At 42.0% G+C, this 72,089-nt stretch overlaps 3 protein-coding genes across 3 annotated transcripts; 1 reads left to right on the forward strand and 2 right to left on the reverse strand.

Moving 5' to 3' along the window:
- Nucleotides 1-323: 323 nt before the first annotated feature.
- LOC124147689 (probable cytochrome P450 49a1) lies at nt 324-23,465 on the reverse strand. The gene is made up of 9 exons (XM_046518417.2): nt 22,990-23,465; nt 17,947-18,169; nt 16,572-16,753; nt 12,150-12,354; nt 9,941-10,115; nt 8,866-9,041; nt 7,856-7,937; nt 7,054-7,266; nt 324-1,330 (listed from the first exon to the last, which is right to left on the reverse strand). The coding sequence occupies exons 1-9, from the start codon at nt 23,207-23,209 to the stop codon at nt 1,217-1,219; spliced, it is 1,590 nt and encodes a 529-aa protein (XP_046374373.1). The 5' UTR covers nt 23,210-23,465; the 3' UTR covers nt 324-1,216.
- A 4,150-nt stretch (nt 23,466-27,615) lies between these two features.
- Nucleotides 27,616-43,478, forward strand: LOC124147691 (vitelline envelope sperm lysin receptor-like). The gene is made up of 10 exons (XM_046518420.2): nt 27,616-27,721; nt 27,890-27,940; nt 28,337-28,379; nt 32,924-33,108; nt 34,443-34,597; nt 37,564-37,712; nt 38,529-38,616; nt 40,735-40,888; nt 41,219-41,270; nt 43,295-43,478. Exons 2-10 carry the CDS (start codon nt 27,899-27,901, stop codon nt 43,444-43,446), a joined length of 1,020 nt encoding a protein of 339 aa, XP_046374376.2. The 5' UTR covers nt 27,616-27,721; nt 27,890-27,898; the 3' UTR covers nt 43,447-43,478.
- A 4,022-nt stretch (nt 43,479-47,500) lies between these two features.
- Nucleotides 47,501-48,001, reverse strand: LOC124129298 (neuronal acetylcholine receptor subunit alpha-6-like). Its single transcript, XM_046492821.2, has one exon. The coding sequence runs from the start codon at nt 47,999-48,001 to the stop codon at nt 47,501-47,503; it is 501 nt and encodes a 166-aa protein (XP_046348777.2).
- Nucleotides 48,002-72,089: the final 24,088 nt, after the last annotated feature.

A 72,089-nucleotide genomic window follows, 5' to 3' on the forward strand; every position in this document is an offset into this window, starting at 1 on the left:
CACTCTGTATGTATTCACCAGCACAGCTTCGCTTTGAATGTGACGTCATAAACGCAAACTCTCTTATCACTTACTCGCTGATGATTGAAATTTGACTGGACAGCTATTTTTATCGTCATGTAATTTTTATCGGGTCAAAACGAATATTATGCAGCGAATGCGATGGTTGTATTTATCACAATAGAGCGGGGATATACTAATTGGATTATCGTTGATGGTGTGATAAGTTGCATCAATGTTCAGTTAAATGAATATATATGATCACAGTTACATGTATAATTACTTTTTCATTGGATCATAGATTTAACAGAAGACGGCGAACAATTATGAAGATGACAGTTGACAAATCACGAAAAGACGACGCTGCGTTTGAGATGTAAATTTATTTAAATAATCCGCAGATTTCACCTGACAACCTTTAACATTTCTTTAAAATAAACACGTCATATTGATCAAGCATGAAACCTGTTCCAAACATTCCTGTTACTATTTCTGATATTTACATAAAAGGAACAAACTAACAAAATTCGATGACGAAAATCGATTGCAATGGCAATCGAGCAGTAATATTTTTACTACTATTTTCCGCTAAAAGCGCAAGTTCCGCTAAAAGCGCATGTGACAGCTGTAATAAAATGGTGATTAAAATATACATTCGTAGCCAAAAACGTTCTAATGGATGGTAGCAATGTCGACCAGGGTGCTTTAAGATTTCCATTCACAGGACAATGTACACGTTCCAAGGTCATTTACTGGAGACGCCTACATAACAAGATGCTTATACAAAGGATGCAGTACTCATATAACTAGGGATACATTCCTAGTGTCAAGCAGTGCATGAGTGTTGAGTTCGGTTCAACGCCATTTTGAACAATCGTTCGGGAATAACACGATGCGTCAGCGTAATGTGAGAGGAAGGCAATAAGTCGTAGATGTTTGTGGCCTTGGAAAAACCCATGAGCACGATATATGGGACAAAAGGAAGGGTCACTATCAGGCCGAATTCGAAACCAACTATCGGCGGATCTTGGTACTTCAAAGGGACGAAACTCTGTGAACTCTAGCGAAGTGAAATAATAGTCGTCATTCGTTGCGTAATAAGTGCTCGTGTCTCGTGTCTTACCCACACATGTGATTATTCGCGTTGTGCAACACTGTTTTTCCGTTTGGGTATTCTTTGATCTCCCAAACGGTTTCCGATGAATCATTTTCTAGTCTATCTCGGTTTGAAATTGAACCGGATAGGTTTGGCCGGTTGAATAAAAGTGTGGTACTCAATGTCCGTCCCCGCATCTTCGTCTTCAACGATGACTTCGAAGTTTTGGATGATCTGAAACACAGAGAAACACTGAATGTTATTTAACAACGTAGCAGGCAATACTGATACGCGTCGTTAGAGGCCAAACAATAATACAGACAGATGTGGGATGTCAGATGGAGAGGGTGTTACAGACAGATGGAGAGGGTGTTACAGATAGATGGATTGGGTGTTACAGACGGATGGGTGTTACAGACAGATGGAGTGGGTATGACAGACAGATGGAGTGGGTGTTACAGACAGATGGAAAGGGTGTTACAGACAGATAGAGTGGGTGTTACAGACATATGGAGAGAGTGTTACAGACAGATGGGTGTTACAGGCAGATGGAGTGGGTGTTACAGACAGAAGGGTGTTTCAGACATAATGAGTGGGTGTTACAGACAGATGGAGTGGGTGTTTGAGACATAATGAGTGGGTTTTACAGACAGATAGGTGTTACAGGCAGAAGGAGTGGGTGTTACAGGCAGGTGGATTTGGTGTATTGCAGAAGGAGTGGGTGTTTGAGGCATAATGAGTGGATGTTACAGACAGATGGAGTGGGTGTTTCAAACATAATGAGTGGGTGTTACAGACAGATGGGTGTTACAGACAGATGGAGTGGGTGTAACGTAGATGGAGTGGGTGTTTCAGACATAATGAGTGGGTGTTACAGACAGATGAAGTGGGTGTTACAGGCAGATGGAGGGGTGTTACAGTCAGATGGAGTGGGTGTTACAGGCAATGGAGTAGGTGTTACAGGTATGGAGTAGGTCTTACAGGCAGCTCGAGTGGTGTTACAGACAGGTGGATATCTGTTAAATACATGTTGTGGGTGTTACAGACAGATATGTGTTACATACATGAAGATGCTAATACAGACAGATGGAGTTGGGAGTTACAGGCAGCTCGAGTGGTGTTACAGACAGGTGGATGTCTGTTAAATACATGTAGTGGATGGATGTTACAGGCATGGAGTGGGTGTTACAGACAGATGGAGTGGATGTAACAGACAGAATGAGCAGGTGTTACAGACAGATGGATGGGTGTAACAGGTATGCGGTGGATGTAAGAGACAGATGGAGCAGGTGTTACAGACAGATGGATGGATGTTACAGACATATGGATTGGTGTTAGAGACACATGGATGGGTGTTACAGGCATGGAGTGGATGTTACAGACAGATGGAGTGGATGTTACAGACAGATGGATGGATGTTATAGGCATGGAGTGGGTGTTACACGCAGATCGAGTTGATGTTACAGACAGATGGAGTTGATGTTACAGACAGATGGATGGATGTTACAGGCATGGAGTGGGTGTTACACGCAGATGGAGTGGATGTTACAGACAGATGAGAGGATGTGACAGAAATGGAGTGGTGTTATAGACAGATGGAGTGGATGTAACAGACAGAATGAGCAGGTGTTACAGACAGATGGATGGGTGTAACAGGTATGGAGTGGGTGTTACACGCAGATGGAGTGGATGTTACAGACAGATGAGAGGATGTGACAGAAATGAGTGGTGTTACAGACAGATAGATGGGTGTTACAGACATATGTATGGATGTTACAGGCATAGAGTGGGTGTAACAGACATGGAGTGGATGTTACAAACAGATGAATGGATGTTACAGGAGGCATGGAGTTGGTGTTACAGACAGATAGATGGGTGTTTCAGACATATGGACTGGTGTTAGAGACACACGGATGGGTGTTACATGCAAGGAGTGGATGTTATAGACAGATGGATGGGTGTTATAGGCATGGAGCAGGTGTTACAGACAGATGGATGGATGTTACAGACAGATGGATTGGTGTTAGAGACACATGGGTGGGTGTTACAGGCATGGAATGGATGTTACAGACAGATGGAGTTGGTGTTACAGACAGATGGATGGATTTTACAGGCATGGAGTGGGTGTTACAGACAGATGGAGTTGATGTTACAGACAGATGGATGGATGTTACAGACACATAGAGTGGGTGTTACAAACAGATGGATGGATGTTACAGGCATGGAGTTGGTGTTACAGACAGATGGAGCAGGTGTTACAGACAGATGGGTGGATGTTACAGACAGATAGAGTGGATGTTACAGACAGATAGAGTGGGTGTAACAAAGAGATGGATGGATGTTACAGGCATGGAGTTGGTGTTACAGACAGGTGGATATCTGATAAATACATGTAGTGGGTGTTACAGACAGATATGTGTTACATACAAGAAGATGCTGTTACAGACAGATGGAGTTGGTGTTACGGGCAGCTCGAGTGGTGTTACAGGCATGGAGTAGGTCTTACAGGCAGATGGAGTGGGTCTTACAGACAGATGGTGGTGCTGTTTCAGGCATGGCGTTGGTGTTACAGACAGATAGATGGGTGTAACATATATATGGGTTGGTGTTAGAGACACATGGATGGGTGTTAAATACGTGGAGTGGGTCTTACAGACAGATGGTGGTGCTGTTTCAGGCATGGCGTTTGTGTTACAGACAGATAGATGGGTGTAACAGACATATAGGTTGGTGTTAGAGACACATGGATGGGTGTTAAATACATGGAGTGGGTGTTACAGACAATTAGATAGTTGTTAAATACATGGAGTTGGTGTTACAGGCATGGAGTGGGTGTTACAGACATGGAGTGGGTGTTACAAACAGATGAATGGATGTTACATGAGGCATGGAGTGGGTGTTACAGACATATGGATGGATGTTACAGATAGATAGATGGGTGTTACAAACAGATGAATGGATGTTACAGGAGGCATGGAGTTGGTGTTACAGACAGATGGATGGGTGTTACAGACATACATGTATGGATGTTACAGGCATGGAGTAGGTGTTACAGACATGGAGTGGGTGTTACAAACAGATGAATGGATGTTACAGGAGGCATGGATTTGGTGTTACAGACAGATAGATGGGTGTTACAGACATATGGATAGATGTTACAGGCATAGAGTGGGTGTTACAGACATGGAGTGGGTGTTACAAACAGATGAATGGATGTTACAGGAGGCATGGAGTTGGTGTTACAGACAGATAGATGGGTGTTACAGACATATGGATGGATGTTACAGGCATAGAGTGGGTGTTACAGACATGGAGTGGGTGTTACAAACAGATGAATGGATGTTACAGGAGGCATGGAGTTGGTGTTACAGACAGATAGATGGGTGTTTCAGACATTTGGATTGGTGTTAGAGACACATGGATGGATGGTACATGCATGGGGTGGATGTTATAGACAGATGGAGTGGATGTTACATACAGATAGATGGGTGTTACAGACATATGGATTGGTGTTAGAGACACATGGATGGATGTTACATGCAAGGAGTGGATGTTATAGACAGATGGATGGGTGTTACAGGCATGGAGTGGATGTTACAGACAGATGGAGTTGATGTTACAGACAGATGGATGATGTTACAGGCATGGAGTGGGTGTTACACGCAGATGGAGTTGGTGTTACAGACAGATGGAGTGGATGTTACAGAAATGGAGTGGTGTTACAGACAGATGGAGTGGATGTAACAGACAGAATGAGCAGGTGTTACAGACAGATGGATGGGTGCAACAGATATGGAGTGGATGTAACAGACAGATGGAGCAGGTGTTACAGACAGATGGATTGGTGTTAGAGACACATGGGTGGGTGTTACAGGCATGGAGTGGATGTTACAGATAGATGGATGGATGTTACAGGCATGGAGTGGGTGTTACAAGCATAGAGTTGGTGTTACAGACAGATAGATGGGTGTTACAGACATATAGATTGGTGTTAAGAGACACATGGAATGGGTGTTACACGCAGATGGAGTTGATGTTACAGACAGATGGATGGATGTTACAGGCATGGAGTGGGTGTTACAGACAGAATGAGTGGATGTAACAGACAGAATGAGCAGGTGTTACAGACAGATGGATGGGTGTAACAGGTATGGAGTGGATGTAACAGACAGATGGAGTTGATGTAACAGACAGATGGATGGATGTTACAGGCATGGAGTGGATGTTACAGACAGATGGAGTTGATGTTACAGACAGATGGATGATGTTACAGGCATGGAGTGGGTGTTACACGCAGATGGAGTTGGTGTTACAGACAGATGGAGTGGATGTTACAGAAATGGAGTGGTGTTACAGACAGATGGAGTGGATGTAACAGACAGAATGAGCAGGTGTTACAGACAGATGGATGGGTGCAACAGATATGGAGTGGATGTAACAGACAGATGGAGCAGGTGTTACAGACAGATGGATGGATGTTACAGACAGATAGAGTGGGTGTTACAAACAGATGGAGTGGATGTTAAAAACAGATGGATGGGTGTTACAGACAGATGGAATGGATGTTACAGACAGATAGAGTGGGTGTTACAAACAGATGGATGGATGTTACAGGCATGGTGTTGGTGTTACAGACAGGTGGATATCTGTTAAATACATTTAGTTGGTGTTACAGACAGATATGTGTTACATACATGAAGATGCTGTTACAGACATATAGAGTGGGTGTTACTGACTGATATGTGGTGTTACAGACAGATGGAGCAGGTGTTACAGGCAGATGATAATATGGCCGTTTCCATAGCGTACCCCATATCAACCATCGACCCCCAAATCAGCCCTTCTGTCCCTCGGCCCTCGGGTTGACCCGGGGACTCGGGTTGATAAAGGGCATGATATGAAAACTGCCATAAAATAAACTCTCAGTACAAAATTTCCATGTACAATAGTTAATCATCATAAACTTTATGTAACATATTCCAACATACAACTGTAAAGCATTATTAACTTGGGGGCACGGGTGGCCCAGTCGTCTAAGGCGCCGCGATTCGCTGTGCAGACTTGCGTCCCTTGGGCACGCCAGAAACCTATGATTGTGGGTTCGAATCCCGGTTCGCCCCGATTATGTTTCTAGGTTGGTCAGCACCATACCGTGGGTTTCACCGAAGTGGTAAACGTCTGAGACCTACATCACTTCGGGCTTTCCTCCCACATTAAGCTGACATGCCGTGATATAACTGGAATACTGTTAAAAGCGGCTCACTCACTTACTCATTATTAACTATATGTACCATATTTCCATATACAATAAAGTTGCATCGTGTATTAATTTTCCGAAGAGGTTCTACTGACTTATATTGACATATCGTGTAGCCAAGGCAACCGTTATTTGACCATCCAGTCAATTGCTTCATCTGCGGGATCACGGTATATATGATATTAGATATGAAATTGTGACCATCTGGAGAAACATACATGGTTCTTCCACCAAAGATGCACCAGATATCGGTCGTATCGCAAACATTTATCAAAATGAGATCTGTCAATTGTAAGTATTTCCAATATGTCGAGGGACATATTATCACATATCGACCGTCTCGTAGACATGTATTAAAATGAGATCTTTGAAATATGATATATTTCCAAAATTTTGTGGTATATCAACCAAATAATGGTGATGGTAACTTTTTTTCCATGTGTATATGCGCTTCTGCCAACCAACAGAATTTGTGGCCATTACCCAAAATGCCAACATCACACAACACAACCTAAAAGCCAAATAGGGATCGTCATTAAATATTCCAGTTTGAAACGGAACCTTTCCTTCTTACGCATGTTGGTCAGTTACCCCCAGAGCGACGCCCACAACCTGATACAGTGACCTATATATTTATATACACAAAAAACAGTGACGTGAATAAATGAATCAATTGCAGTCATTCACAAATCCTCCCTACCTTCACCACTCCCAGCCAAATCTCCTGCAAAGCGAATCTCCGGCCCAGGCAATTGCGTACACCGAAGCCAAATGGCAAGTTGGCAAATTTAGGAATATTACTAATGTATTTCCGGTGTTCATCCCTCCTCCACCGGTCTGGATCATAGCGTGCTGGGTCCTGGAAATACTCCTCATCCATCATCAATCTCCGGTTGTTGCATAACACACAGGTCTGAGAGAAAACAGGACGGTTATATACATTCCCAGAGGCATAAATAGTATTTGAAAATGACAGGAGTGGTTATACTGTGATCCCAAATTTGTCAGAGAGACATGAGACGGTCAGTGGAACATAACTGACAGGAAATGGGGATTATCTGCCTTAACTGGATCTATTAGCGTCCCACGTCATGGGATAAATGACCGTACTTTAATGATAACTTAAGGGAAAGGTCAGTGATCTATGATCTGTGAATGAAAATCATTTCGTGTAACGATTATTGACATGAACGTTTATATAATTATGACGTAATACGTGTGTAGGCGTCATCTCACCACTCGTGTTATATTCACGCGTAAATGATGACGATACACCCTGGTAGCTGATGACGTAATATGCATGTGCCACTGATGACGCTAGATGTATAAGACTTTACATACATATGTACATTATAGATAGGCGCTTGTGACGTTATATACGTATACTGAATGAAATGAAAATGGAACACTTAGTTTTAGACACAGTTTGGATGGAGAATTCGAAAATAGACGACGTTACATACTCCAAAACTTCAAAAATAAATATGAATACAATTATTTACCCCTTTCGGCACGTGGAATCCTGCAATGACGGAATCACGGGGCATGATCCTTGGCGAACCGAGCATGACAGGATACAGCTTTCTGTGGGTGAGAGGGTCGGGGAGTTGAATAAAGTCAGTCCTAAACATTCTATTTACAGTGCCCATCTTACCGAGACAAGGTAGTTAACTGACTACAAAAGTCCAGTTTCCATCCTTGCCGAACTAGTCTGGAATTCCGGAGTTTCATTTTGGCTAGACTAACGAGTCTATGACTATTCCAATCAATATCGCGAATGAACCTAACACCCGGTTCGTAAACAACATTGATTTCAACGTACAGATTTCTGTCGACTGAAGTTTTCTCAAGACATTAAAAAATCGCACTTTCATAAATCGCTATTAGTGATAGCTAATGATCTAATTCGGGAAATTAATTATTCATTTTGTGATATATAATATTGGTGAATGTTAGATGTCAATAAATCGAATTTGTGATGTCATTTAGTCATCATTTCACATTAACTGTTACCGCATTGATGATTGGGTGGGTGTCGGGTTTATTGCATTGGCCGATGTTATGTTAACTATGCAGCTTAGTAAATGGCAAAATGACGAGCAGCTTATTAACCGCGGCGACTAAGCTTGTCGTAAGAGGCGACTAACGGTATCGGGTGGTCAGGCTCGCTGACTTTGTTGACACATGTCATCGTATCCCAACTGCGTGGGTCGATGCTCAAGATGTCAATCCCTGGATTGTCTGTTCCAGACTCGATTATTTACTGACCGCCGTCATAGCCAAACGCGAGACGTAAAAGTCAATGAGCGAAACTGCATTCTGGTTTGTACAATCGCACGTAAGTTCTACACTTTTGAGGGGTCCCTCTGATCACCCAGAGTACCAAATTTCTTGAACCTGCAACATTTCGGTTCCAAATTAAGCTCACGCCACATGACATAACTGAAATTATTTTCAAAGTGGCCGTTAACTCAAGTCACTCACATTCGTGAAATAGTTCAATCAAACATACCGAAACGATTCTGTCTGGCAGGCCCTGTAATAGGGCATTGTTTCCATCTGCCCTGCCTCGAGCGGACGTCCAGACTGCGCATGTCCAACGACCTCTACGACCTCTTCATATAAGCGTCTCTGGACGTCTCTGTTGCAGCCCAGATGGAAGAGGAAACATTCCATGTTCTTGGCAGTCTGTAACCGAGGACACGGTTATAAAAAGAAGAGAATAGCATCATTGTCTTGTAGCTTTGCGGTGCGGTCGCCCTATCCAATCCTCCCCGCCCTATCAATGACGTCATTCAAACACCGAGTCTGTCACTGCCACCAATATATCTTGTAGCAGTGCGGTGATGTCTCCCTATCCCCTCCCTCTCCTAGCAATGGCATCATACAACACAACGTGCCTGTCCCATCTTCCCGTGGCAATAAAAGACTATGAAAGTCAGGTTTTCAACCCTTTCCGAACTAGGCAGGAATTTTGTGGCTCGATCGTAGCGCCATCAGTGGTCATTGCGAGTTATGTCCCTTCTATGTTCCTTCTCATGAGAGTCACCTCTCATATCATTTGCCTTGCTTCAAATAAAATGGCGCGTCTAGTCAGACGATCTGATCAAATTAATCGAAGAAACCTTTCGCCTTCCCTGCCTCACATACACCCAGCACATGTGGATTATAACACAACACTTGAGCACGCTGAATAAAAACATGAAAAGACGAGGGAAAATATATGTCGGCGCCCAGTTGACGGTATACATGAACATATTTAATATCATTAGTCCAACCAAATTATATCTCGAAGCCTATAATTCCAGCCTAGTACGACAAAGGTACATGGGAACAGGACTTTTAGTCAGTTAACTTCCTTGCCTTGGGCAGATGAGTCTGTCCCTGCCACTAGTATGTCTTGTAGCAGTGAGGTGATGTCCCCCTACCTCCAACCCCGTCCCGCCCTCCCTCCCCTAGTAATGACATCACACTACACACCGAGTCTGTCCCTGCCACTAGTATGTCTTGTAGCAGAGCGGTGATGTCTCCCTACCTCCAACCCCGCCCCGCCCTACCTCCCCTAGTAATGACATCACACTACACACCGAGTCTGTCCCTGCCACTAGTATGTCTTGTAGCAGAGCGGTGATGTCTCCCATGGATATCTTCGGGTTAGACAGAAGAGTGAGTATTAGATTCGGAGCCTCCGGGTCAAATGTTCCTTCCTTTTTCTGTGCCTCCATCGTTTTCAGAGCAAGTTTCACTTCCTTCCGGCCGTAACTGAAAATTCAAACCACTTGTAGAATAAACTGAACCATATTTTAGACTTCGTGAGTGACAACTAATCACTGCCCGTATCGACTCCGGACGATACAGTTTCCGGATCACAGATTGTCCACTTCATCGAACTGTGCCGCCGTCATAAGAAACAAATGTATGGATGTCAACTTCTTCATTAACACTGGAGGGCACGGCTGGCCCAGTCGTCTAAGGCGCCGCGATTCACTGTGCAGAGTTGCGTCTTTCGGTCACGCCAGAAACCTATGATTGTGGGTTCGAATCTCGGTACGCCCCGATTATGTTTCTAGGTTTGTCAGCACCATACCCGTGCTCGTGGGTTTCACCGAAGTGGTAAACGTCTGAGACCTGCATCACCACGGGCTTTCCTACCACATTAAGCTGACACGCCGTGATTTAACTGGACTGATGTTAAAAGCGGCGTTAAACCCAACTCACTCACTCACTCATTTACACTGAGACCGCCTCCGTGCCCCGAGAAGGGAAGGTTGGTGGATCATTCCTGGCAGTATCACACCAAAAAACGTCAAAAGATTGTTGTTGATCTGCCTAGCGCTCGGCGTTAAAAGGAAAATATCAGGACAGGTCGGCTCGGAGTCAGTAACCTGTGTCTGAGTGGGGAATCCATGTTAAACTGTGTCATGGAATCTCAGTGGGCCGGCACTATAAAACCGGCATGAGCCTGGACTAGTACAAGCAGCCTCTCAGACACAGCTACGGACACACATATACATAAGTGCAACAATCTTTAACATGACATTAAACCCCATTTCACCTCGCCCCCTCATTTATACTGCTGCGACGTCTCGGTGCGGACACTCGTACATTTAGCAAGCATGTATAAAGAAGTGCTGTCGAAATATGCCTTCACTAACAGTAACTCTCGCTGAGGCTAAACAAAGGCCACAACAACTGAACTCCTAGGAAGTTTCGTCAAAGATGATAGTTGGGTTTCCGAGCCTTTGAACAGTATTTCCGTATCACAGTAGTTAGCTTGGTGTGGGGGAAAGTGATGCCGGTCTTGGACGTTCACCACTTTAAGCTTGAGGTTAGCACGAGAGTAGTGCTGTCTGACCAAGAATCATAACTCGGGTAACTGTGGGATTCAAACTCGCGATCATAGAAATCTGGCACGCCTAATACAAAAGGCGCAACTCACCACAGCACGTGTAACTGCGATGCCTTAGCGGTTTTTTTTATCTAGAAATGCAAACTTTTTTTCCTCTGTGCAGATATGCCGAATTCACTTTCTGATAGAAATCAACCATGGTCAGCATGATAATTAAATTCACGAGTCGCTTTAGTATGGAATCTCTTTTTGCCCTTAGACATTTACATTATTTAAACATTATACTTAAAGTTTTATTTCATTGTTTCTACATAATAAGTTTTGTGATCTTTTACTTTTTGATTTGGTTTGTAGGGCTTAACGTTGCGTTCAAGATTATTGCATTTATATAGAGACGTATATTTAAACGTCTTTAAGTATGACGCGGTCAGGAATCGAACCCCTGGCCTTCCGCTCTCCGGGCAGACGCTCTATCCACTTGACCACGTTTTGGATTAGGTTTTGGTTTGGTTTGTTGTTTAACGCCGCACTCAGCAATATTCCAGCTATATGACGGCGGTCTGTAAATAATCGAGTCTGGACCAGACAATCCAGTGATTAATATCATGAGCATCAATTCATGCAATTTGGATTGATGACATGCATCAACCAAGTCAGCGAGCCTGACCACCCGATCCCGTTAGTCGCCTTTTACGACAAGCATAGTCACCTTTTACGGCAAGCATGGGTTCTACCCCGGAATCTTCACGGGGTTTTGATTAGGAATGATATACGGACTGTGGGTAGCTATTCCTGTATTCCGTACTGTCGTGTATTTATTCTACGAAACCTCGGGACCAAACAACGGGAGGACATTTACCGTTACAAATCAGCTGGACCACCATGGTAACAGTACACGCTCAATAATCTGTGAGGGGATAGGATGAAACGCAATATTGACAACAAACCTGTAGCCAACATTGGCGGCATGCTCGAAATCTCTGTAATACTTAGTAGGGAATATCTTGTAGAACGGAGGATTACTGCCATCCTTGCCCAAACAGGAAAAGAACTTTTTCACTTGTTGAAGGTATTCGTCATTTTCCGGCGACACGGTGCTTAAGTCATCGGACAGGAAACCTAATCGTTTGTTGAAGGCAACCACGGCAATACCTGAAAGATCCAGAAAGAATGGTTGACACCAGGAGCAACGGTCCTTGACTTTGGGATGTGATGGCACACAATAAGGACAATGCGGACATCCAATCATTTGAGTCGGGAGGGCCGGTGGAGAAGCCCAGTGTATAAAGTGTTCGCTCGTCATGCTGAAGACCCGTGGTCGATTCCCCACATGGGTACAAAGTGTGAAACCCCTTTCTGGTGTCCCCCGCCGTGAATTGCTGCAATATTGCTAAAAGCGGCGTAAAACAATACTCACTCACTTATTCGAATCCGCTCTTAGGATCCGTCTGAATACCAGCTCTAGTGACCTACTCACCCCATCCCCAACGGCAACTACACTTGTAAACCCTAATTTACAATGTTGTTTGGAACATATTTGACGTAGGTAAAACGGTTTATTCATTTACACATCAAGTGAGTGAAATTCGGTTCAACTTCCAAGCTTATATTTGCCACACTGAATGCGTTAGTAACAATCTGGGAAGGTTAACCGATTCCGGCCGTCCACAATCTTCCCAAGGCGTCCACCAGCTTCATTATCAAAGTTTTGTTTCCATCCTTGTCACAGCATGCCCACTTTCATGTGCTAAATATGATTGGACCACCACACATTACGATAGTCCAATCAGAGATCGTTTCACAAAATCAACATACAAGACTGGTACATATTCCATTCGTGACCCAACTCGTGTTATTCCGGGACAAGCCGAATAGCGACTCGTGCCCCTCTCATGAAATTTTTGCGACCGGGTTCCGTATTAGCGCAGACGGGCATACCTAAAACAATTGTCAACTCGTTGCGCATTTGTTCACATTTATTTCCCCATATATCATATATATTTCAGATGCAATTTAAAGCACATCGAGACATGTGGAATTATACAGTATGATTGAACACATTTAACTGTGTCTTGGGTATATTTTTAGATGCAAGACATATGTAAAATAAAAAAATATTTCTGAGGGATTCTTTCACGAAGAACTTGAAATCATACGCGCATTCTGATTGGTTTGTCGTATTTTCGCACATAACATTCATCGATAGGGGGACGAGTCTTCTTGCAGGCTACGGAAAGGGGCGAGTGGTGACGAATGGTACATATTCGTATGAAAGTGATTTACCGCTGCTTGTCTTTGTTGACACGAATATGTCTTTTTCATCTTTTAACAACGCCCCACACCCCACCACCAACGATTGCCTATGTTATTTATTTTAGGGATGATATCGAGAACGTTTTCGTTATCTGATCGACATGGTAGTCGCCATTTTGTGAAGGTATATGAGATAAAAACAGCGATCTGATTGGATATAGCGTTTTCATTACAAGGGGCAAATCTCGTGATCTACGCGACGTTGCGCTAGGGTCGAGCCAAGACTAGTGGCCTTGTGGTGGTAAGGGTAGAACGTAGGCTTTGATATAGGCTAGTGGACACGTTTGCCTCGGGAAGATGGCCGTCAACATGTACATTAGAATGTTCTCGGTATTCTCTAATTCAAATAAAAGGCCACTAATTCTAATTCTGCGTCAGGTGATAAAATCGTTGGTATATTTTCAAAGTCATTTTCATATCTATACATGTACATTCTTTCAAGTGAATATAATACCCTGTTTCCAAATGAGTCAATGTATTTCTAATATCTATGTATATTCTTAGGTGAAGTTAAGAGGTCAAGAAAGTCGGGTGATGTTGCCAGGCACGGAGAAGGTGAAATAGGGGTTATTAGCTGATTTGTTTCCGTATCATATTTGTATTTGATAGTGAGTGAGTGAGTGAGTGAGTGAGTGAGTTGGGTTTAACGCCGCTTTTAACAGTATTCCAGTTATATCACGGCGTGTCAGCTTAATGTGGAAGGAAAGCCCGAAGTGATGCAGTTCTCCGACGTTTACCCTTTTCGGTGAAACCCACGAGCACGGGTATGGTGCTGACAAACCTAGAAACATAATCGGGGCGAACCGGGATTCGAACCCACAATCATAGGTTTCTGGCGTGCCAAAGGGTCGCAATTCTGCACAGCGAATCGCGGCGCCTTAGACGACTGGGCCACCCGTGCCCCCTTTGTATTTAATACGATTAGGAGAGTATATATAATAATCTCTTTATCATATTATAATCGATGTTTAAGACGTTATTTCGCTGTATGAAGTAATTTTATAAACCGCGCATGGATATAGAGTTTGAGTGAACAGTCCCATCATATAGTGCCAAATGTTTTGCAGGGTTGTTTGTCTTCATTATCACCCACACTTTGGGAAACGTCCATCTAATCCTTTGGGAACACTAGTCAATAGTTAAATGAACAAGCAGACATTGAGTCGATCGATGGCGATTAAAAGTAGTTCCATAGTGATCTCATTTGCATATATATCGAGTCGTAATACCAAGTTTATCGGATTGGTTTATCGCATCCACGTGCACAACAATGAGCATAAATATGGTGATAGTTGTTTTGAGCACGATTCCAGCCATATCAGGGCAGGGTACCAAAGGTTATAACAAACCGAGGTTCTGGAGACAAAAAACTAGCACTGATTAAGTGAAAACGGATTCATTGACTGGGGTAATAATAATGTCGTGCTGTGAACATCATCATCATCATCATCATTGTTATTATGTACAGATTAAAATAAAAAAAATGCAGCAAAGAGGGTTTGGGTGATCCTGGCATAGTCAGGCACGTTAGGCTCATCATCAGCTCAGGGCCCTCGTCCCCTCCACACACAGCCCTGGCAGCGAATGGAACTTTTCCCAGGAAGCGCTGCCTAGTCAAACCCACCCAGAACTTTTCGGAGAATGTGAGATTCCCATACAGATTTCGAAAGCGAGGTCCGCATATTTGCCATGTTTTTCCTGAATCTTGTCAATCACATTAGTGTCAAAAGGGACAGTAAATTCAGTTATATAAATGATTTCATTGGATTTATCCAAAAAGGACAAGATCAGGTTTGCAGGTCTGGATGGGTCTGAAGCGGTATACGGGCCTATTCCAAAGAATTTTCTATTTATCATAATATGATGATGATGATGATTATGATTATTATCCGATTGATTCTATCAAATATCTAAATATTCAAAGATTGGCCAGTTGACATAACGGATAGGAATTTGCCATGCGTCCCTTTGGTTCTCCAGCTTCCACATTGAAGCAGCCGTAATATACTCATTTCACCTTTCAAGACGCTCCTATTACCGCGAAACACCTATATTTTATGAGGCTTCCCTTGCTCTCTTCGTACAGGTCGACAGTTGGTGTTCAGCAAAATAAATGCAATCTATTCCGGCGTTGTGTTCGCCAGACAAACCAGTGGTTGACTGCATGATGATCAATTCACGCCGTCGGGGCTTGATAACACCAGATCTCACATTATATTAAAGTTGGTTGGTTTGTTGTTTAACGCCGCACTCAGCAATATTCCACCTATATGCTGGCGGTCTGTAAAAAAATCGTTTCTGGACCAGACAATCCAGTGATTGATATCATGAGCATCGACCCACGCAATTGGAATATGATGACATGCATCAAACAATTCAGCGAGCCTGACCACCTGATCCCGTTAGTCGCCTTTTACGTCAAGCATAGTCGCCTTTTACGGCAAGCATGGGTTGCTGAAGACCACTTTATAAAGCCACCTATTCCTCATCAACTGACCGTGATGATCGGGTTATATTAGAGGCGGTCTCCGGCAACCCATGCTTGTCGTAAAATTTTGTTTGTTTGTTGTTTTACGCCGGACTCAGCAATATTCCAGCGGTCTGTAAAAATCGAATCTGGACCAGACAATCCAGTGATTCACGACAAGCATGGGTAGCTGAAGGCCAGTTCTAACCCGGATCAGTATCGAGGCGAAAATATAATTGGAACCAAAGAGCAGTGGATTCGGGCACTACATAGTTTCTCAACTCTCTTGTACGATTTGCAGGATTAGGCGCCTCAACATTTTAAAGGCTGTTTGGCTATATCTGTTGAGTCTCATAGCACGCGTGCGGTTGTAATAAGGAATCCGGGAATCGATTCAATCATCACCGGATCCTGGCACGGATGAGAGGCGCAATTATGCACGGCGAATCCCAGTTCTTTCGACTACTGGGATATCCGCACATTCCCATGTTATTTTTTGGAAATCTTAAATCTTCGTAATGATTTTAGTTAGATATCCGAATTCATATGGAGACAATCTTGACTATATCTCCTGAAATCAAGTTCTTACTCTCTGCTGCAAACTTGAAGAGTTCCTCCCTGTATTCCTCGGGGCTGTACGTGTGCGTTTTCATCCTGTAGATGAGGTCGTCGGCAACGGCGTTCTGGGGGGGCAGGTACTGGTGGGGGGAGGCTGGGCGCATCAACTGTCGCGACAGCGCTGTCCGAAGACGTCGCCAATCCATGCCGTTACTGTCGGCCATGAAACATACACGTCATTTATACTGTATTGTAAAAGATGGTGGTGTGAATGACTACTCACAAAAATCAGTATCTTTTGACCTCCCTAATATTGACCGACTTAGAAGTTCTACACACATTAATAATTGTTAAAAGTCGTCGCACAGGGCCCCGTTGCACAAAGAGTTCGGTGTGCTACGACAGTCGTATGTTAAAGTATTGGAGTTACCATAACCTCGGCGCTACAACCGTTTTGTTAAACTGACCCCTAAAACTTGCTAACAGTTCGGGGCGGGTTATTATCAGTGTATCCAGGTCGAGATTGTAAGGACGTAGAGCGTGTTTGTTATAAGCTCACCTGGTTTAGGTGAGTGAGTGAGTGAGTTGGGTTTAACGCCGCTTTTAACAGTATTCCAGTTATATCGCGGCGTGTCAGCTTAATGTGGGAGGAAAGCCCGAAGTGATGCAGGTCCCAGACGTTTATCACTTCGGTGAAACCCACGAGCACGGGTATGGTGCTGACAAACCTAGAAACATAATTTGGGCGAACGGGGATTCGAACCCACAATCATAGGTTTCTGGCGTGCCCAAGGGACGCAACTCTGCACAGCGAATCGCGGCGCCTTAGACGACTGGGCCACCCGTGCCCCCCACCTGGTTTAGGCCAAAGGAACTTACCTCATGTACTGCAAATACACAAACATGAATATTACCATAGTTAGGATTGATATTGCTTATGGATTACCGATAAGAGAAAGCCGGCGATATCACATCCAAGATCAACTTGTGGATCTGGTGGTCCCAGTAACAGCTAATAGTCATACATTCGACCAGGGGCACGGGTGGCCCAGTCGTCTAAGGCGCTGCAATTCGCTGTGCAGAGTTGCGTCCCTCTGGCACGCCAGAAACCTATGATCCCGGTTCACCCCGATTATGTTTCTAGGTTTGTCAGCACCATACCCATGCTCGTGGGTTTCACCGAAGTATTAACGTCGGAGACCTGCATCACTTCGGGCTTTCCTTCCACATTAAGCTGACACGCCGCGATATAACTGGAATACTGTTAAAAGCGGCGTTAAACCCAACTCACTCACTCATTCGACCACTTGTTTCTCTGTTCAAGATCCGACCACGTTGCCCGTAAAGCTAACGCTGCGATATTGCGGACTACGGTGTAAAACGGCATTCACTCATTCAAAACTTACACTACGCCCATCCCCTTTTCCTTTTCGTTTTTCTCACAGTAGTGGATGTAGACAGTCAGGTCGGGTCGACTGGGTAGTTGTCCCTCGTTCAGGTAGACGTCTTCAATCCCGACAGGGTCTGCAGTGACGACCGTCCAGCCGTTCAGCATCACACGGAACGTGCGGCCGTGTTGATCGTGCAGACTGTCGAACAGCTTGTGAGCTGTCTCCAGTTTATAGTCCGCTGTTAAACAAACGAAAAAAGTGTCGTATAAAAGGAAGTCATCGAGCCATATATAAAAGCTGGAAGACTTTAAATAACACGTGGCCTAGTAAAATTGGAATTCCCATTCTCCTCACGCCACTAGTGCTGTGACAGCCTGTTACGTAAAAGGGGGTGTCGGCCCGGCAGCGCCAAATTTGATATTTTGGAGTAAGTCCTCGTGGCGTTCCTGGGACCAGTTTTTAGTTTTTCTTGTTTTGTTTTTATTGTTGTTTTTTTACACTCACAAATATTCCAGAAATATGACGGCGGTGTATAAATAAGTGGGATACGAAATTGGGATACGATGACATGCATAAACCATGCATCCCGTTAGTCGCCTCTTACGACAAGCATAGTCGCCTTTACGGCAAGTATGGGTTGCTGATGACCTATTCTACACCGGATCTTTACGGGTCCCCGGGACCAGTATGGGTTCAGACACGGATCTGGCGCTCCCGGTACCAGGCAAATAAAACGAGTACTGCTATTCAACGTCATTGCTGTATTTAGGTATGTTGAGTTAAGGTTTTCATAAAGTTAAAATGTAGATGCTCTGTAAATAACGTGTTCAGAATGTAAACACAAACAAGACATGTTTAGATCTAAACATTTCAGGAATGTATGTCAATCTTAAGCACATTTGTGTTCTGTGTGTTCTATCTAAAAACGTTAAGGGTCTAAACACATGCAATAAAGTGCATATCAACTGGCAATAAGCCAAATGTGGATAATATGTACAATATAGACTGAATAGAAACTTTACCATAGTTGTAAATCGCTCAAGTTTAAAACCTAAAAAGTTAGATGCATGAAGTAAAATGCTCAACGAAATGAACATTTAAAATGACAGTCTCACAACATCCGATTTTGTCATGGCAGTTTCCCGATTTGATGTGGGATAGCTTTCAACGTAAAGGACAAAGGGCACACACATCGATAATATCCTAGTTAAATTATGCGTCACATTAACAGCTTGTATGGCCACCCCTTGATACAAGACACTAACTCTAAGGCGCACAAAAAAAAGTTTGTTGTCTGGTGACGCCATGTGGAATACGTCGCCATTCGTTTTGGAGGGTCTGGGTCACTTCTTGTCGGTTGGCTGGAGGAAGTGGTTGCTGTTGAGCACGACGTTCCATGACATCCCTCCCCATTTGTGACCAACTCGTGTTATTCCGGGACAAGCCGAATAGCGACTCGTGCCCCTTTCATGGCCATTTTTGCGACCGGGTTCCGTCTTAGCGCAAACGGGCATACCTAAAACAATTGTCAATTCCTTGCGAAATGGTTCACATATATTTCCCCATGTATTACATATATTTCAGATACAATTTAAAGCACCTCTGGACGTGCGGAATTATACAGTATGAATAAACACATTTAACTGTATCTTGGGTATATTTTTAGATGCAAGACATACGTAAAATCAAAAATTATTTCTGAGGGATTCTTTGACGAAGAACTTGAAATCATACGTGCAGTCTGATTGGTTTGTCGTATTTTCGCACATAACATTCATCGACAGGGGGACGAGTCTTCCTTCAGGTTACGGAAAGAGGCGATCGGTGACGAATGATCCCTCCCAAGTTGTTCCATGGGGGACATGACTCGGAAGTGTGCAGTCCACCGCAACACGTTGACGTTGTCACGCTTTTAGAGGATACCACGCGGCAGCTGTTGTAGAAATGGTAGGACAGTCGGATAAAGAATGTCATCCATGTAACGCTGAGCTGTGAAGTGTCCGTTAACAATGACCAGTGGTGTTCTCTCCTGCCCACGAATTCCTCCTCGCACCATAAACCTCCCTCTACCATACGGCACGACCTTCTGAAAGCACCATGCCGAAGTTCGTTCTCCCCTCCCCAACGAAGCAAATATCGGGCCCATCTAAAACTCTGACGACGATGTTGCGCTGTCAACTGTCCTCTGTAAGTCCTAATTCCTCGATCCCTGAGTCGCCAGGCCACTATCAGTCGACCAACCAAATGCCCTTTGGCATTCGTCGCTGATGACGTCACTGTCAAGAATCTATTCAGGAGAAAACAAATACGCAAGTACCGGTCTCCATTGGGCGTAGTTACCCCTGACCTGTCTGTTCTTGGTCTGTCTGATGTCTGCCCGGTCTGTATGTAAAGTTTCATCGGATGAGTTACAGCAACACAGCAACCAAAAGTTCTAGCCTTGTGGGCATGGGTGGCACTGGCTCCCATCTGTATCAAAGCCAGAGCTCGCTCGCTCGGGTGCCAGTCGTGGCATTTCCGTGGTGGTTGTTTTTATCAGTGAGTGTCTAACATGCCGTCCGTATCATAACAATATCCTAAAATAATCCTAAAACGACAAAGTAAGCCTCGCTTTGCGATTAAACAACGTTTGATATAAGGTCTCAATATGTACCATTACTGTGCCCAAAAGGGAGTGTTTTATTCCTGAAAATGATGGCGGGAAGGCGTCCACGACAACATACTAGCGACATGCGTGAACGTGTTGGTCTGCAGGTGAGTGAGTGATTGGGTTAGTGGGAGGAAGAGTGGGTGAGTGAATCAGTTGGTCAGGACACAACGTCAGGACGTAACTGTTGTGAATAAACAGTTGTTGATAAAAATCATATCTCCAGACACATTTTTCAGCGCTGGGTGAGATGTGCGCAAAGTTTGGTGAAGAAATATTAAACAGATTTTGATCTATGAGATTATCTCCGATTCTATAGACAGAGGGGGGCACGGGTGGGGGACCTGCATCACTTCGGGCTTTCCTCCCACATTAAGCTGACACGCCGCGATATAACTGGAATACTGTTAAAAACGGCGTTAAACCCAACTTGCTACAGACAGAGAGTGAACGTTGAACGGACGGACAGATGGACACAGGCATCTCCATATATAATGAAAACGTAATGATATGAATCACATTCATGTAAAACTGGGAATTTCTAGAACAGTGCTATACGTCACTTTGTTCTATTTGATCTATAAAGTTAACGGAAAGACCTATAATTACTGTGCTAATTAATACTAATTACTGTCATATGTCAGCTTTTCATTAGTGAGGGGCACGGGTGGCCCAGTCGTCTAAGGCGCCGCGATTCGATGTGCAGAGTTGCGTCCCCTGGACACGCCAGAAACCTATCATTGTGGGTTCGAATCCCGGTTCACCCCGATTATGTTTCTAGGTTTGTCAGCACCATACCCGTGCTCGTGGGTTTCACCGAAGTGGTAAACGTCTGAGACCTGCATCACTTCGGGCTTTCCTCCCACATTAAGCTGACACGCCGCGTTAAAAACGGCGTTAAACCCAACTTACTACAGACAGAGTGAAAGTTGAACGGACGGACAGACGGACACAGGCATCTCCATATATAATGAAAACGTAATGATATGAATCACATTCATGTAAAACTGGGAATTTCTAGAACAGTGCTATACGTAACTTTGTTCTATTTGATCTATAAAGTTAACGGAAAGACCTATAATTACTGTGCTAATTAATACTAATTACTGTCATATGTCAGCTTTTCATTAGTGAGGGGCACGGTTGGCCCAGTCGTCTAAGGCAGAGTTGCGTCCCCTGGGCACGCCAGAAACCTATGATTGTGGGTTCGAAATCCCGGTTCACCCCGATTATGTTTCTAGGTTTGTCAGCACCATACCCGTGCTCGTGGGTTTCACCGAAGTGGTAAACGCCTGAGACCTGCATCACTTTGGGCTTTCCTCCCACCTTAAGCTGGCACGCTGCGATATAAATGGAGTACTGTAAAAAGCGGCGTTAACCCCAACTCACTCACTCACTCACTCATTAGTGAGTCTAAGGTGTTGCTGGGTAATCTATTAACGGTTAACGATTAACGGTAGCGCATGGGTGGTTGGCCAGGTATAGTCTGTTCTTGATGTGTGTATGTATATCAAGTTAATAACAAATTGGGGCGGTCGGGTAGCCTAGTGGTTAAAGCGTTCGCTCGTCATGCCGAAGACCCGGGTTCGATTCCCGACATGGGAACAATGTGTGAAGCCCATTTCTGGTGTCCCCCGCCGTGATATTGCTGGAATATTGCTAAAAGCGGCGTAAAACCATACTCACTCACTCACTAATAACAAATTGTATATGACTTTTATCTTACATGCGGGTTTATATTGCATACAGACAACAGTCTGCACATAAAAGCTCATGCCAATCACAACCTACTGATTATCTGCCGGCATATCAAAGAAACCGGCTACGTGTGACGACCCACACTAACCAAAGTCCTCGTACGAAACACGTCGCTTAAACTGATCGCCATGCTTGGGTCGGTACATACCGTAAATCCTCGGAATAGCACCGGTTTTTTATTCATTTTCATCAACATTTTTTGATAATTTAGATTTTTTTGTAATAATAGCTCGTCTTTCATCTAAGTTAAAACAAACGTTTATTCAAGGCAGATGTCTCTTTCTTTCGGTTTACCAGGCTTTTTTTCAGGCAGACATTTATTTGATCGATGATTTACGGTAATACATAAAAGCTATCGAAGCACCAGGGAGAGGGTTATCAATGCAGCAATCTCACAAGCGTTTCACTGTTAATAACGAACTGAATGTGGAAAGACGAGAAAAATACTTCTACTTTTAGATAATAACGTTAAGACGTTTGACAACAAGTGTATATCCTGAGGTGCACATAATACCAATGATGTATAACGATATGTAGTATTGTTGTAGCATATTTCTCTATCTCGGTAATGTTGTGTAATGTAAGACGGTTTGTTATGTTAAAATTACTTCTAGTTGATAAAAGTAATAAGCTGGGGAAGTTTAACCACTTACTGAAAGGATGAAACTGGAGAAGGGGTCCGAGAACGGGAAGAGAATACAGTCCCGCGGGGCCGGGCATTTCCTTGAAGGGTCTCGCGTTTACCGTGGACGGGTTCCGCGTCTCTGTCGGCATGGGCGCTGTGCTTGACAGCCTTAGACAGACAGCATCTACATTGCTCTTGGTTACAACCGCCTTTCGGGTCAGCAGACATCTTGACAGAAGAGACGTCATCCCATCCACCCGATGCTGACACACTTTCGTCTTGTGAGCGTGCCTTGTTTACAGTCGTGTGTAGGAAGCGTACACACAAGCCTTCGTGTCGTTCCCTTGCTTATTGTACTCGAGATATCAGTTGTTCGACACAACACGGCGTGGGGTCATAAGCCAGCCTAGGGGTTGTTACTAGTTACATGGTCCTGTGGCTGAAAGCATTTGTGCTAAAAGAAATCTGTAGTCCTCCTTTTGTGGGTACGGGGCGGCGGGTCAAAGATTCACAAGGGAGGCAATTCAATATTGTGCGGTGATCTCTCGGTACAGGGTACGAAATGTAAGTTCTATCCTGTTGACATAAAAGAAATCTTTTTATAAAATTTTTGTCATTTGTTTGATGTTATCCCGATGGTGTATAACTGGCGTTACGTGAATTATAGAGTATACATATACAAAATAGAAAATACAGCCGTAGTAATTACATATCCCGGGACCCGTGAAGATCCGGGGTAGAATAGGTCTTCAGCAACCCATACGTGTCGTAAAAGGCGAATATAACGGGATCGGGTGGTCAGGCTCGCTGACTTGGTCGATGCACGTCATCGTATCCCAATTGCGTGGATCGATGCTCATAACGTCAATCACTGGATTGTCTGGTCCAGACTCGATTATTTACAGACCGCCGCCATATAGGTGGAATATTGCTGAGTGCGGCGTTAAAGAACAAACCAAAAATGCAACCAACAAACAAACAACATATCCCGGGACACAGGTGGCCCAGTGCACTGATACATTGTGCAGGGATCCACTGATTGTCGGCTCAAATCGCAGATTCACCGGATTATGTTTGTAGGTTTATTGGCACCGTTCCCGTGCTCCTGAATTTCACCAAATTGCCAAACGTCTAATACCCCGTTCACATGCGCCTCTATACATATGTGTGTATATGTGCATACGTGTGTAGAAATACATACGAGAGTATACTTGTCATGTGAACGCGTTTACTCATGTGTGTATATCTACATCAGAAGCAAATTTACATCATGTCTGGAGCAGGTGCAAATGTAAATTTGCACTGTGTGTATATGTTGCAACGTTTTTGTCAGCGTAAGAGGATGATGATCTGATTAATATCTGTTCTTTAGCCAACACCAAACAAATTGTTATCAGTTGCCAACGTTTATGCGTATATACAGAGTTGAGCGGACGATGTTTTCTTTTGGTTTCAAGGAGTCAAAACATTGTGTACAAATTAAATCCAACACATGTTGCTTCACGCGAAAATTTTCGGTGAAGTGACTCTCTCCTCATTCAACTTTGATTGGAAAGCAACATGTTTTGTGTTGAAAATCGTGAACAGTCTGACGAATGTGTAAACCAGGACCCAAAACAAGACGAAGATGATGTCAATGATTACATTTTAGACGGGAATGTAGGGGACTGCAATATTTTAAATGATGATTTATCATCCAAAACTGGCTCCCACATGAGATATCGCTTGGATGAGATCAAGCGACATCTGCCCTGTAGATATCGCTACAATGAAATTACATCACAATGCTTTGCAGACCATTGTGACGTTACTGGTTACCATGACGCCACAATCAAATGACATCACTAATGGGTCTGCTACTGAAGCTGTACCTTTTACACTGAAGACACTGCTACTTACTGTCTACAAATTAAAAAAGTTGGAAGAATGATGCTGGATGATAAATAAAATCTCACCCTCGTGTCTTTTAATGTCAAATATATCAACACTCGTTGATAATAGTGGCAATAATGTTCCCACTTTTATCAACTCGTGTTGATATATTTGATATCAAAAGACACTCGGGTGAGATTCTCTCATCACTACCGACGAAATTATAAAGGCAGCGAGGACAAAGCTGCAAGTCTAGATAATGTAGAAAACGACAAGTATATCATTGACAGTGTCGTTTACTAGCCCAGTTATATACTGTTTTTTTTTAAAAATCTGGTATTCGCCTCTGGTATTATCCCTGAATAATTGTTAACAGAAATAATAAAACCAATTTACAAACATAAGGGTGATCCATCTGACCCACATTCATACAGACCAATAACATTGCTGAGTTGCTTCGGTAAGTATTTACAAGTATTCTAAATGACCGTTTAATTATTTTTTAGAAGAACACGCTCTTATAAGTGAGTGAGTGAGTGAGTGAGTATGGTTTTACGCCGCATTTAGAAATGTTCCAGCAAAATCACGGCGGGGGACACCAGAAATGGGCTTCACATATTGTACCCATGTCGGGAATCGAACCCGGAGTCTTCGGCGTGACGAGCGAACGCTTTAACCACAAGGCTACCCGACCGCCCCAGCTTAGCGCAGGTTGGCTTAAGAAAGAAGATTTCAAGGACAGATAATATACTTGTTATTCATATGTTAACACCGATATTACATATAAGGGGAAATTCTGTCACTCCTTTTGTTTTCAATCCTTCTAAATCACCTGGAATCCTTTAAATCGGTAACGAATGCGAATGCGAGATATGTCATCAGGTATCAGTATCCTTCATTAACTGCTAAGCCAACAACTTTTAAGTAGGGACTTTCGTGTTGTGTAAGGAAATGATGTCAGTGTATCAGATACTTTATGCATTGTAGAAGAAGAAAAGAAAAAGAAGAAGATTTTATTAACGTCTCACTTGTATACCACATTTTTGTTAAAATAAATTAAAAATATAGTTACATTAAAGTTGTATACAACCAATCGCACAGCGATTTATGAGAGACGGTACATTGTAAACAGGCACATAGTAAAAAAAAACCAAAAGCTAAATATTAAAATATACATACATTAATATACAATACAATGTTTAAGACTCAATGATATAAAATATTCCTCCGGGTATATAAAATGTCATGGCAGGTTCTGGCACAGTAAAAGGTGAGGTCATCAGTTGATAGAATCCTAATATATTTATCTTGCTCTGTCAAAGAAGTAAAATCTATCCATAAACTATTGCACTTGTTGATGAGGCTAAAACGTATTTCGTCGTAAAGGGGACAGAATAAAAGGACATGCTTCTCATCTTCCATGACATTTTTGCAGTTAAGACACAGCCGCATCTCTCTGGGTATGTTCTCGTATCTGCCCGTTGCGATCCGCAGAGGGGCCACGCCCAGTCTAAACTTTGCTAGTGCACTTCTGGGTTTGCGTGGGATTGGTGGACTGACATAGCTTTCTTGTCCATATTCACTCTTAAATTGTTTGTACGACCGTAACTTGCTGCTTCCACTATGTGCTGCTTCACTCCGGATTGTTTCCTCCCATGACTGTTTGTATCTGTTAAAGTGAGTCAGTGTGAGTGTGTATGGTTTTACGCCGCATTTAGCAATATCCCAGCAATATCACCGCGGGGGACACCAGAAATGGGCTTCAAACATTGTACCCATGTCGGGAATCGAACCCGGGTCTTCGGCGTGACGAGCGAACGCTTTAACCACTAGGCTACCCGACCGCCCCTATCTGTTAAAGACGGTATCATGTACAGTTTTAATAAAGAGACCCTTTTCCAGAGTGCCGTCGTATAGAATGAAATGACCCAAGTTGAAGTTCTGTAAAAAGTTCCTCACACGATGATTCCAGTTTTTCAATTGTATTTTAAGTATTGGGCCAATGGGACTCCGAAAAAGGCTGAGATTCCCTTTTATAATTACCAAACAGGCCTCAAAGTGTCAGCAACAAATAGTTCATAATAGGATGGAGATTATTAAATATCTTTAAGTGGTATTTTCAGAATTCTTTTGAAGTTCATTCTTTTCATACGATTTATATTTTAAATGTGTCAAAAACTGTTTTCACATGCTTGTGAATTTTCATTGCATGTTATGTTTGTATTGTTTGTATAATAAAGTACGTATATTTGTTCAAAGGATAAACATGGTTCACAAAGACTACGAGACTAAGAGCTCAGAAGTCATATATCTACAAACAAATAATTTTTTATGTAAATCCACCCTTTTTACTAATATAACTAAATATATAACTAACTGTTATATTATAATGTTAGTAAAATATAAAATAGTACTAGTATAATAGTACTAACTGTTATTTTATGTTTGCAACATATATAACTTATATATTACAACATTTGTAAAATACACAACTGCTATTTTATAATGTTTGTAAAAATATACAACTGTGATAATAATTATAATGTTTGTTAAACTTGTAACTGTTATGTTATAATGATTTTAAAATATGTGACATGTTATAATTTTTGTAAAATATAAATGTTTGTAAAATGTATATTTGTTGTAACATAATGTTTGTCAAATATACAACTGTTATAGTATACTGTTTGTAATGTACGGAAATGCAGATTAGTAGACAATATAAAACGCGATCTTGGTCGGGGAAGCGCTACAAATTTAACGGAAATACCTGAGACAAGGATTAGCGGTCCTTGCGCACATCCGGGCATTTGGCACGAGATTTACATGCGCGGAGGTCCCAGTGACTTTTGTTTCTGCAGGTGCTTTCGAGAAGGGTCATTGTGGAGGTAGGTTGAACGCCTTCGTTGATTTATGCTTTTGTTGAACGAGCATAGAAAGATGTTTTTTTAGGAAATAAATGAGGAATAAATGAGGGGAATAATGCTTAGTTATTAAATTCCAATTGATATGGACGTGTATACAGATTCCACCTGATTTGTGTTTCCATTTTTCAGTATTCGATCATGGCGTCGACTCGTGCAGCCTTCGTCTTAGCTTTGGTCGTTGTGAGTGTCAAGACACATTATATTACGCCAGGAGAAGGTTAAAATGTCTTTAGAATTATCTGTGCTCGTATAAAGTCACCGTACCTGTGAAAAGTGGTGGGGAATGAGAAATGTAGTGAAATTCATCGTTATTTTATCAGATGTCAGTGACACTGGACCTCTGACAATCTGTTTGTTGTTTAACGCCGCACTGAGCAATATTCCAGCTATATTACGACGGTCTGTAAATAATCGAGTCTGGGCCAAACAATCTAGTGTTTGACATCATGAACATCGTTCCACTCAATTGGGATACTATGACATGCATCAACCAAGTCAGCAAACCTGACCAAAACATTTTAATTTTTTTCGCCACATTACTTCAGTTTTACGGTTAAAACTCTCCACTTGTTTCAGGCCATCGTTCGTGCGGTTCCTCCTGCAGGATACATCATAGACGGTACGTGGAGGGGAGGCTGGGTTGGAAGCGGTTGCACTGCAATGTTTAAAAGTTGGAAATACTGCAATATTTCAAAGTAAAGAATACTGCAATATTTGAACATATTGTATTGTTCTTCCCACGAAATGGCCAGGCAGAATTAGCTGTTCGCCAGCTGTTTCTAATAAAAATGAATTTTGTCAAAAGTACTGAACACGAGAGAGTTGCCATCTCTCACAGGCGCTGCTCTGAAATTAAAGTACTCATGGAAATGAAAAACCCTGTTTTGCTGGATTTAATAATCGACACAAAGCATTACGTAGATATAAATACGAAATAACCAAACAGGAGGTAATTTGTAGGCACTTTCAACATTCAAAAATAAAACTGAGTCCAAATTGACATGGCAGAAACAGGCTATAGGCATTATGCAAATTAGCCTGAAAAAAAGGTTATCAAAACAATAGAAATAACAGCTATGTTGTCGCAGAGGCTTATGCAGGGTAATGGAGAGACACAAAAACATGCTGTTTTTACAACCGGATTTATTCCAAGGATGGTCCACAATCAGTGGTTATGATGATGAAGAAACCCTAAAACACAATATTTACAAAATGTAGGCAAACATCATAACCAATAGATCATTAAAAGAATACTGCCATTATACATCCATTACATGTTTTTGATATGCCAATCAATAAGATATAATGTGAACACTTCTTTACATTTAGTACCGTAAAGCATGTTATGGAGGATATCTCCTCAGTGAGGATGATATCACTGAATACACTACAAAGCAATTAAATAATACTATATTAAGCAATATAATATTACAATAGTATAGACAATTATGCCATGACATGTTGACATAAATATATGTATAACTAAGGGAAGTAACCCTCACCTCGTCTAAGGGACGGGGGCCAAACCACCAGATGTCATCAAAACTGGTCATCCAGTATCTTGCGTGACCTGATAAATGATATATAACTACATGAATCTTACTGGTATGGTAAACATCACATACATTGTATACATGGTATGTGAAACCCATCTAGCAGTATAACAATCAACATTTTTAGGCATTTCATATGTATGATAAAATCAACAAATATACTGTTTTGGTATTTTACACTTTCATGATAAAATAGTACCAATACATGCTTAAATCTAGTACTCATTATGCATATACCTCAATGGTAACATCTTACAATATTTAAATATATATTGCACTAACATGAATATACTGATAATTCATGTTTATAACATATACATGATATACTGTTCTTATGGAACATAAATGACTTAATATGAGTGTGTTGTTGTTGTTGCATTAGGTGTTTAAGAGGTCGCCTTCTGCCTTGGCAATTTCGGCTGACCTGTCCCTCTTTGGGACTCCTGTGTGTGAGAAGGGTTCACATATCTATTGTGACATAATTTCTGTTTTTGCATTGATATGATTTCTATTTTCTTATATTGATATGATTTCATTTTTATCCTTGGCTGCTCTGTTCATATACGTTCGAGCAGCTGTCCATCTCTCAGAAATAGAGTTAGTTTGGCCTTCGCTATTGCATCTCTTGGCTTTAAGAGATCTATGACAGATAGCGGATCTAACTGCAATTCTTGTTTTAACCTAGCCCGGGCTGGGGCATGGTCTTGACATTCTAGTAACAGGTGGTCAATGGTTTCAGCCTGATTGCAAGATGAACAAACCTTGTCATAGTGCTTTTTGTGACCAAATCTGAGGCGTGAGATAGCAGTTTCAATTTTCCTTTCATTTGAGTATGAGTTTGGCTTTTGCTGGACCTTGGGTTGAATTTTGTATAGCCATCTGCCGATCTTACTTGCGTCCCATTGGGTTTGCCATCTTTTGGCTATGGAGGCTTTGATTTTGCTTTTTATCTCTAGTTTACTAAAGGGAATAGGCTGTATATCCGCTTTGTCTAGAGATAGCTTCGCCAGTGAGTCTGCTTTTTCATTTCCATGAATATCTATGTGAGAGGGGATCCAACACAGCTCCACCTGTTGCCCTTGGTCCGATAGTTTTGTATATTCGTATGGAATAGTGTTGACTGTGTTTGGCTTGGAGTTTGAGTTTCTTCCACTGATGGCCTGAAGTGCACTTAGCGAGTCTGATAGGATGACTGCCTTTGCTTCCGGGAGTTCCGGTATGAGTTTGAGTGCATGATGAATTGCCTCCAATTCAGCCGTGAATACTGACTGACCATCGGGCAAGCGAACTGCATGTGCTTGGGGTTTGGAGCTGTGGATATGGATCCCGTAACCAGCACTGTTGTTGATAGGATTCTTGGATCCATCAGTGTATATATGGGCCCAGCTGTCCCAGGTAGTTTGAATTTTAGTGATAGCTACTGATCGTAGTAGGGTTGGGTTTTCTCTTTTAGTGACTTCTGATGTTAAAGCAGTGTCAACTTTGGGAGTTTGTAAAGTCCAGGGAGGGTGTAACCCTTTGTAGTGACTTTCTGGAGGCTGAATGTCATCGCAATTGTGACTTCGAATGAGTTCACGTACTAATATCCCAGATGGCTTTAGTGAGGGATTTTTTCGAGCTAGGGCCTCATCTCGAGCGTCTTTGTCTTGCCATATCTTTTTAACCAAAGGGTTTGATGTTCGTCCCCAGAACGATAATATTGCATGCTCTCGTCTTAAATATGAGTGTACTAAAATACATAATATATACTAGAAACCTAAGTACAATGATAATAAATATATTTAACTCACCACAAACGGAACTGTCCTTTCCCAGTGAGAGTTGTGACTAGAAAATGGTGCACAAGTAAAGGTATGAAGTACATTACCAAGGTGGTCATGTGACGCGGGAAATACAAAGCCAGGCCAAGCTGACCAGCAGAGAACAATAGGCTAGGCTGAGACCGCAGTAGCCTTAGCACAAAGAATCAATCACCACATGTTAGATTATGTTACTGAGGTGTGAGTTAGTGGACTAAGTAAACTAATTTATTTAATAAATACACTAATCCTAAAATACCTTTGTTTTGGATAAGTTTATACTAAACTACTTTTAAAATAATCCCAAATATATACATCCTGCCACATGTACATAATAATAATGACATGTAAGTTGTTGTTTGAGAAGGGAATATGTTACTTTTACGTTCTGATATTTTGAAGATGATTCACTATCCCACAATGCCACTCACAAATCACTAACCACTGACAAATCACATGCACGTGGGTTTCAAGCACCTGTTTTCACCTGTCAAGGTGTCATAGGTCATGGACATTCACCTTGATCTACTAACACCTGGTTATGCTTAGTTTCACAATAGTCTGTTTTGTTCATATTTTTACACACTTTTACGTGTAAAAAGACATAAAAACCTTTGATACGCTGTATTTGTGCTAAGGCCCAATTAGTACTAGTTGAGTTGTTCGAATATTCATATATTTTGTATATTAACTGCATTTATTTAAAATCTGAGATCGAAAAAAGTTTTTTTTCATTTCCGTGTGTACTTTAGTAACAATAAGCATGTTATCACGCCCTAAAGACATTGCACACAATTGCCAATTTCATTGGTTGATTACACAATATATTTGATCCATCTCACCTTAAACAGTTGCCCAGGCGATATTTTGTGCTCGAGATTTATTCGTTGAACAGTTTAGTATTAACTAAATGACTTCTTACATGTACAATAGATAAGGCTCACTCTAAGGCGCCTTTGGGCACGCCAGAAACCTATGACCTCGGGGTTGAATCCCGATTCTCCCCGATTGTTTCTCCGTTTGTCAGCACCAAAGTGGTAAACGTCAAAGAACTGCGCATGCATCACTTCGGGCTTTCCTCGGACGTTAAGCTGACACGCCGTGATATAACTGGAATACTGTTAAAAGCGGCGTTACAAACAACTCTCACTAACTCACATAATTTCATTCATTTGCATAAGCGCCTAGGCGTAGTCATCATGGCTTCGACGCTATGTACTCTTTCTACTTTCTATGACGTTTACTTGTATAGATATGTAAGCAGCTAAAGAAATGATATCCTCTCTCCTAACCCAGTCAAGAGAAACAATTTTTTTTCACCTGGCACCGCCTCCATGGTCTAGTGGATAGAGCGACTGCCCGGAGAGCGGAAGGTCGATGGTTCGACCCCCGGCCGCATCATTCCAAATACGTTAAAAGATGGTACTTTTTGTTACCCTGCCTGGCGCTCGTGATTCAGGGAATAAAACAGCTCGGCTCGGAGTCGGCATACTGTGAGTGGGATCCATGTTAAACTGGGGCGGGTAGCCACGCCGAAGACCCGGGTTCGATTTCCCACCTTGGTACAATGTGTGAAGCCCATTCGGGTATCCCCCGCCGTGATATTGCTGAATATTGCTGAAAACGGCTTAAAATCAAACTCACTCCTTGTTAAGCTGCGGCAAGGACCAGCACTTTAAATCTGGACAAGGACGAGCACTCATGCACATCGCTATATTACGGCAATAATCTTGGACACGCCGTTAACCCGTCTTCACCTGTTTTATCTGGCATATTCGGATGCTTGATGTTGATTTCGTGTTGTTTCCCAGTGAAACCCTCCTGCGGTCCTGATACTGTCGCGGATGGCTACGTGGAGGTGGTCACCGACCTGAACGCCAATGCGAAGGCGGTGTGTTTGGGTGGTACGACCCACAAGTTTTCCAAAGTGGACAACGTCAAATTACGGCTCAATGTCTCCTATGCAGGTCGCGGCAACTCCCCCTGTATATTCGAAGTGAGTTGATCTGAGAATATGTTTTGTTATTGTTTGTTATATATTCACCACTGCAATTAAGCGCACTGAACATGTGGGTGCCAACCCCCCTTTTGGTAGCCGGATGCCGAGCATTAAGTGGTATTCCGGATGCCGCGGTGTAGTAGCTGGGTGTTTACCCGAAAATTTATTTTTCGTTTGTTTATTTTTGCAGAGTGACAAATCAATTTAATATTCAGCACTGTGCTATAAACACGTATGGTCATGCATGATGTGTGAAAACCCCAGACTATTTACTTCAACCAGCCGTGTACACGGATAGGACTCTTTTATATTGGATGCCACGTGGCATGCCTTATGCCTATAGGTGGGGTTTGGAACTCTCAAAAATTGATTGTATGATGTCTGGGGCTCAAAACGAGTCTGGTGATAGTGTAGAGGCCGCCTTTATATGCCTTCAGCAACCCGTGCTTGCCGCAAGCGGCGACTATGCTTGTGTAAGAGGCGACTAACGGGATCGGGTGGTCAGGCTCACCGACTTAGTTGATGCATATCCCAATTGATGCATATCATCGTATCCCAATTGCGTAGATCGATGCTCATGATATCAATCACTGGATTGTCTGGTCCAGACTCGATTTTTTTACAGACCGCCGTCATATAGCTGGCTTATAGCTGAGAACGGCGTTAAACAAGAAACAAAACAAACAATATCAAGAATCAAGAATTGTTATTGTACAGAACACCCTCGTAGGGCAGGGTACAAACTATCCACATGGACATAAATATAACTATCAACATGAAAGGTTGATATGCATAATGCACATTATATATATACATATTACATATTATTTCATTCAGTGTATAAACATTTATATATATATATATATATATATATATATATATATATATATATATATATATATATATATATTATATATATATATATATATATATATATATATATATAAATCATGAGGTGGCTGGCAGCTGTACTTTAATGATGCTGATACTGTATAGATAGGACATAATAATCATAAGGTCATATCTAGATGTTGTCTATAAGAGAGGTTCTTTTAATAAAATATGTCGGAGATAATTTGTGAAACATTTTGCTCTTTCAGGACAGGGGTTCAGGATATTTGCTAAGATTTTATTATCATTTTGGCAGTTTTGTAAGTCTAGTGTTCGAAGAAGTATCTGCCTTTCATTCTGATAATTTGGACAGTACAAAAGGAAGTGTTTCTCATCTTCTATCTTATTTAGGTTACATAATTTACACATTCTCTGGTCGACAGGCGTGTTTTGTGCCTGGAAGTATTGCCAGAGCGTCGTAAAATCCTTGATTTTTGTAGAAACGGAAGGGCGTGGATGTGTATGTCATCAGCGTCACTGTGGCCTACGGACAGACAGGTGGCATGATCCAGCAGAAGTCCGAGCAGTACACTGTGACCTGTACATTCAGTGCCGCGGGGGGTGTGGGCACCGTAAAGCACACGATTCACGAAGGGTAGGTACAATGTATATCCGGAGGCTTGTTTTCGTTACCACGGGAAAGTGAGCACCGCCCAACACACGTCTTCAGCAACCCGCGATTGTCGTCAGTGGCGACGGAAGGTGGTCAGACTGGCTTACTTGGTTGATGCATGTCACTTTATCCTAATTGCCTGGATCGATGCGCATGATATCAATCACTGGATTATCTGGTCCAGACTCGATTATTTACAGACCGCCGTCATATAGCTGGACTATTGCTAAGTGCGGCGTTAAACAACAAACAAAACATCATAGTTCCTGGATATGGGCGATTGATCAAATGTGGATTTATCCGCCGCTACAAACTGGGAGTGGCCAAGACAATAAAAACAAGTGCTTGAACCATATGTTCACATGTTCTAAATTATTTTACCAAGGAATAATAGATCACACATATTATACCCATACACACCAAAATAAACGTTACTTCTATCACCTTGTAACCGTTACTCAACGTAATAATTGCACTTATATTTAAGTCACCAATTATTTGCATACTAATGGCATATTTGTCTGCAACCCAGATCCGATTACACAAAGCAATCGTACAGCTGAGGTGGTCGTAACTCCCATGCTTCACACACTTTCGATTGTCGCTACGCTCGCTGTATGGAACGCGTCACTAGCCCCATGATAATTTTAATGTATAGTTAAATGTATCAAGTTCACAAAAGTCATGTATGTTAACGAAAGTAGGTAACGAGAAAAGTAACCATGCTGCTTATGAAGTTCAATAATAAAACCTTGATAATGGATCTTTTAATACATATTCATGAAGACACCTCACTTTTGGGGCGATATAATAGCCCATTGGTTAAAGCGTTTGCTCACCACACCGAAGACCCTGGTTCGATTCCCCTTATGGGTATAATGTGTGTGGCCCTTTTCTGGTGTCCCTCGCCGTGATATTGCTGGAATATTGCTAAAAGCGGCGATAAACCATACTGGCTTACTCTAAACTTTAAGGTCTTGATTCACAATTTGCAAACGGATGTTAATATACGGCGCACTGCGGATGTCTGTGTGTCGTTTGGAGCATGATAATGTAACACGTGTTTGTTTAATGTGAACATTACACAATGACACAACCGTATATAACGCTTATGCAATGCCACAGCTTGCTGAAAATTAACGTCTACGCGCCGTGGGAATGCAGCAAACAGGGATGACGCAAAACGAATTGCCAGACATTTTAATGTTCATCAAAACACAATCATCTCATTGGTGAGTGACGTTATTTACAGCAGGGCAACACTCATGACTTGGCACAGGCCGGTCGTCCACGTGTCACGTCATCAGCAAGGCGGACATTTTCGGTTGGTACATCTACGGAATCAATACTAAGTGCCAAATTAAGCGCTCGAACAGTTTCAGTGTTGAGACCAATAAGTGGCAGATCCGTACGCAAACGGTTGAGAGAGCACAACATCCGGTCCCGACGTCAAGCAATAGGCCACCTTGGTGTAGAGAGCATTGAGTTTCAGAAGACTGGGGCACTATAATGTTCACAGATGACTGTTTTATGTGGACAGCTCTGGTGGTCCTTCAAGGGTCTACAGGCGTCCACTAGAGCGTTTTAGCGACGCTGGCAGTTAACAGCGTCAAGTAGAGGGTGGAAGAGGGTATTGTTCTAACATCAAGGCTTGGTTGGTCGTTTAACGCCACACTCAGCAATATTCCAGCCATATGACGGCGCTCTGTAAATAATCGAGTCTGGACCAGACAGTCCAGTGATCGACATCTGAACATCGATCCAGGCAATTAGGATACGATGAAATTCATCAACCAAGTCAGCGAGCCTGACCACCCGATCCCGTAGTCGCCTTACGACAAGCATAGTCGCAGTTTACGGCAAGCATGGGTTGCTGAAGACCTACTCTACCCCGGATCTTCACGGGTTAAAAATACAGTGATTTGTTCATCATATACACATGATGATATTGAATCATTAATACGGCGAACAGTGAATGCATGATTGATATCAATAGTAAGTCCAGTAGGTAGTTTCAAGGCTCATAGGAAGCGGTACTGGAAACAGGATGGGCCACAAGATGACCAGTTAAACATACAAGTTGCAAGGCAATGGTTGTGCGAGGTTAAGCCAAAGGGAGATAATTTCGTTCTTTTAAATCATACAAGCACGCTAAGCGAGAATTCCAACGTCTGTCAAAGCGGTCTTGTTCTGAGAAATTTTGTTCGGACTTAAATCAAACTTGAGGCTGACGTGAATACGTTTTGAAAGTCTGTGAGAAATCTACGTAATCAGAAGATGGAAGTTGATAAACTTGTGTGTGACGACTTTAATGTAACCCCCACTGACCTGTCAGCTTTCAGCCAGATTTTATGCGTATCTGACAAAGCCATATGACTCAACAGTTCGATCAAGACTTTAAACATAGCATGGACTGTGAAATGGTGAAATTAGCCTCTAGTAGTGAAACTAATTCCTGTGTTGATAATGCATGTGTGCAGAAATATTCATTCACGAAGTCACTAGACATGTACGGAAACTGATGAGGAACATATCGCCTGGCCCTGACAACAATAACTTTGAACATGGGGTGTTTGATGATGGGCTTCTGGTGAAGAAGTTAGCACTATTATTTCATGCTATTCTTACGTAGGCGCCCCGTGAAGATCGGGTGGTCAGGCCAGCTGATTTGGTTGATGCATGTCATCGTATCCCAATTGCGTGAATCGATGCTCGTGATATAAATCACTATTGTCTCTCTATAAAGAAGAGACTATGCTTCTCATGAGGCGATTAACGCTGACTTGGTTGAAGCATGTTATCTTATCCCAATTGCGTTGATCGATGCTCATGTCAATCATCGAATTGTTAGGCTCGAGCGAGTGTTTACTGACCGCTGTCATATAGATGGAATATTGCTGAGTGCGGCATTGAACAACCAACAAAAGACAATTGTGGTCGTATTCCAGACTGATAGCACCACTGGAGGTGCAGCACAACACGGGACGCGAATCCAAATCCACGGTGACCCTGAACGTCGTGGATGTTCTTGGCAATGACTTGACAGGGTCTGACCTTCACCTGGTCAAGACTGTGCAACTCAAGGCCGTAAGTAAAGGTAAGTATGACGGCTCGACTCGTCCTACCACCGATTTTCTCTGTTGGGAGTCCAGGGCCCCGTTCCACAAAACAATCTTATCGCTAAGACGATCTCAACTCCCATACTTTTACATGGACTTACGACAATCGTAGCGCTAAAGGTTCCCAGGTTCGAATAGTCCTCAGTACGGTAGTGCCTCATGCTTAACCGACCCGTGAAGATCTGGGGTAGAAAAGGTCTTCAGCAACCCTTGTTTGCCGTAAAAGGAGACTAACGGGATCGGTGGTCTGGCTCGCTGTCATGGTTGTTGCTTATCATCGATCCCAATTGCGTGGATTAATGCTCATGATATCAATCACTGGATTGTCTGGTCCAGACTCGATTATTTACAGAGCGCCATTATGTAGCTGGAATATTGCTGAGTGCGGCGTTAAACAACAAACCAACCAAATCGTGCTTAACCCCATTGGGATCCCAGGTTGGAATTGGTTCCCAGCAACCATTGCTGGACGACATAGGCGACTAAATGGATCGGATGGTCAGGTTCGGCCTTGGTGGATTGCTTGTCATCGTATCCCAACGGCGTGGATTGTTACGGCGTAAATATAGGTGATGCCTGCATTCGATCGGGCAATAGATCTGCAAGACATACAGGTACGCACACTGAAGACTGAACTGGTTTAAACATTATTACGCACAGTCATGTTGAATTATTGGGGTTCATATTTTGTTCATGTGTATTTGTATTGGGTAAGATTTTACGCAACTTCGTAGCTAATCTTAGGCCCAGGACTAATCTGCATGCGTGGTTATGTATGTTGCTTGTGACTGCAGGCGAACAGGGAGAGAAAGGCTTCAAGCCCGTGTCATGTGATGCTGTTGGTGTGAAGACAAAGAAGCGATACCCTGTTCTAAGGGCTGGGTTCGTGTTCAAAGTTTATTAATACGCTTATTATTCTTTAATTTTCGAAGTTAAAAAGGGGGCACATGTTGTCCAGTCGTCTTAGACGCCGCATTCCACTGTGCAGAGTTGCGTCCCTTGGGCACGCCAGACACCTGTGATTGTGGGTTCGAATCCCGGTTCGGCCCGATTATGTTTCTAGGTTTGTCAGCACCATACCCGTGCTCGTGGGTTTCACCGAAGTAGTAAACGTCTCAGACCTGCATTGATTCGGGCTTTCCTCCCACATTAAGCTGACACGCCTTGATATAACTGGAATACTTTTAAAAGCGGCGTTAAACCTAACTCACTCGAAGTTAAAGAATACAAGTATGACCGACATTGATTACAATGGCCAAATACACGCAGGGAATGTTCGGGTTAAATGCGAGATGTCCCGTCAGCTTCATTAAAATAAATTATCCAATGTCACTATAAATTCCGATGGTTAAGAAAAGATTATGGTTCCAACTAACGATAAAATTATGAATTTGTTTTTCAGATTACTTTTCAGTCTTTAGACAATGTCAGTTTTAAACATAATTCTCAATATCGATAGTCCAATGTTAAATCATTTTTAAAAACAATAGCCCATGTGATATATTTTCAAGATTGAAAGGCTTATGTTGAATCTGTTGAAAGCAAGGTCACATTTCAACATTTCGAATATTGAAAGGCATGAAATGTTGAAATAATATTCTGACAATGTTTTTCAACCTATCAACCTCGGATCAACTAAATTTCAACTGCGAATCAATTTCATGTACCTGATGGGTATGTGGTTAATTGTACATTAACCACGGTCTTCGCCAGATCAATGATTCAGTGAAATGTCTCAGCCCGTTTTGCTTACTAAGCATGCGACGTAACTATTTGTTTAGGCGATTTCTGTGAGTCAAACATATTTGGTTAGTATGTAAGAAGTGGTAGACAGCTAAACCTTGATAATCAATTCGAGAAAACATGCTGATTTGAACAGCCACGTTTAATGCCTTTCAGTGGAAGTTGTGCATTAACGAAAACAGGAAGAGCATGAAATCGACCCGTGGCGATCCGGGGTAGAAATGGTTTTCAGCAACCCATGCTTGTCGTATGAGGCGACTAACGGGATCAGGTGGACGGTTCGTGGTTGATGCTATTTTGTTTGTTGTTTAACGCCACACCAGACAATCCAGCGATTGATATCATAAAGCATCGATCCACGCATTTGGGGTACGATGACATGCATCAACCAAGTCAGTGAGCCTGACCACCCGATCCCGTTAGTCGCCCCTTACAACAAGCATAATCGCTTTTTACGGCAAGCAATGGTTGCTGAAGACCTATTCTACCCCGTATCTTCACAGGTCGGTTGATGCATGTCATCCTATCGGGGATACGTAGGTCGAAACCAACTGCATTGTCTGGTCCAGATTCGATTATTTGGACCCCCGACATAGAGCTGGACTATTGCTGAGTGCGCATTAAACAACAAACAAGAACACATTCAAAGTTCTGATTGTCAGTTGTTGAATTTCTTCCATCTAACATTGAAATTCTCATCGTAGGACTTGAAGCTTCTGTACATTAGTAACACTATGACACAATCACATTGATAATTAAGTGAATCGGGTCATTCAACGCCACCCTGGAACTCAACGCCACCCTGGAACTCAACGCCACCCTGGAACTCAACGCCATCCTGGAACTCAACGCCATCCTGGAACTCAACGCCACCCTGGAACTCAACGCCACCCTGGAACTCAACGCCACCCTGGAACTCAACGAAAATCATTTTTGGGGGGTCAAAGCGTTCGCTCGTCACGCCGAAGACGCGACTTCGATTCCCTCATGGATACAATGTGTGAAGCCCATTTCTGGGGTCCCCCGCCGTGATATTGCTGGAATATTGCTAAAAGCGGCGTAAAACCATATTCCCTGGCGTAAATGATTTGGATCTCCCAAAATATATCATTGAATCACTTGGACACGAACGTAGGGCCAGGTAACGCGGGCACTGTCATCAAGGTATCGGAACCATTTATGGGTATATGCACTGATAGGAATGCGCCTTCGAGTGTTTGCATTTGTAACCACATGTGTTATATGTATTGTTCACAGCTGCGGTGACGGAATTATCTTTCATCGGAACCAAGGGTTCACCACAACTGGCCTTACATCCGTCAGTCCCTACTTCCCTGCCTTCAACGTAGCCTCCGACCCAGTCCTCAGATTCGAGTGCAACTTTACCTTCTGTGACGCGGTCTGTGATGGGGTGCGTGCCACAGTGTTAATGAACAGTCCCTCTCAGCTGTCCGGGTAGATTCTTCAGCAACCCATGCGTTCCGTATGAGGCGACTAACGGGATCGGGTGGTCAGGCTCGCTTACCTGGTTGATGCATGTCATCTTGTCCCAATTGCGTAGATCGATGTTCATGATATCAATCACTGGATTGTCTGGTCCAGACTCGATTATCTACAGACCGCCGTCATATAGCTGGAATATTGCTGAGTGCGGCTTTATAAAACAAACTTTTATGAACCAAAAGGTACATTAAGTTCCTTTAGGAGTACAGTTTATATCGTAAATTTGTTTATATTTCAGAGCAGCTGTAAAAATGCCAAAATTCGAAGATCCATAGGATCTGAAAAAAGCCGTAAGTATAAAGTTGTGTGTAACGCCGTAACCAATGACAATTTCGGCGCAAAATAGGACAAAAGGAACAGGTGTCGAGTACGGGGCTGATGCAATTCACGTTCTTGACCTGCACCACGTGGGGTATCCTTCTATATCATTAAAGGTAGACATCGAAACGTAGTTAAAGGCTAGAAGACCTTCAGTGACACGTGCCTAAATACGACACGTAATTTTTTTCACGTGTCGGCAGTACATCTTGATTAAACGTATCGCAAGAAACACATGATCTATCGGGTCAGACGTTCCCTAGCAACAAGTGTTGGTCGTAAAAGGCGACCAAATGGACTTGTGTTCAAGCCCGATGACTTGGTTGTGTGCTCACAATATTGATCACTGGATTGTCTAGTCCAGACTCGATTACTTCAGGCCGCCGTTCTACAGCTGAACTAGTGCTGAGTGGCGTTAAACGAACAGCTTACTTTTATCTTCGTGAAATTATCTCCATAATGTCGTATGGAAGCGATTTCTGTTATTTTAGGAGAAAAAGTACATCACTATTCTCAGTGTTATATTTTAACATTGTCATTTAGGCTTGACGTAATCAACTGAATCTTTTATGGTAAATCTTATGATTATAAGAAAGCAAGAACATGTATGGGATGTTTTAGTGAGTCCATACAAATCGATATTGTCGGTGAACTGAATATTTCAGAATATTAATATAACGACGATTCGGAAAAGACGGGACCGTCTCCGTGGTCTAGTGGATAATGTTAAAAGATGGTATTTGTTGTTACCCTGTCTGACGCTCTGCATTACGAGAATAACTGGTAAACTGTAGTAGGTTAATTGGCCAACACAAACCGGATTAGTACAAACGCGTGTGCATGCACCTCACCTCACCTCAAATAGCTGCAAAGTTGCTTCACCGGAAAACATAAGTCGTACCCGACTTCAAACGAAGCAAGGGGGCACGGGTGGCCCATTCGTCTGAGGCGCCGCCATTCCCTGTGCAGAGTTGCGTCCCTTGGGCATGCCAGAAACCTGTGATTATGGGGTCGAATCCCGGTTCGCCCCGATTACGTTTCTAGGTTTGTCAGCACCATACCCGTGCTCGTGTGTTTCACCGCCCTGGTAACGTCTGAGACCTGCATGGATTCGGGCTTTCCTCCCACATTAAGCTGACACGCCGTGATATAACTGGAATACTGTTAAAAGCGGCGTTAAACCAAACTCACTCACTCACTCACTCAAACGAAGCAATGGTGTCGAACTGGTCAAGGACGAGGGATGGGGATATTATACCCTGGGTAATCGAGTATGTTAGATTGACAGTCGTATCACGCTCATGTTCCATACACCTATTGACCACTTTCTAGGGGACGGTGGGGAAGTGGTTAAATCACTGACTCGTCACGCCGAAGGCTTCGATTCCCCACATGGCTGTTATCCTCCGACCCCTCTCCCACCGTGACTTGCCTGCCATACTCGCTCACTCTAATGTGATGACCGTGAAGATCCGGGTTAGAATTGGTCTTCAGCAACCCATGCTTGTCTAAAGAGGCGACCATGCTTGTCTAAAGAGGCGACCATGCTTCTCGCGAGAGGCGATTAACGCTGACTTGGTGGATGCATGCTATCTTGTGATGCGTAAATCGATGCTCATGTCAATCACTGAATTGTCTGGCTCAGGCGATTATTTACAGATCGCCGTCATATAGTGGGAATATTGCCCGGTGCCGTGTTAAACAACAAACAACAAAACTTTAATCTTAAGGGGCCCGTAAGGGTCCGTGTTAGTATTCTTCAGCATCCCATGGCCATGGCTGTTAGAGGCGACTATTTTTTTAAGGGGCGACTAACAAGATCGAGTGGTCAGGCTCGCGGACTTGTTTCTAATCGCATCCCAATTGCGTAGATCCATGTTCATGTCAGTCACTGGATTGTTAGGCCCAGACTCGAATATTTAAGGACCGCCGTCTAATAGCTGGCGTGGCGGCGTTGAACTACCCAAACATAATTGACCTGAGTGTTCTTTCGCAGGAGACCCACCACTCATGCTCACAACGCATACCAGTGACTTCATACTCCCAGTCCCGAGAACGCGGAGGTCTGCTACTCAGGACAAGCTAGACAAGTTCCTCCAGAGAAGAAGTCAAATTCAAGCCAAATACAAAAAGCATTTTACACTGTAGTGTTGTTGACAGAAGTAAACGTGTGATTTGTTTGTGTATGTTGTTTGGATTGAGAACCACTGTAGGAGCCATTGTCAGGCATCTTCCCATGTTTACATATTTACTTGTTAACAGGCTGTGACCTGGTAGATTGTGTGGTGTCACACATACTTTCAACAGACTCGATTATGGGCAGGCTATGGTCCGACTGAAATATTGCCGACTGAAGATCCAGGTCAGAAATAGTCTCCAGCAACCCACGCTTGTAAGAGGCGACTAACTGGATCGGGTGGTGGTTCTGATTTGACTGATGCATATCATCGTATCCCAGTTGCCTAGATCGTTGTTCATGGCAGTGATTGCCAATAGACCTCATCAGACACGGCCGCTATGGTAGCCTAGAGGTTAATGCGTTTCCTCAAAACGTCAAAGGTTCGAGTCCCCACACGGGTACAGTTTGCGAAGCTTTTTCTGGTATCCCAAGCCGCGGTAGCATTGGGATAGTGCTTAATTTAGTGTAAAACCAAACGAATAAACATGTGGCACTTTAACACCCCTGTTGGGATTCCATGACCGAAAATAAGTATATTTTAACCAAAATGGCAAACATGGCTGATTTGGCCCCATCGCACCTCAGCGGGTTGAATCGTTGTTGATCAATTTGTCTCAGGCCCAATCTGTGAGAACAGCCGTTTAGTTAAAGTGTTAACCGAAGGACAATGAACAAATGTTCAGTAATTTTCACTCAGCAGTATATCTTTTTTATTTTAAAGTGATGACAATTATTTATTTTGATATTGACCGGTCGTAGTTGTAGTAAAAAGAATTGCCACGAACGTGGGAATTCAAGGTTATATTAAGTACGACCCACCGATATCTACAATCCTATTATGTGCTGGCATCAATGTAATGTCTTGCCCAAATGCATAAGAACAGCTTCAGCCAATTAGTGTCTTCATTAATGGGTACATACATAGAAATCTAAACAAAATCACAAATCAGCTGATCGCCTCCGTGTTAAGTGAGGGAACGGAAGGTCCGGGGTTCCGATTCCAAAAGGCGTTAAGTACTTGTTACCCTGTCTAGCGCTCAACATTGGGGGACTAAAACAAGGACTGGTCGACTCGAAGTCAGTATACTGTGAGTGGAGTATTCATGTTAAACTGCGGCATAATATCAGGGAGCTAGCACGCACGCCTCTATATCAGTGCAATCATCTTGGGCACGACGTTTAACCCAATTTCACTCAACATCACAAATCAGCTGTCAAATCGTATCACAGAACGTAAATCTCTGGTACTAGAACCGCGAAATATACTCGACAAAAGTTCATGTGACACCAATATGGTGTATTTTTCAAACAAAGTTTGGTTTCCAATATTGTAGTACATGTATGGAATCAAGTCAGAAAAACGCAACTGCTACAGAAAAGCATGCATTCCATGCAAAAGTTGACTTTTATGCATGCCCCATGCATTTCACTACCCAAGAATGGGTATAAGTACGTGCGTTAACGGGATTCCATATACATTGTTTAGCATCGTGCTGACAACCACTCAGAAAAACAAAATTACGCAATTATTCAACATTACGAAATGCCACGCCTGTCCGAAAATGAGCGTCTGTGAGCCATTGGTATGCTTGAAGCGGGGATCGAGTCAACGTGATGTTGCAAGACTATTTAACGTCCACAGAAACACCATTTGGTGTTTATGGCAACGTTGGCAACAGACGAATGCAGTCAGAGACCATCCTCGGAGTGGCAGGCCACGCGTAACCAATAATCGACAAGACAACTGGATTCGAACAACACACCTACGAAATCGATTCCAGCCAGCAACAGTGACTGCAAGAAGCATCCCTGGCATTCGACGAATATCTTCACAAACCGTACGTCGTCGCCTCAGATGTGCAAGGATTGTCGCCAGAAGACCCGCCAGACGTCCCATTTTGACAGGAAACCACCGTCAAGCACGTCTACAGTGGTGCAGACAGCGTCTGCGCTGGACGGCCATGCAGTGGGGACAAGTTCTATTCATTGACGAGTCTCGTTTTCACCTCGGCAACAGCGATGGACGGATTCGAGTGTACCGACATCGAGGTAAACGTTACATCAATCATTGTGCCATGGAAGAAGATCGGTTCGGGGGCGGCAGCGTTATGGTATGCATGGGCGGATACAGGTTTTTTTAAAAGGAGGGGTGCACAATTAAGATCTATTTATTGTCTTTGGTGGTAATTTATAAAGAAATAAAAAAAAAAATCGAAATAAATACTGGTAGTGGGAAATCTCAATGGAGAGCGCTACCGCGACGAAATCATCGGCCCAGTTGAACTCTCACCAATCGAGCACATGTGGGATGAGATGGATCGGCGCCTTCGACGTCTACCACGTGTTCCACAGACACTCCAGGAACTTCGAAACATGTTCCAGCAGATATGGACAGATATCCCACAGGACTTTGTGCAACGCCTGGTCCATTCCATGAGACGAAGATGTGTTGCTTGCATCGCAGCCAGAGGTGGACACACGCTGTGCAGAGATGCGTTCCTTGGACACGCCAGAAACCTATGATTGTAGGTTCGAAAACTGGTTCGCCCCGATTATGATTGTGCTCGTGGGTTTCATCGAAGTAGTAAACGTCTGACACCTGCATCACTTTGGGCTTTCCTCCCACATTAAGCTGCCACGTCGTGGTTTAACTGGAATGCTGTTAAAAGCGTCGTTAAACCCTACTCACTCGCTCACTCACAACCTTCTGGACTGCTGTCAATCAGTTTACTAAAAGTGCCATACTGTGTATTAAAGCAAATGGAACGAATTGTTGGATTTCAACAGCTTTCTGTATGGGATTTCAAGTAGAAGGCATTTTCATCGTTATGGCACTATTCAGAATTTGAGACGTAGGTCATTATAATTGATAGAACTGAACTTAATCCATTTTATTTTACTTGCCTGAACAATGTTATAAGGAGAAGCTTCAAAGTCAGATTGTGCTAAAAAAGTTAAGGCGGCACAAAAAAATGAAAAAGAAACCTTTCAGTTATCAGGCCTACCAAAGAAAATCCACAGCTCCCAGACTATGAAATATGTACACTTTAAATAGAAATAACCACACAAATTACAAGGACACAATCTCCATAAAGTTTGCATCGTTACGAACCAGAATAATTTCAATTTAACCAATCACAGTAAATCACGCAGGCCGCAACCAATGGTTACACACTGCATTAACACACCATTATTGGTGAGGCATTTTCTCTGTGTGTGTATAGTCTTGTATTTGTTGTTGGTTTTCTTTGGGGTACCTGCTGACAGCACAATTAGCAACCATGTTTCCACAGTAAAAAGATGTATGTCTATTATGTAGATCGATGCTCACGATGTCAATCTCTAAATTGTCTGGTCCAAACCCGATTATGTACAAACAGCCGTCATATACATGTAGCTGCAACAACGCCGAGGGGGCGTTAAACAACATTAATAAGAGTTATGATATTACAATGAAAGGTAGGTAGTACAATGCAAATTGTGTGCGTGGCGGGTGCTTCCGGTAAAGCAAGGCAATGGTTTCCCTTTTCGCGAACACCTGGTGTCATTGATTTTCATTGATCAATTCAGATATCAATCACCATTTGTGCTTTGTACGCCCAATGGAATTTTGTTCCCTCGACACTCGACACTGATTATTCTCAGACGTTGACGTTTTATATTTTCAATTTTAAACCACAAAAAAATATATACTTGATGTCTTGTTGGACCATTAGTTGGCTTCATTCAGAGAAGGAAGTTGTCTTTCAGCCGAAAATATACATTCATAATATTAAACGTCCATAGCTATAATTACTATTTCATGTGTATACAATTAAAACGAACAGAATTGTTCACTGTTTCCGTCGTGGGAAATAAGGTGATACACGCACGTCCTTTCATCTCGCCAGCGTTCCAAGAATCACGGTCGTAACACTGCGACTAAACACAGAGAAGCACAGAAAACAGGTCTTGTTTAGACAGAGAATTATTCAGTCACAGGAAATAGATATGGTAGGCCAGGATGATACACGTGCATCCTCTTTATCTAGTCAGCATCCCAAGAATCACGGCTGTTACACTACTACTTAACACAAAGAAGCATGCAAAACAGGTCTTGTTTAGTTTAGTTTCAATATCTGCCCACTCTGGCCTTACCTGCTTTTGATCCTCAACATTGCCACTTTCGTCATCCTCAACATTGCCACTTACAACATCAACTTTGTTTGAAGCAGAGTCTTTCTGGCACCTTCTTAAGATCCATTTCGGCGGTGGCATATCTTTCATTTTGAGGAGGAGGATGTTGACAACGACGATGATGACACTGGTGGAGTTGGCCAGAGACACGTAGATGCTGAAGAGGCTGACGGTCAGGGAGTTCTCAGGCAGGGAGTCCCTGATGATGGACAGAAACAGCTGGAAGCTGAGGAGGACAGACACGGCCATGCTGGTCTTCTCTCCACTCTGTGAGGGCAGCAAGAACACGAAGGTGTTGAGGAAGAAGAGGAGGACCACGGGGAGCAGGATGTTGAAGATGTAGAACATAGGGCGTCGTCTCAAATGGATGGTAATATATAATCCACGTTCCTTATAAATACCGATTTGCTCAGCGACGTCTTCAGTGTAAATTTCAAACTCGCTATTCTCTTCAAATAGTCCCATGTTAACATCTGTTTCACTAGAAAGATGTATTTTATTGTATAAACCGAACCATCCACCTATTACAACTGAACAAGTCTGGGTATCGAAGGGAAACTTGTAAATGTTGATAGGACACTTGGTTTCTATTCTCCCTGTGTGGAGCAATGTAATTTCACCATGACTGGTAACCAGCAGAGGCGCTCCATTCTGCAGTAGCTCTTGTCCCTTGATGCTATTTCCTATCATCAATTCAGGTTTCCACAATTTGTCTGAGTCCGCAAGAATACTTTTCTGTGAGCTCAACGAAGCATTCCAAATAACTCGATGGTCGTACCATGAAAATGTCATCCACATTGTGCTGCTCAGAAACTGCTTTTTGTTGTCCAGTTCTTGTACAGTTAACAATCCCACTGCAGTAGTTATGTTAACTACATTGCTTGGTTTGTGGTGGGCTTTGTAACCTTTTAAGATTGTGTCAATAACTTCTCCGTCAGATTTGAAACATATGCTCGATGGTATAACTTGCATTATGCATGTCAAGAAAATAACGTTCCTGACGTTCAACATCTTCACAGGCGTATGTATCAGTCCAAGCGTGTCTAGTAAATGATGCGTTCTTTGGGTCTTCTGTATTGATGTATCATCAGTGTCTGTTTCTATGGAGATGACATTAAACAGAAACTAATCCTCAGAAAGTAGAAGGCTTGAAATTGCTTTAGAGCAGTTCTGTAAAAAGGTTTCGATGTTAACATGTTGCACTTAATGCACAAATGTAAATCTAAAACATGGTTCAATATCTTACCGTAGTCTGTATTTACTCTGTTATCAAACTAAGAGCGGTATGGAGGAGTTTATAGATCAATATGAATATTTCGCTTTCAGTTGTATTTCTATTGATTGTATGTTTTGTTTTTCGACCATATCACAAGCTTGTGTTTATGAATCGCTGTCAAATAGTGATAATATCAGATGTTCACAAAAAGCTGGGTGTGTCCTGACCCGCCAGTGGCACCTGTCCCAAACACACAAAGGCAAGTCAATTGTTCGCCTTGAAAGAAATACGGCGACATATTGTTCTGGGCAAAATAAGGAATTGTATCTGACATTTGTGTCACTGATGCATAGAATTTTGAAATGTCCTCCGCGTGTCTACCATAAAACACTTTTGAAAGCTAAACTGAGGCCTTGAATGCTCTTTTGAAATCTTTGAATGAGTGAGTGAATGAGTGAGTGAGTGAGTGAGTGAGTGAGGTTTTACGCCGCTTTTAGCAATATTCCAGGAATATCACGGCGGGGTACACCAGAAATGGGCTTCACACACTGTATCCATGTCGGGAATCGAACCCGGGTTTTCGGCGTGACGAGCGGACGCTTTAACCACGTGCAATAGGCTACCCGACCGCCCCTTGAAATCTTTGAAGAAAGAGCATGCTCGATTGTTCCTCAAAAGTGGTGAAATGTAGACACCAAAGGCTGGGGCTGCTTGGTTTTTGATTGATATAAGGAGAAAGTTGCCTAATGGACAATAGAAAAATATAACGACGCCAAAGATTAACCATCCTCGCTTATTCGACGAAACAGACTCCATTGGGCGTAAAAGGCAAAATATCGGTGAAAGTGATATGAAAAGATCAATGAAATCATTGACACAAGTTGTTCGCGAAAAGGGAAAGTCATCCTTCTTTTAATATAGTCGTGTGGATCGTTGTTTGTAAATCTGAATCATTATTCACAGATGTGAACATGACACAGATGAGGTGTTTTCACTGGTCTCTCTTATTTCTAGTTCATGTGGGTAAATCAGGGGAAGAATAGGAGTTTTGACCATTATTGGATATCAGATCATCGATATACCTGAGGCTTAAGTTAAATAAACCACATGGCCCTTGTTTTGATTTTGCAATCCAAGCAGAAAATCTGATTCATATCGATAAACTATACGGTGTCTGTGGGCAAATTACGTTGTACGTTTGTTTCTGTCCACCCAGCATCTCATGATATTACGTGTATGAGATGATATTGTGTGGAAACAGTGGACCACCTAACTGGTAGCTTGGGTTGTATACTCTCCGGGGAGCTGCGAATGAAATATGGATACTGATCCGTTGATAATGGTAATATGTCATTCTCTTTAGGCAATCATTTCAGAATCGTTTCAATATATATAAGGACCGCCTTCATGCTTTAGTGGATAGAGCATCTGCCCGGAGAGTGAAAGGTCAGTGGTTCGAGCCCTGGCCGCGTTACCAAACACAGTGTACTAGCCGTTTCTCTGCCTAGCGCTCTCCATTAGGGCATAATCAAGGACTGGTCGGCTCGGAGTCAGCATACTGTGTCTGAGTAGGGTATCCATGTTCAACTGCGGCATGGGATCTCATTGGGCTAGCAATTTATAACCGACCTGGGTACAAGCAGCAACACGCGCGCATGCATGCACACCGCTATATAAGTGCAAACATCTTGAACGCGACTTTAAACCCCATTTCACTTCACCTCACCTCAGCTCAGTCTCTAAAACATATTCCGAATAATATTGATATGCACAATTTCTATGGAAACCAATTCATTATGAAGTTGGACCAGAACAAGCTCGCGCACAGACGCACACGTGCAATGTACAGTTTCTTGTATTTTTTTAGGAGGCAAAAATGAACAGTGACAACCCAAATGACATTCTGAATGTTACCAAACATCCAAATCTGTTCAACGCGTGTGAACATATTTGAACCACATGCAGTCGTGTATTTCAGATAAAGTATTTCGAAAATGTATGCATGTTAGGAAAGGAACGTTTAATGCGAGGTCCATATATGACCAACGTTGAAACGTACGTATCGTTTGGCCACCACATTTTGCATTTATTACTCAGGTCATGAAATAAAAGCGCATTCAAGTGACTTAGAATATACATTACAAAGGTGTGTATAAATATGGTCATCGTGACTGATTTTCGTCCAAATATAGATAACACAAATTCCATTACCCTTGAAATCGTGTATGACAGGTGTATGTTTCATACATTTCTAAATGTCCGGTCATGGGTAAATGGAAGATTACCATTTTGACAAAAATTAGCATATGTCAATGGTTCGATAATATAACTGCATTATATTGCAAGCATTGGCTCGTTAGTGTGCAGCAACCACGCCATTGACGAAATGAGGGAATTAGTAACATGTGGCGAGGAGATCCCCTTTACAACAGACCATTGAAGTTTCCTGTGTTTGCTGAGTATTTGATAACCCAGACTGCATCGACGCTCTGTGGAATTGCTATCAGGTTTGAACTTAACAATGGCTTACACGGAGTTTAATGTACAGATTGTGAATATGACATGAAACTTTAAAATGCTAGAGGTGTGGAAACTACACTCCCCCGTACGTGTATGTACATGGGGGTTATGTGTTTAACCTTTTTATATTTAAGGATTGTCTATTTTTTTCGGTTCATTGAGGTATAAATCGAAAAACCGATGTGAAAACTGTACGAGTAAGGAAATACTAAAATTCCCAAGAAGCTAGACAATCACGGTAAGATTCGTTATCCACGAATGACCAGAAAAACGGAATATGAAAATCTAAGTTACAAAGTTTTGCTCAATAATACCAGAGTAAGTCTCTACTAGATCAGAAGTGCCTCATAATCACTTTCTAACAAAACTTGAGTTTCGCGTGACCACCCAGTAGCATGCCAATTGTAAACGATCTGACGAAATCTTGGGATAAAGACACGCTAATTTTGCAAACTTAATATAATCGATTTATATATATATATCTGTGCGCGGACCTGTGTGCGGACCTCTTTTCCTCAACGGCGTGTGGTTGACTAAAATCGGCTTTGTTATATTGATTTCAAAAGACAGTTTCATCTGGTAGGAGTTTATATTATATTTTTTCTCACTTCTTTTTTGTTTCTGTTTCTGTTTCATAAACAGGAATACTAATATGGCTGGTCATTTGAGGTTTTGAAATAGCTTATCGCAGAAAGAACTCCTGTCTAGCCCTCAGGCGTGCCGAAACATTCCCCGGTAATCCTTATTGGTTTGTCAGGACCATGCCCGTTCTTTTGAATTTCTCCTACATAAGACAACAGCTGTTATAGTGACTGATATACCGTTAGCCCTGTTATTTCATTTTCCATTCGGTCATTCCCACGAGGTCACTCTCTGCAATCCTTATGTTGTGTAGAGCTTACTTGTAACTGACACATCCGGGTTAGAATAGGTCTTCGGCAACCCATGCTTGCCGTAAAAGGCGACTAACGGGATCGGGTGGTCAGCCTCGCTGACTTGTTTGATGCATGTCATCGATCCCAATTGCGTGGATCGATGCTCACGATGTCAATCACTGGATTGTCTGATCCAGACTCGATTATTTACAAGGCGCCGTCATATAGCTGGAATATTGCTGAGTGCGGCGTTTAACAACAAACAAACAAACTGACAAGGAGGCTTGGTGACGGGGGCATATTGCAGTTTTATATGCTATTTTCAAACATTGTACGGGGGCACGGGTGGCCCAGTCGTCTAAGGCGCCGCGATTCGCTGGGCAGAGTTGCGTCCCTTGGGCACGCCAGAAACCTATGATTGTGGGTTCGAATCCCGGTTCGCCCCGATTATGTTTCTAGGTTTGTCAGCACCATACCCGTGCTCGTGGGTTTCACCGAAGTGGTAAACGTCTGAGACCTGCATCACTTCGGGTTTTCCTCCCACATTAAGCTGACACGCCGCGATATAACTGGGATATTGTTAAAAGCGGCGTTAAACCCAACTCACTCACTCACTCACTCAAACATTGTACATTAGCTTGTCGACACAGTGTAACGATAACGATAATAATTAACACAAGAATTTGATTTATGATTTTTATTTGATTCAAATATATATCTTCATATCTAAATAATAAATAATAATGTACAGAACATATTTATGTAAAATATACATCTATGCAACTATATAAATTTATTATCAAATTGATCACATTGTTGCACTCTACATTCATCATTCTGGACATACCACTTTACAACACGAGTACTGCAGCACACTTGAGTCTAATTTTGGAAGATTAGAGGCAGCATCAGCATAGTGTATCACGTCCATCTTTCCTCTCCACAAGCGCAATTTGAGCGCTCCAAGACGAGTGTCTCTGTTCCTGTACTTCGTTTTCTTCAAAGTGCGTGTCTGACATGTGGCTTGTTGGAGCTGGAGAACCACCTGTTGTTTGCTGATCAGCCTGGAAGAACCTTAGAAATACGTACGCGTTCTGACCATGCCTTCCTTCTATGTTGTGTGTTCTTGGTCCGTCTGTATCGTAGTGGTTCCACTGAATGTGGCCAAAGTCGCCCTCTTTGCACGTTGTGGTGACGTAGTCAGTAAGTACTTGGCAGCATATGTCTGCCGGTAATAGTTTGAATAAAATAAAAGCGACAAAATCCTTACCATGTTCACAAGAAATATCTCCCCAAATCAGAATCGATTGAACGATTTCGACCATATCATGGGCCTATGTTTATGAACCACTATGAAATAGTGAGGGCACCAGGGGTTCGCCAAAAGGTGAGCGTGTCCTGCCACACCCATGGCATCCAAACACATGCAAAGGCAAGTCAATTGCTCACATATGGTACAAGTAAAAAAAGGGCATTGCATTGGTGGTCTCACTGGTATCCTTTATTTCAAGTTCAGGTGGAGGACGGTCGGGTAGCCTAGGGGTTAAAAGCGTTTGCTCGTCACGCCGAAGACCCGGCTTCGATTCCCGACATGGGTACAATGTGTGAAGCTCATTTCTGGCGTCCCCCTCCGTGATATTGCTGGGATATTGCTAAAAGCAGCGTAAAACCATACTCACTCACTCATTTTGACAAACTGAATCTCTAAAGATAGATATGTATCGATATCTTCGGTCACCACGTTTTGTAACAAAAGTCTCATGGATCAAGGAAGGAAGATAGTGGTGTGAAAATCAAATGTTTCGACATGCTTCTTGTTTTGAAACAGCTTTCAGAAATCCGAAGACGTGGTCGTTCGTATGTTGTCTGGCGCAGGAAGTAAACTATAGGGAACATCTGACCGCCTACGGTGTCCAGCTGGTAGAAGATTCTCGGAATGACTTAGAATGTGCTGTCTGCATATATGGTGTCTGCTGCGCACAGCTGTTGAAGGTTCTGGTTGTGGTAAAGCACATAATCATGTCGTCGGCACCGTTGTAATGGCATGAAACTGCTTTTCGCCTTCAGTCACCTGAAGGCTCTCTGGCATAACCAAGTCTCGTCTATGGGAAGGCAGCGGAGGGGAATGGCCTTGTTTCTCTTCTGGTACGGGTAGGGTGGCAACAACAGAGCGATTCTCTGCTGTCCAATCACCAACTGGGGCATTGGTCGTAGTGAAATGTCTGCCTTCGTCTTCAAAGAGAGAAGTGTCTCTCGACTCTTAAAACTTAGCAAAGTGAAAATATAGTGAAAAATACAATTTAAAGGTATTTATTAAATAACGAAATGCAGTATTTTTATTTAAAAGTGTTACAATTTATTTATGTGTAAACATTTCTTAAACATATCGTTTTATTTCATAAAAACTTTTATATTTGCAATATACCTTTATGTCATTGTGGACTTGTGGATGAAGGTGGCTGTCGCTGGTACATGTACAAGTGCCTCTGCAGTATTGGGTGGTGCACTGCCAGATGACAAAGCCATCACGTTTTCTGTTATTTAGCCCATACATATAACTTTCCCCAACACACACACACACAACACACCTCTACTCATTGGAAGAAATATTAGATCTATCTACGCATCTGCCATTTTTAATTACGATTTTCATTTCATAGTAAACAGGTATGAGAAAGGTTCATTATCAATAATCACCAATAATCCTAAATGATTGATGAGAACCATTCATTGATTGAAAGCTATTTTAGAAGTACAAATGTATTAATTTGTGACTACAACAGACGTAGCGAATGGAATGTTTTCAGGTTAACAGTTGACTTGCTTTTGCATGTATTTGTGATGGGTGCCTATTGTGTGCCAGGTTACACTCAACTGTATACCCAAACAGCAATTATCATAAATATTTTATATTTAAGAAATAAACGACGAGTGGGAGTTGTTTATCGTACAAGAAGACACTGCGGGGAGAATAGACCATGAGTCGTTCAATTCTATCAACATGGGCTATCAACATTATGTACAGCCTTGTTAAGGATGTCGATAAAATGTACAAGCTTTAAAAATATTTACCCACATTATAATAATGATGAATCCCTGAATAGAATTCATTTACGAACAGATGGGTCAAGTTTGGTATTTCCAGCGTATTCTCACAATCCTCACGTCGATAATTGTCGTGGAGCTGTGCTCCAATGATCGGGGGTGTCATTAAACAAAAATGAAGTAATAATAAAAACGTGGCAATAGGTTCACAGGTTTATTACTAGCAACTAATTGTACCAATAGCTAGTTGACAATAAAAGGGATTAAATAAGACCAATCTGCGCTGACAAAGATCACTGATTACTTAGATCAGAGCAAACATACAAGCGGCTTTGCTAAGCAACTGTATAACAGTACTCAAATGAGAATAGCTGAAACAACACTTTAACAAGATATAGACAGGATTCTTTGACAGCCCATGAAGTCGGTTGCGACCAATTGACATCTGAGTTAATTAACTCAACACGCTAATGCGTTCATAACTTCGACTGGGATAAATAACGGGAAATAGACACAGAAGGCCTATCACATGGAAAATAAAATACATGACGACGTCTGAATATGAACTAGTCTTATTGACTAAATATTCAGCCTCTTTGACTGAGCAAGGAAATACTAAAATTCCCAAGAAGCTAGACAATCACGGGGAGATAAGTTATCCACGGATGACTAGAAAAACAGAACATGAAAACCCTAGTTCTGCTCAATACAACCAGAGTAAGTCACTACCAGATCAGGGGCGGTCGGGTAGCCTAGTGGTTAAAGCGTTCGCTCGTCACGCCGAAGACCCGGGTTCGATTCCCGACATGGGTACAATGTGTGAAGCTCATTTCTGGTGTCCCCCGCCGTGATATTGCTGGAATATTGCTAAAAGCGGCGTAAAACCATATTCACTCACTCACTACCAGATCAGAAGAGCCCCATAATCATTAACTAACAAAACTGCGTTTCGCATGACCACCCAGTATTTTTACTGATCTTTTCTTACTGACTGAATGCAGGCATCCAGTATACAAGACCTCTACTGCAGGGAATAAAGCACAGATGTGCAACATATCGCTTATCGTTACTGTGACATGTACATGAACACATGCTAATTAGAAGTTGAAACCTAAAACAACATAGAATTGTGAATTGTTTTCAAAAAGGTTTCCTCACCGGGTTAAAAAACCCAATGGATTGGAGAGTCCAAAGAGAGTAATAACACGCTGTACACCCCAACAAACTATCAATAAACAATGTGAATGATGAAATGTGAGTAAACCCTCAATGGCTAAACCTCTGTTTGGAGCCCACGCAATTGTCTAAAGGACTGGCAACCCAGCGAAGGGAAGTGATTAAACTGATTAACCTAATAGGAACGTGTCAGCCAGCGTAATAGTGTTTTGCCTGGCTAGTCCCTTTGAATCATCAGGTTAATGAGGTCGTCTGAGCCTAGATGGCAATGGTATCAGCAAATCTGACCAAAAAGTAGCGTGAGTGAGTGAGTTTGGTCTTACGCCGCTTTTAGCAATATTCCAGCAATATCACGGTGGGGGACACCTGAAATGGGCTTCACACATTGTACCCATGTCCGGATTCGAACCCGGGTCTTCGGCGTGGCGAGCGAACGCTTTAACCACTAGGCTACCCGACCGCCCCCATATAGTAGCATGGACCCAATATTTCAAATGTTTGAAATATATGATCATCTTGTCTTTGTACTTGTAATGTGAGTTTATAAAACGTATATACAGACTCTCGATATCAGGAATGATACATAACCTTCTTATTAATGACAACATTTGAAAATTTACAAATTTACAAATGTGTCCACCGAAGGAAATGTCTATATTTCAAACCGCAGTAAAACCAGAAAGGAGTTTAAAATTTCAGCCACCATTACAATTAAAGCAAATGCATTTTAAAAACTATATGAACAAGTATTTACTGGGGTATCAATTTTGAATTCATGCTTGAAAATGTCTGCAAATCCGGTTATAGCTTTCATGACAATGGTGTTGTGCATACTGCAATACACGATGATCATATGTTTCAAATGCTTTGCTTAATAAGAAACAAGAGCAAAAGTGAGCGTGACTCACTAATACCCCCGACCCGCCTAGTGTGTCAGTAGTTTCAAATTAAATAGCTAGGATAGGGTCAGGGTTTGAAAAATTCATAAAAAAATGGAAAATTAATAAAAACAATTTTTTTCTTTTGACTGCACCCCTCCATATGACACAGATTATATGTACTAAGTTTGAGATGAATCCACTGAATAGTTTAAGAGAAATCGCGCGGACAAAGTTTTCGGACGGACGTTAGAGTTTGAAAAATTCATTAAAAAATGGAAAATTAATAAAAACAATTTTTTTCTTTTGACTGCACCCCTCCATATGACACAGATTATATGTACTAAGTTTGAGATGAATCCACTGAATAGTTTAAGAGAAATCGCGCGGACAAAGTTTTCGGACGGACGTTAGGGTTTGAAAAATTCATAAAAAAATGGAAAATTAATATAGTTTTTTTTTCTTTTGACTGCACCCATCCGTATGACACAGATTATATGTACTAAGTTTGAGATGAATCCACAGAATAGTTTAAGAGAAATCGCGCGGACAAAGTTTTCGGACGGACGTTAGAGTTTGAAAAATTCATTAAAAAATGGAAAAATAATAAAAACAATGTTTTTCTTTTGATTGCACCCCTCCATATGACACAGATTATATGTACTAAGTTTGAGATGAATCCATTGAATAGTTTAAGAGAAATCGCGCGGACAAAGTTTTCGGAGGGACAGAAGGACTGACGGACGCACAGAACCTTGGTATAACTAAAAATAAACGCATAAAACACTATTCTTACTGTATTTATGTTTGTTTCAATGGTGTAAAATACGTCTTATGGTCCCATATAATTGGTTAAATTAGATTGTTGATTGTTGTTTAACGCCGCACTCAGCAATATTCCAGCTATATGACGGCGATCTGTAAATAATCGAGTCTGGACAAGACAATCCAGTAATTGATATCATGAGCATCGATCCACGCAATTTGGATCGATGACATGCATCAACCAAGTCACCGAACCTGACCTACTGATCCCGTTAGTCGCCTCTTACGACTAGCATAGTCGCCTTTTACAGCAAGCATGGGTTGCTGAAGACCTATTCTACCCCGGATCTTCATTAGTCGGTTAAAATAGATAACAACACCTACACAATGCTATTGAATGATGACAAAATTCCATCTTATTACTGCACAAATCGATTGGAACAGTTTGAACAAACTGATACCATTGAAAGGAACATGCATACCAAAGCCCAGCTTCATTAATTAGTCCAATGGTTTGTGAAATATGTCCACACCTTGAACCTTGGTATTGATTCACATAGTAAGGATTAGTCATTGAGTATTACTGAAATCACTTATACAGTACCGAATCAAGGGGGCTTTTAACACATGTAGTCGTATTTGATGAATTGTTACATACAGATCTTACATTTTATCGCACCAGCATCCCAAGAATCACGGCTGTTATACCACCACTAAACACAAAGAAGCATGCAAAACAGATCTGGTTTAGTTTAGTTTCAATATCTGTCCACGTTGGCCTTGTCTGCTCTTCATCGTCCACATTGCCATTTTCGACTGTATTTGAAGCATTGCCATTATCCTTACACATTCTTAAGATCCATTTCGGTGGAGGCTTATCTTTTATTTTGAGGAGGAGGATGTTGACAACGACGATGACAACACTGGTGAAGTTGGCGAGAGTCACGTAGAGGCCTAAGAGGCTGACGGTGAGAGAGTTCTCAGGCAGGGAGTCCCTGATGATGGACAGAAACAGCTGGAAGCTGAGGAGGACAGACACGGCCATGCTGCACTTCTCTCCACTCTGTGAGGGCAGCAGGAACACGAAGGTGTTGAGGAAGTAGAGGAGGACCACGGGGAACAGGACGGTGAAGATGTAGAACAGAGGACGTCTTTTTAAATGCATGGTTATACGTATATGCTGTCCAATAGTATCGCTGATTTTCGTGATTTCTTCAAAGTAGATGTCAAACTCGCTATTGTCTTCAAAGTCTTTCATGTCAACATCTGTTTCACTGAAGAGATGGATTTTATTATGGAAACCGAACCATCCACCTATTACAACTGAACAAGTCTGGGTATCAAAGGGAAACTTGTAAATGTTGATAGGACACTTGGTTTCTTTTCTCGCTGTGAGGAGCCATATAATTTTACCATGACTGGTAACCAGCAGAGACCCTCCATTATGCAGTAGCTCTTCTCCCTTCATACTGTTTTTTATAACCAATTCAGGTTTCCACAATTTGTCTGAGTCCGCAAGAATACTTTTCTGTGAGCTCAACGAAGTATTCCAAACAACACGATGGTCGTACCACGAGAATATCAACCACATCGTGCTGCTCAGAAACTGCTTTTTGTTATCCAGTTCTTGTACAGATAACAATCCTGCTTCAGTAGTTATGTTAACTACATTGCTGGGTTTGTGATGGGCTTTGTAACCTGTTAAGATTGTGTCAATAACTTCTCCGTCAGACGTAAAACATATGATCCATGGTATAACTTGCAGTATGCATGTCAAGAAAATAACATTCCTGACGTTCAACATCTTCTCAGGCGTATGTATCAGTCCAGGCGTTTCTAATGAATGATGCGTTCTTAGGGTCTTCTGTAGTGATGTAATATCATCAGTGTGTGTTTCTATGGAGATGACATTAAACAGAACCTAATCCTATGAAAAAGCAAACTTCGAAATGGATTTTGTGCATGTCAATATGAACGTTTTAAGATAATTGTGTAATTGCCTTTGATGCACAACTGATAATCTAAAACATGGTTTTAATTAGGTACTGTGGGAAATATTTACTCAGTATTATTCACCCAAGAGAGGGATGGAAGGAGTTTGATAGCCTAATCTTCAAAATTTAGCAGACGTCAAAGTAGCTTTAATGCGTCATTATATTATCCTTTCACTGCAATTACGTTATTGCACCTGATGCAAAACTCTGAATCTACAACGGTTCAATTGAATACCGTTTGGCATATGTATTCAACCAAGAGAGGTATGGAACAAGTTAACACAGATCAATGTGAATATTGTGCTCTCAGTTGTATTTTCTATTTATTGTCTATGAAATCTTTCCGCTGTAAATCCTGTTTTGTCTTTTTGGGCAAATGACGTAGTTCATTGGCCTCTGTCCACTAAGCAGTGTATGGGCTCAGGACACTGAGAGGGGAATTAACAAACGAATATGTTTGTGGGAGGATAAATCAACAAGAAAGAACTGGAACTTTAGAATCAGAGCTTATCTACAGAATATTATATCGGATATCACAAGTTCAACTATTCCAGTTGAAAAGACTGTACAAAACGTTTCTTTCAATAAGTATTTTACCATATGGGAAACTAACGTCCAGGCTTTGCTGTCTTTCCATATTTTCATATTTGTCCCTCGGCATTTAAGAAGATAAAACAAGGACTGGTCGGCTCAGAGTCAGTAGTTTGTGTCATTCGAGATTTCATAGCTTTGGGCGATTTGTTTTGTACGTGGACTTCTGTGTTAGATAGTACAAATTCCAATTATCCTATATCTTCTAGTCTTGCACCAAGGGGGCACGGGTGGCCCAGCCGTCTAAGGCGCCGCAATTCGCCGTGCAGAGTTGGTTCGAATCCCGGTTCGCCCCGATTATGTTTCTAGGTTTGTCAGCACCATACCCGTGCTCGTGGGTTTCACCGAAGTGGTAAACGTCCGAGACCTGCATCACTTCGGGCTTTCCTCCCACATTAAGCTGACACGCCGTGATATAACTGGAATAGTGTTAAAAGCGGCGTTAAACCCAACTCACTCACTCACTAGTCTTGCACCAAGGCTGTACTGAATGATATGTCCATGGATGTAAAGTAATTCTATCCTTATAATAGACAAGTCTAGATAAGCGACAGTCTAGGGACGCCAGTCTTTTTTAAGGACACTTGTTCTTATTATCTACACTCTTCAAAAAAAAAGAAACGCACAGGTGTTTTGAGAATTCCAATTAGATTTTTCTCACCAGCAATCGTCATAAAGACAATTCTTATGTTTGATTCCCGTTAATCATGTCATGTTTGCTGTGCATTGCGCGCAAACACATCTCAAAATGTTTTTTTGTAAACGTTTATCAGCAAAAATGCAAAGGAAGCACGGAAAATTGCTATCAGAAAAAGTTTTCAGCACAATGCACGTGCAAAGTATTGGAAACAAAAGTAGAGACACTGACAATAAAAGACCGTACAAAATTCATCAGTTCATTGCGAATTTTCTGGCGTGAACGGAGATCGAAAAATGCCAAGATTAACTGCAGCTGACCGAAATATCGACACTGGACGTTTGGAAGCAGGGGAGTCCCAGTCTGCCGTTGCAAAACACTTCAACGTTCACCAAAGCACCATATCTCGACTATGGGGTCGATATACCCGCACTAATTCGACTCAAGATCATCCCAGAAGTGGAAGACCAAGAGTGACCACCCCTGCTCAGGATCGGTACATCCGGTTGCATCACCTTCGGAATCGATTTGCTACAGCAACGGACACTGCAGGACAAGTGCCTGGTATGCGAAGAATTTCCGACCAAACCATCAGAAATCGTCTGAGGGAAGTGGGAATTCGAGCGAGACGACCAACAGTTGGACCTGTCTTGCGACGTCTACACCGTCAGCGACGTGTCCGATCAGAACACAGTCATGGGATCTCAGGAACTGGCGACGCGTTTGGTTCAGCGATGCGTCACGTTTTCTTCTTCAACGACGGGATGGAAGACAACGTGTATACCGACGTCGACATGAACGTTTGGCACCGAACTGCGTTCGACAGGTGGACCGATTTGGATGAGGGAGTGTCATGGTGTGGGGAGCCATATCCTACACGGGTAGATCACAGTTGGTGGTTTTCCAGGGCAATCTTACAGCAAACCGATACATAGACCAAATTCTGCGTCCTCACCTCCTCCCAACTTTGGACCGCCAGAGGGAGCTGTTCCAACATGACAACGCTCGGCCCCACACAGCACGTGCAACAGTTAATTTCCTTGTTAATGAGAACATCAATGTCCTTCCATGGCCGTCCAAATCGCCTGATCTCAACCCGATTGAACATTTGTGGGACGAACTTGATCGACGCGTCCGTCAACGTCACCAGCGTCCCCACACACTGACACAACTCGCCAACGCCTTACAGGAGGAAAGGCGAAGAATTCCCGACGAAACAATCCGACGACTTGTGCAATCTGTGCCAAGGAGGTGTCGAGCAGTGACGGCTGCAAGAGGTGGTGTGACCAGGTACTGACCATGACGCCCCCTTGTGGCTACACATGTGCAATGACTGAACTGCATTAATGCTGACAATGACGACAATGCTTTTGTCGATCACTGTGTCTAATTTCATTTGATTGTTTTCACGCATATTCTGTGTAGATACTTTTACATCCGCTTAATAAATATCCATATTTTTTAACTATGCGTTTCTTTTTTGGAAGAGTGTATATAATCTAGAAACTATGATTTAAACTAACAATTTTGCAAGTCGGAATTTGCTTGGCCCTGTGGAGAGATTGTGATGTTTGAAGTTACATTCCATTTACAGGCTCTGTGCTGGTCATTACGCTGGACCATGCCATGTGGTCATAGCTGATGATTAATGACCAACAGGTACGGTATATATCCAGCAGATAACGCATTTTAGATTTTGTAAAGAGAAACAAAAGACTCAAACAAGCAGATCTACTCATATTATATATATCTGTAATAGTTTAATACCTAACATCAAGATTTCAAATTGCATATATCAAAGTTTATTAAGTTTCTGAACTTTTTGGGGTATTTAAACATTTATCCGTCTTTGTTCGAGCTTCAATTTGGCGTCTACTTTCAAACATATTTACAATTTATTTATAAGAAATGGTCTGATTTATTCTGGCATGTTGATATTTCTGTGTGTGGTTTCACTGTCCACAGTAGAGAGATTTGGCCTAGTTTTACACCCGTCAAGTGGGAGCTTGCTCCTGCTGCGCTTCTGATAATTGCAATTCTCTCCCAACTATCTGTAGTTAGCCTTGCCCCAGGGGTGTACTGAATGATAGGTCCATGGGTGTATAGTGGTTCAGTACTTATAATTAACTAGTAAGCGCAATCATCACTTGATGGCTGTGGTTTGTTGTTTAAATCCGCACTCAGCTATATTCCAGCTATATGACGGCGATCTGTAAATAATCGAGTCTGGACCAGAAAACCCAGTGATTGATATCATGAGCATCGATCCACGCAATTTGGATCGATGACATGCATCAACCAAGTCAGCGAGCCTGACCACCCGATCCCGTAAGTCGCCTTTTACGATAAGCATGGTCACCTGTTACGGCAAGCATGGGTTGCTGAAAACCTATTCTACCCCGGAATCTTCACGGGTCTGGGAGTTCTGAAAACTCTGCACTGCGATATTTTGTTTCGTAATAATTTTGTTTGTTTGTTTGTTTGTTGTTTAACCCTGCACTCAGCAATTTTCCAGCTATATGGCGGCGGTCTGTAAATAATCGAGTCGGGACCAGATAATCCAGAGATTGACATCATGAGTATCACTCCACGCAATTTGGATACGATGATATGCATCAACCAAGTCAGCGAGCCTGACCACCCGATCCTGTTAGTCGCCTCTTACGACCAACATTTACGGCAAGCATGGGTTGATGAAGACCTTTTCTACCCCCGTGTCACAAATCAAAAGCAGAACTAAGGATATACAGCACACATTATTACAAACGAAAAAGAAAAATACTTTAGGTTGATTACATTTATTACAGTCGGCAATATTTCACACCAGGTTAAATGGCATTATATTACAAAAGATAATAGTGTTCTTTGTTTTACATAGTCAATACAAACAGTATTCATACAGGGTCTAAATATGAATATAACATTCCACACTGAAATAGAATTCTGTCGTAGCATTCAAATGTCCTTTTTTTTCACATGTTCAGGTGTCCCATTTAAAAGTCCGTGATGAATGTCCGAGTTAGGGACCGCAAGTAGGAGCAATCACACTAAGGCTGAAATCATCAACATGACTAACTACCAGGTGGCAACTATCATGTATTACAATACAAGAAGTCAAGAACATTGAAAATAATATATATGACAGGCTAAATTTCCATGATGGACAATCCTTTTGGCAAAGCAAACCTTATTTACAATTAAACACGAAGTAACAAATCCACATATTTATCCTCGAAATAACACAATGTTATACTCACAAAAGTCTTTCTCCTGGCCAGGTCTCACGACAGCGAAAGATCAACTGAGTCTTAAAACTGCTATGACATGGCTTTATATAATAAAGTCAGAGACAAAACGCATGCTTTTCACATATCAAAATGGTGTGTTTGGGCGACCCGTTCCAGTATTAAGGATGACATCTACCCCTACCAAAATACATCCCACAAGTTAAGTTAAAAGAGCACATGATGTGACACCCGGATCTTCATGGGTGAGAACGAGATTTAACACAATTAATTTTACTTGCCTGAACAATATTTCAAGAAATCACTTGAAGGTTAAATTCCCCCAAACACGACAAGGCAACACAAGCAAATGTAAAACCAGGAATTTTCAAACTTTCAGTCGTAGGGAGCAGATATGGCAAGCCAAGCTGACACGCGCGTCCTCTTTATCTTGTCAGCATCCCAAGAATCACGGCTGTTATACTAATACTAAACACAAAGAAGCATAGAAAACAGATCTTGTTTAGTTGAGTTTCAATATTTGCCCACGTTGGCCTTGTATGCTCATCCTCCTCCACATTGCCACTTCCAACATCGACTTGTTTTGAGGCAGAGTTCTTCCTACACATTCTTAAGATCCATTTATCTTTCAGTTTGAGGAGGAGAATGTTGACAACGACGATGATGACACTGGTGCAGTTGGCCAGAGACACGTAGATGCTGAATAGGCTGACTGTCAGAGAGTTTTCGGGCAGGGTGTCTCTGATGATGGACAGAAACAGTTGGAAGCTTAGGAGGACAGACACGGCCACGCTCATCTTCTCTCCGCCCTGTGAGGGCAGCAGGAACACAAAGGGGTTGAGGGAGTAGAGGAGGACCACAGGAAGCAGGATGGTGAAGATGTAGAAGAGAGGGCGTCTTTTCAGATAAATGGTTATACACAATCTCTGTTCCTTATAAACATCGATTTTCTCAGTGATGTCTTCAGTGGAAATTTCAAACTCGCTATTCTCTTCAAATTGTTTCATGTCAACATCTCTTTGACTAGAGATATGTATTCTATTGTAGACACCGAAACGTCCACCAACCACAACTGCACAAATCTGGGTATCAAAGGGAAACTTGTAAATGTTCATTGGACACCTGGTTTCTCTTGTTCCTTTGGTAAGCCATGTAACATTTCCATGACTGGTAACCAACAGAGACTCTTCATTACGTAGAAACTCGTGTCCCCTGATGCTATTTCCTATAATCAATTCAGGTTTCCAGAACTTGGCTGAGTCAGCAAGAATACTTTTTTGTGAGCTCAACGAAGCATTCCAAATAACTCGATGATCATACCATGAGAAGGTCATCCACATGGTGCTGCTTAGAAACTGCTTTTTGTTGTCCAGTTCTTGTACAGATAACAATCCTGCTTCAATAGTAATGTGAACTTCATTGCTTGGCTTGTGATGGACATTGTAGCCTTTTAAGATTGTGTCAATGACATCTCCGTCAGATTTACAACATATGCTCCAAGGTATAACTTGCAGTATGACTGTCAAAGAAATAACCTTTCTGACGTTTAGCATCTTCTCAGGCATACGTATAAGTCCGGACGTTGCTGATGAATGACGCGTTGTTGGGTTTTCCAGTATTTAAACCATAGCATCAGTGTGTATGTTCCTATGGAGATAACATTAAACAGAGCCTATCTCAAATAGCAAACTTCGAAATGGCTTAAATGCATGTCAGTAAGGTTTCAGTGTAATTAGACTATTGCACTTAGTGCATTTGCGTAAATCAATGAGTTACCGTAAAACGTATTTACTCTGTTACTAAACAAAGAGGGTAATGGGAGGAATTCATATAGATCAATATGAATATTTCGCTTACGATTCAGAACATACCTTTCAAAGATGTGTTTATGAATCACCATCAAACAGTCACGGAAAGGTGAGTGTCTTCTACCCCACCAGTGGCCCCCCAGCACAAACATACAAAACAAGTCAAACAAAGGGTCACCTGAAAGAAATACGGGAACATATCGTTCATTAAGGAGTTGTACTCACAACCTTTGTGTCACTGATTCATTGAATTTAGAAATGTCCTCCACACGTCTACCATATAACACTTTTGAAAGCTTAACTGAGGCCTTGACTGGGAACTTTTGAACAAGAGGCGTGACGCTCTTTTGAAATCTTTGGAGAAATAGTATTCTTGATTGTTCCTCAAAAGTTGCGAAATGTAGAAAGTATAGGCGCCAATGTAAACGGTTTCGATTATCCAACGAAACATTGGGCGTAAAAGGCAAGATACTGGTGAAAATTATATGAATGGATCAATAAAAATCATTGATGACACCAAGTGTTCGCTTAAAGAATAATTCATACTTCTTAGCCTACATTCTACTTGACAGTTGTTTGTAACTCTGAATCTTTATGCATAGATATAAACATGAATTAGATGAGGTGGTTTCACCGGTCTGACCTATTTCTAGTTCAGTGGAAGAGAATTGCCTATGGGGCCATTAGTAAACGATATCAGATTACCGATAACCTTTAGCTTAAGTTAAACATCTTGGCAAAAGTCTCTTGTTTTGATTGTGTCACCCGAGCAGAAATTCTAATTCATGTGCATAAAACATATGTTGTCTCTGTGGGCAAATGACATTGTTGATTTGTTTCGGTTCACCAAGCAGTGATGGGCTTACGAGAGAACATGTATGAGATGAGTGAGTGAGTAAGTTGGGTTTAACGATGCTTTTAACAGTATTCCAGTTTTTTCGTGGCGTGTAAGCTTAACGTGGGAGGAAAGCCCGAAGTGATGCAGGTCTCAGACGTTTACCAGTTTGGTGAAACCAACGAGCACGGGTTTGGTGCTGACAAACTTAGAATCATAATCGGGCCGAACTGGGATTCTACCATGACATTGATGAATGCTTGATTCTGATTGGTTAAAAAAAGGTTTCCTTTTTGCTACGGAAACCCATTTCAAATATATTAAGCCTTTACACACAAAAAATGCGCGTATGAATACAAAGATAGCCTACATATCGATTCATAGAATATGGCTGCCGATTGATCACCCCATATGAACTGTAAAACGTATCTTTGTTTCCTGTAATACACGCTGGGTCTCTAATACCAGCCAGGTGTCTAATACACGCCGAGTCAAGGGCTCTCGTGAAATTAACAGACGGCATGGCGTCAAATAGAGGAAATACGGTAGTTAGATATCGGATGTTTTGAGCGTTGGCTAGGCCGCAACCCTGACTGCTTCGATGATGACATTAAAAGAGTTAATGAAGGCATATCTTTTGCATACAGATGAAATGTTTATGAAATTGTTAGGGAAATGTTCTATGGTGACCAGAATCGGAACAATTTAAGCTATTTCCACATTGAAACAACCGACAATGAAAGTAAAATATAACATTATAAAAATTGTTTGAAAAAACTTTATTCATCACAACCTGTTGTCTACAAACCTTTTTGTGATCGATATTTGTCGCTCTCTCCGTCAACCACCATCGTAAGGATTTGGCAGAAGAGGATTTGAAATTCCATCACTCAGAAAACACTCGTCCGTTCGAAAATCCACGAAAACAATGTCCCTACATCATTGAAGTCAAACTTGATGAAATTCGTTTCAGAACAGGTACAATTAAGAAAATCACACACGACCCACTACGTCTGGGCCACGAATGTCTCATTCCATTCACACTCTGGCTTTGGAATCCGTGAAATCTTGAAATTGACGGTCACACCATCAGATTCTGAGATAGGCCCTACCTCCTGTAAAAAAAATGTCCGGCTCATCTGAAGCCTTAAAAGCGACTGTTTAGGCATACTCAGTTCCATTGGTAATCATATTGTTCCAGCAGGCTCGATCATTCCCAGTAAATCTACAGGTTAATGTTGAACCACATCATAGATCGGGGTTGTCATCTTGCTTACGGAGCAACGGAGAATGTAAACACAAGATTGTCAGCCATTGACAGCTGCGAGGTGTGAGTAACCATGATGTAGGTCAAGTTCTGCCACATCCAAGTTCGGGGTGGAGGCATTTATTTTGATGTTATTATTGTTTACTGGGGGTAATTGCTTACTAAATAATAACACTTACACATGTTAAATGTACAATAGAATGTTAATTCAAAAAGTTTGTTGTAGAAATATATTCGTTTAGCATTTTAGAACCTTTTTCTACAACCTGTCACCCCTACAATAGAAATGATGGCATGTTTGATTTCCAAGAAATGACCTCTCTCGCAACTTCCAAGAATGAGTCAGTCCACAGTGTACAACAGTGTACAACAAGTTGGTAGAAATTAAAACATCTGTCTTTGGACTAAGTTTGGAGTCTTATTTGTCAACTTCTTTTGAAAAACTATGTGTTTATTTTGAACTACTCACGACTATGGTGTTTTTAATCTTGAACTTTAGTAATAATTGTTACATACTAGTATATAACTACCTGTGAACACTTTTCGAAATGTTCTAAGATTGCGGACCTGTGTGCCTGTGTTGTAACGCGTTGCAAGAGAGCGCCGTTTTCAAAGCGTTGTTGCGTCATGGTAGAATGGAGATAAACCTACTGTGTTTTGAAATTTGATGTAGTCCCACTGTAGAATAGATACCTCTTTATTATAATTTGGAAAAATAAAGAGGCATCTATTCTACAGTGGGACTACATCAAATTTGGAAACACAGTAGGTTTATCTCCTAATTCGAACCCACAATCATAGGTTTCTGGCGTGCCCAAGGGACGCAACTCTGCACACGTGCCCCCGATATGAGATGATATTGAGCGTAAACATTTTAGCCCCTGACGGTAAGCTTGGGTTGTGTACTCCCCATAGAGTAACATGTATAGGTACTGATCCGTTGATAAGGGTAATATGTCATGCACTTTCAGCGATTAGCATATGCATATTTTCAGAATGTTTCATTATCTATGAGGATCGCCTCCATGATCTAGTAGTTAGAGCGTCTGGCCGCAGGTTCGATCCCCCCAAAAGATGTTCAAAGATGGTACTTGTACTTGACGTTCAATACCTCATTTCGCATTTCCCCTCAAATAGTGTATGTTCCAATATTGGACCCCTTTTGTGATGTTTTAACATAGAACACCGCCGTTCAATTGCTCAAAGGACCGGCTCCATGATAAAGGGGACACATTATCTGCCCGGACAATGGAATGTCAGTGGTTCGAACCCAATACCATCATACGTTAAAACAGGTTAGTTGGTGAACCCTGGCCCTACGTTAGGGTATAAAACAAGGACAGGTCCTCTCGGAGTCTGCATAATGTATCTGATCTGCGGCATGATATCTCAGTTTTCTAACACATTATAACAGGCCTGAGCATGTACTAGTAAAAGCCGCCACACATACTCACTACATACACACTTGCATGCACGTCGATATATAAGTACAAAAATCTTGAACGCGACGATAAACCCCATTTCACCTCGTCTCACCTCAATATCTAAAACCATTTCGGACAAATGCCTTTATAAAATAGAAAATTAAACATATTATTGACGAATGTTGATACTTGATAGAATACCTTTACCAGAAACCGTCCTCTGATTTAAGTCTTTTACGTTTACAATTGGGATGGACTGACAATCCCAACACGATAATCAGATTTTAAAAGTTACCCTGGCTAGAGCTTGGCCTTAACCGTGATAAACTTCCTAATGGTATCTCAGTTGACTATCACTATACAACCTGCATTAGTCCAGACTAGTTCAAGCAGCCACATACACACTCACAAACACACACACACATATGCACGTGGATGCATGTTGCTATATAAGTGCAATATTCTTTCACGCGACGTTAAATTCCATTTCACCTCATGTCTCCTAGTTCCTCAAATACACTAGTGAGGAGTAAGTGTTGGTGTTTATTTATGATGTTTTTTAATAGAACATCATCAGTCTGCTACCAATATACATGTAGCGTTTTATAACAATTATAGTTGAGATAATTCTGGTTTCAGCTTTTGTTCCAGTTTAAGTTATTTGTAGGCCCAGATAATTAGAATGCCGACATCATATACCTCGTCACGACAGACCCGCTTGCATCACAATCACCAGGATGATGTGAAGAAGGAATGAAACGCCGTATTTTCAAATGTAATTCTTTTTATGAGCAAACTAGTTTCTCTAAATATAAAAAAGACAACACCTAACCATCATCATTATGAAAAGTCCATTGTACTATTCCGACAATATCATGACCACACACCTATGGGACACATTCATATTATGACAGGGGTTTGTAGAGGTAGCGGAGTGATAAAAGCGTCCGTTCGTCACGCCGAGCATCCGAGTCCGTTCGTTTCCCCACATGGGAGCCACAACATTGGCGCCCAAACCTTCAACACCACCCCATCACCACCTCACCGTGATATGACTGGAACGTTGATCTATAAGCGGCGCAAAAAACATAAAAAATCATTCTAATCTAAATATGTTCTGCGCAAAAGACCCCTCACTCGTACACACGACATACCAGTGACTGCACGTTCCCAGTCCCGAGGTGGCAGAGATCTGCTGCTTGATCAGCACAAGCTATACAAGTTCCTCAAGGGAAGAAGCCGACTTCCGGCCAAACACAACAACCATTTTACAATCTATTGTAGTTCACAGAAGTCAATGTGCAATACAGACCCCCATCAGCAAACTTCAAATGGATTTAATGCCGATCAGAAAAAAGCTATCGGTGTAATTAACATATTGCACTTAATGCAAAATGTGAATCTAAAACATAGTTTAATTAGTTAACATAGAACATATTTACACTTTTATTAAACAAAGTGAGGTGTGGAGAGAGTTCACAGAGTTCAATGTAAATATTGTTCCATCGATTGTGAAATGTTTGCGCCGATACATCGCATGTAAATAAAAGCTACTAAAAACGTTTCTATAAACATCAAATATCTGTTCCAAAAGCAGAGTCCATTGTAACCGAAACGGTGTTTTCATTAGAGACGCTAGTCCATTGGGTTTTATCAGTGGAAGAGAAGTGGCTATTTGACCATAATTGGACGCTATCAGATAATGGATATATACTCACAAGCAAAAGAAACGCAAGTGGTTTTAAGCAAATAGGTAACATACGCGGAACCATAAATTGACACGAGTTTTAGCATGTAGTGAAACCTGATGGTGTTATCAATAATTTTGGTTGCATTTTGGAAGCCCAGAGTAAAAATGCAATATAAAAAACGAATCGCCAAAACGCACCATTTCAATGAATATGTGGGTATCATGCACCCATTTCTCGCGAAATCGAAAATGCACGAACTGTCACGAACTGTAGTGGGTATAAAACTGTGGCCGATTCTTGGACCTACCACCCCTTGGTCAACAATGCCAAGCCTAACTCAAATCCAGAGTAACCAGGCTATCGGACGTTTTGAAGCTGGAGAGTCTGTCTAAGATGTTGCCCGTCATTTCAACGTTAACATAACCACAATTTTATCGTCTCCTGCATCGATACAATGCTACACAGAGCA

Source organism: Haliotis rufescens, unplaced genomic scaffold (genome assembly GCF_023055435.1).
Source record: "Haliotis rufescens isolate VD_foot unplaced genomic scaffold, xgHalRufe1.0.p SCAF_32, whole genome shotgun sequence".
Taxonomy (NCBI): domain Eukaryota; kingdom Metazoa; phylum Mollusca; class Gastropoda; order Lepetellida; family Haliotidae; genus Haliotis; species Haliotis rufescens.

Coding starts and splice junctions, on each gene's coding strand:
- LOC124147691 (XM_046518420.2), top strand. CDS start 27,899: ATGGCGTCGACTCGTGCAGCCTTCGTCTTAGCTTTGGTCGTT. Junction 38,617..40,734: donor TACCCTGTTCTAAGGGCTGG/GTTCGTGTTCAA, acceptor TATTGTTCACAG/CTGCGGTGACGGAATTATCT. Junction 41,271..43,294: donor CATAGGATCTGAAAAAAGCC/GTAAGTATAAAG, acceptor GTTCTTTCGCAG/GAGACCCACCACTCATGCTC.
- LOC124129298 (XM_046492821.2), bottom strand. CDS start 48,001: ATGTTCTACATCTTCAACATCCTGCTCCCCGTGGTCCTCCTCTTCTTC.
- LOC124147689 (XM_046518417.2), bottom strand. CDS start 23,209: ATGACGTCTCTTCTGTCAAGATGTCTGCTGACCCGAAAGGCGGTTGTA. Junction 9,042..9,940: donor TAGTGGCAGGGACAGACTCG/GTGTGTAGTGTG, acceptor CCTCGGTTACAG/ACTGCCAAGAACATGGAATG. Junction 7,938..8,865: donor TGCCAGACAGAATCGTTTCG/GTATGTTTGATT, acceptor TCTCACCCACAG/AAAGCTGTATCCTGTCATGC.